Genomic DNA, 71,650 nt, shown 5'->3' on the forward strand with positions numbered 1-71,650 from the left:
AGACTGGTGGCAGACATGCCATTGGGCTCCTCAGCATCCTTGTGCAAGTCTTGGGACTGACGCAAAGATAAGATGGAAGAGTTAGTAGAAAGAGTGCATATATATATATGTATGGGATAACCGTGAGGTACGTACTGGAAGCTGTTTTCCCACTCTAAAATAAAGATGCAGCAAAAAAAAGTGTAGCAAAAAATCATCAAAGGGCATGCTTAGTACCAGCCGTACATTCCTCCTTTTTCTGCTTCATACTTTTTTTACAGCATTTAATCAATGTCAGAGACAGCTATTTCTCTTGTTGTCAAAATGTGTTTTTGTTGAACATACCACTGTGTACAAAATCAACATCCATCAGACTGATGCATCTGGAAGAAAAAAAATAGCTCAATTTAGCTGGTTACAACAGAATTCTCTTTGTTTGCAGCCTGCTCCACCCAGTTGGAGAGAGCAGTGGTCCTTCCCGGTGCCACCTGCTCAGTCCTCACCCCTGTGTGGCCAGGCTTCCACGCTGCTGCCTCACCCAGTTCCGGTGTCAGACTATGCCTCTACCAGCTGCAGATTCCAAAGAGTTGAGAAAAAGAATTACTGTAAATTTGGAAATGTTCACAGCGGTTTTATTTTTAGTAGTGTCATAACACTTGACACAAATTTGTTTTGCATATCTATTATACTGCAGAATTGTTTTATTGGTGAACTTCAAACACTGCAAAATCCACATGTGCTTTTCCCTCGTACTAGTAAATTGCATTTTAAAAGTACCAGGGTCTGCTGGCCCCAATGGCTTTAGTACATGTACCACAGCTTATAGATGCTAAAATCTTATGAAAGATTGTTGATATCTGTCTTGATATTTCAGTTTGCTGAGTAGTAAACTATCAAACTTAGAGCGTCTCCACTTCCAGACCTGCATTAGCTGACCTTTGTTGCTGTGTGTGTATTGTTGCGATGTAAGATGTAATCAACCTGCAGAATCATATTTCTTTATCATCTTCCCATTAATATATTGATTTTTCAGTGCTGACTGTTTGACAGGTAGACCAGGATTTTGCCATCAGTGTCCTGTTTATGTATGTCAGAGCCCACCTGTTTACCAAACAAATCACAACTACCTCACATGAATGGGAGAAAACTTAATTGGAACAGACCAGTGCTGGCATGTTTTATCCACTACTTAATCAATGTCCTCAAAAGCTTCTCTTTTTTTAAGGTACATGTATTAAGACATTTTGGTGCATTTTCATAGCTGTATTGTCCTGATATCTTTTTTGTCCTTTGCTGCAGTCTGCGATGCTTAGAGAATGTTTAAAACTCTTGATTTAATTGTCCAGAATAACAAGTTTTAACAACTAAAAGTCTGAAACATTCCATGTATAATGTAGTACATGTATAACTTTGCACACAGTCTCTCATATCATTGTATTTTCTTTCTTATACGTTGTACATGTTGTTTGTATTTGCAATTAGCCCTCGGGCATGTATTTACAATAGACTTTCATTTACAGACATACAGTTACATACAGAGTTTAACAAAGTTTATACAGCTGTCCATTAGTATTTATGCCTTTCAAAGTTCAAAAGCATTCATTTATCCAATTGCTCCGCAAGATCATCGGCAAAGTAACACTGCTGTAGCCTGGTATCCATTCCTATCATACATGTAGCTACCTGATCTCTCCTTTGCAAAAGGAGGGATAAGGAGACCCTGTAACTATCAGATTAATATCATTATTCATGCCTGATTTTTCTGTCACGGTTCACACAGCATTTGAAGACTTCTCAAAGGGGTTGGAATCTTTGCTGGAATGAAGAGAGCATCCAGCCAACAGATTAATGGCATAGTCACATTTGTCGTAGGTCATCATATGATTTTGATATTGTAGGATTTTCAAACTGGCTAAGATAGAACAAACTGCCAACCAGGATCTAAAGATAGCATTTTCTGTAACAAGACGGCTGAATGCACATGATGACTATTCCAAAAATGCCTTTAGTTTGCAATATCGTTGAAAAACATACATTTATGTAACTCATGATTTCACAATAAATGATGAGACACCTATTGTACGCTTATCATAATTTTTTATTTTTCACTACAAGAGTGTTTGCCACTGGTCACTCATTATACTTTTTCAAAGCAGTCATTATTTACAAGAATACCCTCCCTCATAACAAATATTTTGGACACCTTGTGAGTCAAGTTACTGCGCGGCTTCATACAAGTTCTCGGAGGAATTTGAAAGGGCGACAGGGTAGAATGCACGGTGCGATTCTGTTTCAACGGATTTCTTCACAAACCCCCTGCGGGCCCGATCCTCGCTTTCAGCCCCCATCAGTTGGTCCCGTCTTACAAAATGCCTTTTCTCCAAAATCATAAAGTGTGACTTTGTTGGGCCGTGGGCCAGCTGCCAAGTCGATATTTGCGTAATTGATCTGGTGAATGAGTGGTCCAAGTCATTGTCTGACATGCATGAAGGGTGAGTAGTCCCCGCATTAGGGCAAAGGGTCAGGTATTGATACGTTTTGGCCTGAACTTCACATTGCTTTGATCTCCCGACGGCTGAACACCTTGCTGCCCACGGTGAAACATATCCTGCCGCCCTGCGTAATGGAGACGTCTGCCACAAGACGGGTGAATTGGCCAGCAGCTCGCCAAGTCCATCCATGGAACAGCCTTTCGCGTGCCCGACTCAAGCGAAGACGCATAAATTCACCATGTTCCTGCCCATTTTTTGTAAATTTGGGCAGGGTAGTCAGACACGTTTCTCTGATACACTGATACCCAGAACATGTGTGGACAAACCTTACCAAAATATTTATTACAATCACCAATGAGTTGGCGGGTAGTCAGGCACACCTGCACCCATCCTACCCCAATATACAATGTCCCACTGTCACAAAACTAGCCGCTGTCACTGCACTAGGTTTGACATTTATTTTATTTGTTGTTCTCATCCTTTGGTCTATCTGTATTGTGTTACTTGTGTGATACAAGCAAGGTTCAGTGACAATGAACTGTGGCAGTGTGCATACATTGACCCGGGTCACAAAGGGAGGCGGCCCATCTAAGGTATATTGATGTTGGTGGGGGTTAGGGTTTCACCACCTGAACAACAGGCTGAGTGGCACACCCTTTGTCACAAGAGTATCATTTTGGAGTTAAGTAAATCCACTTGCTCCCAGTGTTGACATTTCAGGTTTGCTCTATTTCTACTTTTTGCTGCGCATTCCTTCCCATTCCAGACTGGAGACATCTGAGATACCTCCTTTACCCCCACAGAAAGTTACATTTGTAAACTCACTCTGAAATCTTTTGAAATGATGACACTTTCTTTCCAACATTGCCTAGAAAGGTGATGTTGAATGGCAATTGTTGCAGACTAGATTTTGTTTCTTTGTGTCAGATATTCTCATCAGCCATTATTTGTCAGATTAACATTTTACTCAGTTAATAAGGGCAAGATAGTTAGAAGTTAGAAGGATAAAACTTTGAACCATGACTTTGGACAATTCAACTTGTGTTGATGTTTGTGTGTTGCACTTACCTGAGATACAGGTCATGTTCTTAAGTCTGTATTTAGACTTAAACGTGCACAAGTCATTTTACATCCTTCATTGACTCTGACAGGTTCAAGTCATAAAATTCTGTACAATGTAGTTTTGACTTACGGTGTACAAATTGAGGTAACTGCTGGTTTGAAATATAGTATGTGTACATACATATTCTGAACTTTCTACCCTGCATTGACTTACAAAGAAAACACAAATTACATCTGAATAAATAAACTTTATACAAGAACAACAGGGTGTAAACAGGGGTGTCATTGCAGGCCTATACAGGCAAAACCGTCTATAGTGGTCACTCAGGGACTGGGCAAATTTGACCACTATGGGCAGGTGACCATACTAACTTACTTTGTCCACTTTGTGTATTAATCATATAGAATCATGGTCCAAGACATGAGTTCAGTCTAACTAATCATTATGATATTACTTAATATGATTTATGATTATTAACATAGGCAATTCATGACTACAATGTAATAGTATAGAACAAAAATAGAAGGTTTTTTTAATGCTGGTATAAATACCTGCCTTTGTTAATGTTACTAAATGATTAGCCACAGTAGGATGCAGTATATCATAATACTATATAAGGGATGTTTTTATTGTATCACATTGACTAAACAAAATACACCTTAGTTTTTCAGCCTTGATTTTTGTTGGACTGTGTTACTGTAATACTATGCCATTGCCCCTTGTGACTTTTACTTAATGGCTTTATTTTTTTGGCACTTTGAGGAACACACATTATGTGGTTTTCCATTGTTCCATCAGCCTTTCTCCTCTTGTGCAACATATGCCATGTCAATATTTGTACAACAATCTGTTACTTGTTCACAGAGCACACTCTTAGGCTTTAAATGATTATGATGTAATAGGATGTGGTTTTGTCTCTTTTATCTAAAGGACAGAAGTGATGTCATGAATAAAATTTGCTTACAAATTGACTTGATCATAGTTTGTTTTTAATGAGTGAATACATTTATCATTCATGTATATCAACTGGGTTAAGTACTGGTCACACCAAAATAGTTTATTCTACAATAGAATTCATTGACATTGTTAAGCTACATGTAGTATGAATGCTATAGTCTACTTAGTGAATTTGGCTTCTTCCTTCTTTGTGATGGTGTAATTGTTAGGACAGATATGTTTTATGATCTTGGGTTTGCCCAAAGGCATTAAAAACATGAAATTTCCTATATTATGTGTATAAAATAGGGAAACTTATATATTCTAGCAGTATATAAAGTTTAACTCTCGCTCTACTGTATAATCTACATTCTACTACAAAATTGGAGTTCAGGTTCTATTCTCTTTAGATTGCAGTACATGTATCTACATAATATATTTTCCTTTATCTTTTTTGTTAACAGACAAGTTTAGGATGACCATCTCGCACCCTTAAACGTTATGAATGATGCCTGCACGGAAAGTGACATATGAAAACATTTCAAGACAAGACTGTCTCGATACCGATCTGCATTTCTCACCAGTGACGCACTCAGCAAATTCTTCCATTTGTTCACCTTGCGTGCACTTTGTCTGGTGCCTTTTATCTCAGCTGACACTGCCGACGTTCTGCACGCAAGGCTGGTAGAAGGTGATCCTTTCCCCTTCAGATTTCAGGATGTGCCTCCTGCAGGAATGTCAAAGTTTATCCACAGGTGTAAATGTGAACCTTTGCTTTGTACTCATTAGATGTACATTCCGTCATCTAATGGGGAAATACTGGGAATGAAACATGCCAGAATTCCTGACATGTTGATAACTTGTGTGACATGTCTCTGATTGATGGTTGTCTAAATGATCATCGTACAGTAGAATGTACTACTGGGAATTTCACAGTACCATGCCCACTGCCCACATGTTATATCTGTGCTACAAAAGTACATAATAGTTCACCACTCATCCCATACGTCCTTAAGTCTGGTTGACCATTGGAGCACCGAAGATAGTAGCTAGAAAGCCAGGACTGTGTACCGAATACCCGTACCTGTAAAATGAAGTATCTGTAAACTATTATCTCAAAGTAATGTTCTCGACACCTTTTCCTGGAGTGGATAAATTTGATACAAACGTGTGTCTCAACATAGTATTAAGAGGTTGTCTAAGAAGACTATACTAGGTTTCAGAGGAATCACTTCTTGGGAAGACGAAACTTGACGCCGTGAAGAAATGAAAACTTGTAAAAGCCCTCCAGACAAAAATGCACACCGCTGTATGCTACTGTAGCAGTTGACTGAACATTATTTATGGGTTTGAACATTGTTTGTTTAGTTACTTTTTGACTAACAGTCGGTATCGTTTTTCCTCTGGTTTTTCTGTCAACTTTGTCACAATTAATTTTTTCGACTTGACTCTCCTGGTGTAGAGTTTATTTTTCCATTTTCAAGCCTCTTGACATTTAGGACTCAATTGCCGTGTGGACAGTATATCATGCTATTGGCACGATGTCATTGTTACGTTTATTGCACCACAACAGTTGTAGAATACTCATTGTCTCTGTACTGTGCCAATTAACCCCCCGTTTCCGTTGGGTACATTTTCTTACAAAGACAACTATCGTTTCGTTCGTTAAAAACAAATGGTTGTTCAAAATCTATCTACAGAGGCGTAAAATTAAGTGTGTAGAATGTGGTTTTGCGAGAACCATTCGAAGGGCAACAAACTACGTACGGAATGATTGAGAAAAAAGACGACTAAATGAAAACTCGATTTAAACTAGCTACTGTAGAGGCAAAGCTGTCCCATGTATTTTTGCACGTATTGTGCTTCACAGGTTGTATTTCACTGTTCTTAAAAACCTCCCAGGTTTCGCACAACCCCGCACGACCGTGTCCATCTCTGTAGATCAAACTCTGATTTTTCAGACGACTTTTTGTGGAGAGGGGCGTAGGAAAAATCTCTGGAAGCGCAGTCATTTGTCGGCAGCCAGGTAACCCGTGTGAATTTGACACCTGTTGTCAGTTATTACGCAGTGAAAGTTTGAAGCAACAAAACACGGTTTACTGGTAAACAGGCGGTTTCTGGATCGCGCCCAATATTTGTGAAAACGGCTTTAGGCGCTCGAAACTCGACTACAAACAAACGATCTACACCGGCTACCGTAAGTGACCCTTGCACTTCTGTGTGGCATAAAATGACTGTTAAGAACGTTCATATATACCCACATCTTGCGTAATTAAACCTCGTGTCTACCATATCTCCCTTTTGTCGTTCATAATTTGAAGATGATTGTTCTCTGTTGATAGCGATATCTTGTGACGGTTGCCTATCGATATATCCAAAACAAGTTTTCCTTTCATCCTAACAAGTAGAAAATTTCTATATGTCGTTTGTCTCTGTCAACCGCTGAATCAGAGGGCTCCTCTAGGGTTTCAGTTTCCGTCTCTATTTCAGGACAGTTCGTTGCTCCGGAGATATTTCAATACAAAGCTGGAAAAGTAAAGTTGTGAGAACAACTTAAGGCCCGGGGGCATAATTGCTGCACAATCTCATACGATCGCAAAGAAAGGGTATAATTGGAAAAGCCGTGCGTATGTCGTACAAAATCACGTCGTCTTGTTACGGAAAAAGGTTGGCTAAGATTCTTGTCGGCAGCGGTTGGTTCTATCACGGCCTACTTGAAAATTTAACGACATCAAAATCGTACGGCATCCTACCACAATTGTGACCACGCCATAATGTGCACTGTGTATACGTATGGGTAACGGTATGAGATGGCAGTGCATGGTGCTATTAAGTACCCATCGCTTAAACAAAAGTACAATGATTCTGGGTTTTACACGTGGCTGTTTCCTGCTCGAGGTTTCCTGCTGTAGTGTAAACATGTGTGTTTGTTGGGCGCAGTGCCCTTCTAGTTCTGAAGTTGTGTGCGCACACGGGGCACACACCGCCCCTTTTGGGAACAGTGGAGATAGTGTCGCTGAACACGGTTCCAGAAATAAAGCCGCATACATGTCACATGGACGTGCACGGTGGGACGTGGGGTTATGAAGTATAGAATCATCTTCATTGATAGTTTTAACTCGGTTGTTTTTGTCACTTTCCTATGACAGCTCGATTTCTTCCGTTGGAATATATGTATATGAATTTACGTTGTCTGCGGCAGTCTCATATTAAGGGAGCTGACTGCAAACTCCGCCGAGAAAAAAAACTCGGAGCAAAGAATAACAATGACATAGCAACCTGTGAGAAAAGACAATGTTCAGCAGAAAAATTAGCAGAAAAATCTACTCCAACTTGCGGTTGATGGGATCAGAAATGCGATCCAAACCGTCGTTTTGAAACGCTGTATCTAACCATGCTGGCCGCCGGTCTTTTTACCGGTTAACCCCCGGCCTTTTCACGAGAAATAAACAATTAAAAACAAAATTTTATTCAATATTCCTTTTGCTATTTTGCTGTTCTCATTTTCTCAACGCCCCAAGTTCTCATTTTAACGACCTTACAAACGCGGATGTTGAATAACGGTTAATGTTTCCTTTGTATATCTACACGACGTTTCGCAAACTAGGGCAGCAATAATTTTACAGTAGTAGAGTTTTGCTTACGTGTTCTCACAAGTAGGCGTAAACTGTAACTGCATGCGCGCTGATAAGACAAGATAGAAAATAGGTGATGTAAAGGATGCTGTAGTACCTTACGTTCGCATTTTAGGAAGCCCCCACGCAATATGAAAAGGTAAACAATTGAACATAAAGCTATCATTACTATGCTGGAGATAGTCACTTTCTCACTGTGCCGCTACTAACAAATCCACGTTTTTACACTACAAAGCATTCGCCCTTCTTGCTGATACAGGTGAGTTTATGATACTAGTAGCCCTTATGTCAGGGTTTAACTCAGGGGACTGGGGTATAGTTTCCCTGGGGACATGTTGGCTCTAGAGCCGAGGAGCTGGGCTGTGTAGGCCCTGGAAACAGTCTGACATCCAGGCTAGTTTCGTGCACGAGGCGGGAGATTTTTCCTCGTTGTCAGGTCTGTTGCTCACCCCGGGCCAGGCGCCACTCAGGTGGGCTGTTTCCGGCCCGGCGGCACCGCCCCATCCGTCCCCTCATCATCAGCCCGTCCATAAACCGTTTATTATCCCTTTTGTCTCCTGTCTGTTACCTCCGTCACCGACTCGCCTCACTCATCATCGGCCTCCATTCAGACGCATTAATGTGGTGTTACCGATCCTTAGTCATCCCCAGATGTCTATCTTAATGACAGCTATCAATCATTATTGAATGGTTGAGGTGGCTGCCGGCGGGCCTACTGTCCTCCACCCCCACACATACATTTACACCTGAATGTTCTGTCCACGTACATTTATATACGAAAAAGGTCCCTGGTTTTCGATACTTATTAAAATAGCCCAAAAAAAGGCGTGTTCCTCATGCAACTTTATAACCTCCGTCTGTTCTTACACTTGGAGAGAAGAAGGGTAGCCAGCCACATATATTGGCCATGGTACATGTAGTAAGATGTCACACTCTTACATCACTGTAACTGTACCTAGATTACAAATGTTACATGACCCGTACTTCAGCATGTTCTTTAGCGTGGTTTGCCGTGGCCAAAATGTCGCTTCTGTTGTACACTGGCAAAATTGGTTATTCCGACGAGTCGGTAGTCATCACTCAACCATCATTATTGTCACGTGGATGGAATACTCACCAAGTAAACATTGATATTTAGATAGAGATCGTCACGTGTCTTTCTTCTTGCTACTTTGCTTTTCTTTCCTTTTTTCCGTGGGGTTTGTGAACTTATCGAATAACGCGTCAGGAAGAAAACGACACACAGCATTCCACAGTTAGGTTGATTGATATATCCAGAGGGCAACCTGTTGTCACATTGTATCGCAAAAAAGACATTTACTCTAGTGTGAACGTGCTCAGCGACATAAAGGCGGCCGGCTTTTCCCCTAATGATATTGTAGAGATAAAAAAAAGGCCAAAAGATCCAGACTTTAAGATGTCAGCCCATCCATCCACCGGGTCATTTCTCAGTCCACGGTTGTCGGGTTTAATTAAAGAGAGAAGAGACGTTCACTCATTCCGACTCCCCTGACAGTTCTTGGACAATAGTGGCCAAATTTCGTTGATTGTATCTGCGCGCTCCACGCTGTACGCCGACCCTAACAAGTTGTGCAAAGAGAGGAAACGTCCAAAAGTGCCGTGCGATCCCGCCGATCCTACCGGACCCTGGTTACACCCACCTGTAGGTGCGGCTCCGGCCGTTAGTTTAGACTACGCTGGATACACGGAGAACAATTTGCCAGGAGAATTTACAATTGTCTACTCTCCATGCAAAGGTTTGTGGGGAAGATTTGTGACCTTTCTAATATGCCCTGGGTTTTTTTCTGTCGCTACCCCCTCCAACCTCTGCTTGGAGAGTAGCCCCACCGCACATCCATAACCCCTTAGGCCTGGTGGAAGATACTTTACGGCATTCAATTGAAAAAAAAAACGGACAACCTGACTACTGAAGACTGTTAAAACTCCACTGAAGAAGACTGCTACACTGTTAGAAATCTGGTAGTACTAGACAGGTCTTGTCTATCCTTTGACACAAAATCCTGCTTTTGGAAAATACCTAACAATTAGCAGTGGCGGCGGTTAGGCTGATGTCTGCGGTTTACAGCAATTAATTCCTGATTACTCAATCAAATCTCAGGGTTACTAATAGTCCTGTGGGGATTTTCTGTTTGCTGCATTTAATTATGTAATCCTCATGATGTGGTGATTTAACCAGGCTCTTGCTTGTTGAATACTTTGATAATTTACCCGAATATATCTTCGTTTTATCTTACGTTATACATATAAAGATTTTTAAAAATATTGTGTTTCAGTCCTGAAAAAAACAGGTTTGGTGGGTATGATTCTCGTTTCCTTTTTTTAAAGATTGGTTGTAAGATTTTGGTTGTAAAGTGATCTTGCCGATGCAGTTTAAGACTGAAAAACTGAAATGCATCAGGGCCAGGGCTGTCCCCAGGACCCGTCCCTCTCCAAGAATCTTTCTCGACTTTCTTGCCGGGTACGTCCCCAGTCCTGCTCGCCGCGCCTGTCCCCGAGCGGACCCGGTTTCTCAGACAGACAGGCCGATAAGTTTATCGCGCAGCGGCCGCAGGTTTATCTGGAGGTGTTTGCGCGGTAGCCGGACAGGAAGTCCTTGAAACGACACCAGATAACACCTGACGACACACACGCCGACTTCAGACTAAAAACGCCGTGTCTGAGTAAACCTCGCGTCTGGAGGGGACCGCGACAAAACACAACCCGTCACGGCGCGGGCACAGTCGTCGTAGATCGTCGTACGATTGTGATCCCGTAGAAGTTTCAAGCAGACTGTGACAGAACCAACTTCCGACAAGGATCTAAGACAATATTTTTCGTTATAAGAAATTTGAATTGAGCAGGACGTATACACGACTATCACAAGAATGGCCTCAGTACGACGATCGCAAAACGTGTGTAACCGGGGCCTGAATCACCGCACTGTGGCGTTTCCATGACAGTTTCGTTCAATTTGTCAGGCTCCTGTGTGCGTATTGAAGATAAACTGGAATAACATTTTGATATTAACCAATGTCAACAACTTTATGTTATCCTCTGAGGATCAAGATGTTCCAACACGAAATTTTCTTTTATAAAACGCCTCTTCATAGCAAACTAAAGTCGAACATTGTGACGTACATCATTAACGCAACTTCTTTTGTCAGCCAGCTCAACCGGCCAAATTTTGTCCATCATATTTGCATACGCTTCCAGCAGACATAAGGGCTGGTTAGGCAAATTTTAACCCTTTCAATGTTTACGATTTCGACCGTTATTATATTGTACCGCCTGGAGCCTGTTTGAGGCTATTACCGTCCTCTTGTTAAGGGCTGTTTTCCAGGCTACCAGCCTCCCCTACAAGCCCCTCATCTCTGTTATCAGCAATAGCCCACTTCACAGAACAGTTTTAACCCTCTTTAACCCGTACTGTGTAACAATCACGCACCGACGAGAAGGGCGCCCGGGGTCGGGCCGGCGCCTCAACATCAAGTGCGGCGAGCCCCGCATCCTCGCCGGGAGCTGTGCTGAGGGGTCACGGTGGCGACAGAGGGACCTCACGTGCTGCTCTCATTGAATAGCTCGTTATGCGGCCACCTAGGAAGTTTTTTCTTAATTCATTTCTCGGTATACACACAAACTTGTCCTACACATTATATACCTTGATATAAAGTTCATACACGTCGTATTATAAGATTGACCGAGTAACGATAAGAAATACTTAGGCCAGACATTGGAACAGTATATATCTATCTCTTCACCACCTGTTTCATAATGACGTCAGCAAGATCACATACATACACAAAACATTCCAGCATCACTGCAAAGGTTTAATGCATCCTCCTGAGTCACTCAAATTATTTCAGAGACTTGCGACACTGTGACGCACAGTGGGACATCGTTGGGGACCTGACGTTGGTCTTCTTACGACGCAGGCACAGGGGTCGTAGGTCGTCCTACGATTTTGAAGCCGTCCGATTTTCAAGCAGGCTGAGACCGAAGCAGGGGACTAAGATTGCTTTTTCATCGAGAAGACTTTTACAGGATCCATGCACGACTATCCCAAAAATGCCCCCAGTTTGCGATCGTACGGCGATCATACGACCTGGTCGGTATATGCCTTCACGTTTCCTTCCACAGTAGGGAAGTGTCCCAGATGGCACGGTTTCGCTGCCGATGGCACCTGTTGCCATACCAAACAACTTTCTCTGGAGATCACTTCCCAACTAGCTGTTTGGTGAGGTGACAAACAGTTTGTTGGGGCTACAGATTGATGCTTGGAATCTTCTTTTCGTTTCCCTTTTGTTTGTTGTACTGTATCACTTGGTACTGCTTTTAAAAAGGAGAGTCAAAATTGAGATTTTGTCTCCAAGTCTTGTCCTACGTCACAGTCAGGGATGGGCCACCCTACACATTCATAAATGAATCCTCCCTGGATATATTTTATTTATTCGTCCCAAAAGCGGCTCTATTCAAACTTTTATTATTTTTACCTTCGTAATGCACTTAGATGGGAGGTAGATAGTAAATGCATTTTTTTTCCTTTTTAATATATCTCTTTCAAAAGTACTGCATGCTGTACATGTTACACACACCCCAGGTACAAACGGTCGGTCCCTGGTCCGGCAGGTGGGGAGTGTCGTTCGCACAGGTTGCCCGCTCCACGGGGCTTAATTTTACAGCAGACGGCTCCGTACTTCCGCCCGGGCACAGTGATGTGGTAAGCCGCTGATGACGGAGACTCTCTCCCGATAGGGCCGGGGAGGGACGGACGGGATGCAGGGCAGGCCGGAGAGAGGGACCCCCCCCCCCGCTACTTGTTCTTCTTCCCGAATGGTAGACTGACCCTACAGCCCCGCCCACCTCCACCAAAACATAGAAACAAAAAGAAAAAACATTTAAAAAGTGCAAAAAGTTAACGGATATGTAGCCACTCTCTCATTGGTCGAACCGTTAATTGCCATGCTTTCATTGGTTGAACTGATAATTGTAACGGGCAGTCAGGATCTGCTCATTTCGTCCCCAAAGCGCTATACATGTATACTTTGCTGTATCATACTTTTCTTGATTGAAACCCACTTTGAAATTGGATTTGTGTGTCCCTTGATTTTAAAGAAGAACATGATTCATGATGCAAAAAATTATAATTCTAAAGACAAAAGAACACACGAAACGTAAACAAGCTCTTTATCGAGGAAACTCGTTGAGCGATATATGATTTGACAAATGTTTGGTCGCGCTCAGCTAGCGGTCGCAGCCTCTGGTGGAAAGGCATTATATGTGAGTAAATATATACACCAACCGACAGACAAACAAACTTAACAAAGAAAGAAAGAAACAAACAAACAAACAAATATACATACATACAAACAAACAAACGAATCAGAACAATCAATCTAACATTAAGTCGCACATATACATACGCAACGAAGAACATCCTGGTCCAGGCGTAGCGTCCGTGCGTCGTCTGATTCCGGCTGCCGGTTAAGCGTAAGCAAAAATTATGTAATTGAATCTGCAACATCATTGAATCTGACATTGTGTCAGTAACAACATAAAGTAATAAATCTCTAGACTGTCATCAGAAAAATAGGAATAAGGAAGCAGTTGTGCATGCTTACCTTGACAGGTGTACGCACACTCACCTACCTGTACATGGATACTTGCTGACGACAGGTAGTTTCTAACTTTCCACCATACCCGGCACCATACACGCACAGTGCATGCGGTCGTGGTGGACTAAAGCGTTGTCGAAATTATGGTAGAAATACTTAGACTTCCTAAGGAACAATGTGGTTTAGATAGTTATCTCAGCTACGTGTTTTAAGAACCAAGTTACCGGGTTCGAATGCACCGGCGTTTTTCAAGCATGCAGTTCAATCAGTTCATGCAAAGTTAAAACAGGGAACCGTTCGGTGGTTATTGGTTAGCGCAAAAAGAACTTATATGTTTGAATCACCAAATGGCAGCATAAATCAACTAATTTTCATTCGATTGTACTTTCTTTCAGAGCTTAGATCTTTTGTTGCTGAAAAATGACGCCTCCTAGACTTTAAAGCTGTTTTGAAGTCGTACCAATGTCAAGATTTTTTGAGGTGTGTTGTATTGGCCTGAAGTCTCCCGGTGTCTACTCTGGTAATTTTAGACGGAATCTTTCGCTGTAGATGTTTGATGTTCAGAGCAAAAGTTCAGAGTTCGGAATGTCGATTCCCGGTGAGGTTTTCCCCCGGAGTTCCGCCTGTCCGCGGGCGGGCCGTGCGCGTCATGTCCCCGGCCGAGTCACGCCTCAGGTACGGCGCCTGTCTGAAACGGGCAGGGCGCGACGACAGAGTCGACGACTCTCTGGAATTCGCCCGGTGGTTCCAGTTACTCTATCTCCATTTAGTCACGGAGTTTCAACCCCACCCAAACTGTACATAGAAGTATAGCTGCAAAATATTTTTTTAAACAATTGTTTTTTTTTGTTTCCCGTTCAACACAAGACTCGGGCATTAATATGATATGCGCACTTGTGAAGAAGTTATATTTTAAGATAGAGAAAAAGTACTAATGAAGATGATTTGGTAAGAAAACTAATATGTACAGGGCCACTGGATTTTTTTCTTGAACAATTTCATGAGATGTTACCAAGAAAGACACAGTTCTCTCTTATTTCCGTGCATGATACTTGGAGTAGAGTTTTTCGTTACGAAGCGGACCGGACCTGGACGTTGCCCCGTTGAGACCTGTATTTTGCGCGTCTGCTTCCGGTTTGGCCTGACGAGGGGTGAGGTGGAGAGGTAGTTGATGACAGAGGTCGGGTCTGGTATTCACCCTGCTATAATACAACTTTCCTGATGGCACTGATAGTTCAAGACGGGGGGGAGTGGGAAACTGAGGTATTCTACAGGATGGTACATATATATGCCCGATGAAAGCTAATTGAAAGTACAAGTTCAGTATTACATTCTAAAATATGCATCGGGCTGATTTTGTTGAGTTTCTTCATCTTTTGAAGCAGTGGCAAGGCAAATTCACGCGCTTCTTCTATTCATCTTTCATAATGTGTCATCTTTCTTGCTTGCGCTTAATTTTTTGGTAAATATCACTGTGCTACAGGTGACTGTACAATGTATGTGTGGCCACGGTTAATCCAAAATCGTACGTATTTTTTCCTGCGTCTCTTCAAACATTTCAACAATTTCAATTCATACGCCAGCCGTCGTTGATATCTTGGGTCGGTGCAGATTTTCCATGCTTTTAATGCCTGGAAATTCTTTCTCTGTCCATTTCTGCTGAGATTGACAGACAGGAACAAGCTGGTGAGGGACCCGTGGTGCGTGTTGTCGCCACGCCGTGCCTCCGTGCCGGGATACGTTGTTCTAGTCACAGCTGACAACTCAAAACGCGGATTGCGCGGTCTTACACCGCCTTCACCACTAGAGTCTGCGACCGCCGAGCGACCAGATATCTGTCAGATCGCTCAACGAATTTCCTAGACAAAGAAGGATATTTTTCCACGTTTTACGTGTTTTTTGCCTTTTACGTCATGCTTTTGCGTCGCGCGCCATATTCCAGCAAGTAACCGTCAAGGGTCACACAAATCCAATTTCGATTGCTTACTTGGCCATACTGACCTAGATTGAATGAGACTCAAATTTGCTAGAATTTGATCAAAAGTTCCTTGAATTTAAAAAAAAAGCGGCGAATGTTGGAATATGTTGTCGAAATGACGAAGTATGTGAAAAATCCGGTTACGGATTCCACTGTGGACCGGCGGATAAATAAAATTCCAGATGTTTAAATCTAACCAGGAAACTTTATAACGATATTTGGTTCGGGAAATTCTTGGAAACAGCGTTTGAGTTAACCGGCAGTGTTCGGACCCTCTGGACGGTACACAGATGAAACCGCGCCGAGGGATCGTTTACAATATTTGATCACCGACCAGTCGGTAAATACAACTGGGCTGAAAGGATTTATGGACGTGGCGAAATGGCATGTCCCGGTGGGTCCTGTAAATTGCACGGTAAACGTCAAAATACCCCGTCAGAACGGCAGTATTTACTGTGGGTTGTTATGGGCACGGCGGATAACGAGGCTGCTAGGGTTTACCTGTTGATCCTCCCGCTCGAGAGTTCTTATTTATTGTAAGCAAGTTATCTGATAAGAGGAACGAAGTTGGTAAATAATTTCAACATTTCCCATCGACTCGCTCGCGACAAAGTTTCGGCAAATTTTCCTGCCGATACGAGAGTAAACCACGTCAGGACGGAGAAGGGAAATCTGGCCGAGTTGGGTCCGTATCACCGCGGGTTTATGGCGCGAAAAGTGTAGCAGCGTTTATGGGCGGCAATTTTCAGGGTTTAACATTCGACATTAACTGCGTTCGCTTCTCCTGGGCAAACACTGGCCTGGACCGAACAAACACTCCACACAGGAAGCATTAACTACTATTGCTGCGTCATAAACATCCACAACGCTATATTAATTTGGTCAGGGGTCAGCAACCTTGGTTTACAAAGGAAGATTGCTGAAGGTTCCTCATTGGTGTGGTCAGAATTATCACTGAGAACAATATAAGACCCTTTCCCCGCCTTGAATATTCAAGCACGTGTGGTCGTCAGCAAATGTAGTTTTTGGTATGATGTAGCTTCTGTTTTGGATATATGTCGAGAAATATATATGGAAAACGTTCGGGTTGTACAATAAGAGAGTGGTGTCATATGCAAGCAACTTAAGCCTTAAACGATGTAGAAAGAGATATTGACCTTATTAGACCACCCTGTGTCGGTTTTTAGGACACTGCCATTGCCATCGTCGCTCTTGACACAACATTGATGCTGTATGATGCTGTTCTTAGAAAATTTAGTGCGATGTACGCCGTGAAATCTTGTGCTGCATCAGACCGGCCTCAGTAAGGACTGTACAACTGAGGTAGTGTGTCAGGTGTGTGCAGTGGGAGTATTTGTGGTGTTTAACAGGAAGACATGGCGTCCGGAAATGAGTCCTGTACTGTCGAACCAAAATTCTGATGACCAGCACTAACCTGGATATACGGCAGTATTTAAACAGCGGATCTGGGGCACGATGTTCAGAATCTAGTGACATCGTTCTTGTCTAAAACATGCTTGGATCAGGTCAGGTCGTCTGTGGTTGGGAGGTTTTGGCGAGGTTGTCTCCTAGTTTTCAAAAATCGTCTGCGCTGGCGCTAGCCGACCTTGCATTTTGAAAAATCAATGTCGGCAAAGTTATCAGGACTGCTGTCCCGTTTGGACTGTATTAAAAGACATAATGTTGTACTTTTGTATCGTTAAACAGATGCTTCTATAAACCTGAACCGTACAGACCTTCCATGGGAATGCATTTACTATGTTTAGTATGTTGCTGTTTCCACTTTAGATTGGGGAAGCACATTTTTTTGCGTATTGACATCATTGCATTTATCAATATGTTTGTGACATGTCACGGTAATTACACTTTCACAATTATATTTTTAAAACAAGATGAAGATAAATACAGTTATTGATGATGCAACATTTTAAGCAGGCTGTAACAGAACCAATGCAAACGCTGACAAGGATCCTAGACAGTCTTTTCCGTAACAAGGCAGCTAAAGTTTGGAAGTATGACTATCCCAAACCCACAATTTGCGATCGTGCGACGATCGTACGACATATGTGACCGTGCCCCGAGGACACACGATCCACCTCCTTGCCACTAAGTACGGATATTACACGGTATGTCCATACATGATATTTTCGTAAATATCAAAGGTGTTTATCCAGTCGAAATTGATTAACCCATGTCAGATGATTTATGATATCTTCAACAGCGACGGAGTTTTGATCGTGTCGAAAAAAAACTTTATGACACGACAATTAATTATATCAGATCAGGTGCACAATGAGCGTACTTTTTAATCAAGGGAAAACGCGAGAAGCTGTAGAAGAAGCTTTTTAGAATATTTAATGTCGTTAAATATTCATGAAACACTCGTGGCGTTGAGGTGTATCAAGGGCCATAAAGCAAGTTGTATATTTCTATCCAGAGAAAATGTACAAGGTATGGGATAATTGATGAGCTTCATTGTCCCCTACATAGTATACAAGCCGTGTGTCTGTGCCTGTAATGTCATTAACATGCCATACCTGGGCAAGTTTATGACACTATGATGGCAGTCACCTGTTTAGGAGCCGTTACAGTTCATCTTTAATTCATCCTTTCTCGGATAACAAAACCTTTACTTCTTTCACATGAACAGGAAAACACTCTACCCAAATGCATGTTAGTTTTTTCATGTCATATCGGTCTGTAGATTTTGTCAATATTATTTTGTGTGTATGTGCCTCATTTCTGTATATTATGTAACTATTTCTTGTAAATATCTGACATCGGCTTAAACACCTGTGGTATGTACCGTAATATTTCATAGCTTACCACGATGTTAGTATTGTATCAGTACGTTATCTAGATTAAACGCGTGCTAGGCTCATCTAGCTAGCACAATATATTAATGAGTCACTGCTGGCATGTTACACAATGTACATCCTCGTGCCCCAAGATGAAGAGTTTTGTCTGAACGGTTTTCTTCCGGAGTTTTAGTCTTCCAGGGAAAATATTCATGTTGTTCTTGTCGTTACTATGACATTGGCCTCGCCATTGCGGCCAAGTCGGCACCTGTTGTATTAGTGTGGAGGTTTAGACGTGTTTTTTCCTAATTTTCTTTTACGGATATGACAGCAGATACGTGCCACGTGTCTGTACTTAGCCCCCGGTATCTGTCATCACGTTAAAATGCACAGCAATTATCATCAAATATCTACACGGGACATCTACACGGGACATCACTCACACCCGGGCAACTTACCTCTAGAGACTGTGATCGCTGAGCGACCAAATATTCGACAGATCACTCAATATATTTCATGGACAAAGAACGATTTTTTTAAAAACATTTTGTGTGTTTTGTTGTCGTTTGAAGAGTTACATAAATCCAATTTTGGTCAATTAGTTTGGAAAGAGGGCCTTATGAGATTCCGCTCCTTTCTCTCTGCCGGCTACCCGCGGGAGACAGCCGCCCAGGTATCACCCGTATCACCCCCTCTCCCTGCCGGCTACCCGCGGGAGACAGCCGCCCAGGTATCACCCGTATCACCCCCTCTCCCGCCGCCGCCCGGATAGGTTTTCACAAAGTCCATGCCGGGTACACTGACACCCGTTTTCGGTCTTTCATCGCATCTTGGAAAAGTGCCGGTCTGGGGTAGGGTTTCCCCGGACAACAGACCAACACGGACGGGCTCCGCAGGGCTATGGTAGCGTCACCAGTCGAATGATACTCACGACAAAAACGTATCTATTTTCTATGAAACTAGCAATGATAACGTCAGCTCAAATCGACGGACTTTCTTTTCTAAATGTGTATATCGTACGGAACCGTTGACAAGAAATTTCATGATATGAATGACGCCATTGTTGTCTACCAATTTCCTGTGGAATTCATTTCTATAATGAGCTGCCATTGTCAAAGTTAGGGTGCATGCCTGGTGGCAAAGGTACAAGTGTGGAGGACATGTTGTAAAGGTCGGGCCGTTAGTGTCACAACCATGCAACGTAACGTTTACCTGCTTGTTGATACACATTGTCTGGCTGTAGTAGTACATGCTTCCAGTCAGAGTACTGTATATCGTTGTAATGACGTTTAGGAACCTCGCTTTCCAATCATTGGTCATTAGAAAATGATATTCTGATTCGAAATACAGAAAGTAATGATCATTTCAATTAACGTTAATGGAGCGATTCTCTCCGAAGTACGTACTGGCCGAAAATCTTGGTAAACGATCGTACACATACTCACACGGAAAACTCAATGAAACCATTTTTGTACGCGGTTACCGCTGTATTTATTCCTTACTATTACTGGTTTTGGGTGCCATTTTGTGTACAAACATGGTAGGTAAAACCCTAAATGTACTAAAACAAAGCTACAGTTGACTACCCGTGCCATAAGCCGTGTTGTTCCCGTCCTGCACCTGCCGGTGTTTGGAATAAACGTCTTGTCGGGCCGCTAAAAGCCGGGACGGTTGTACGGGCACGGCGAACCGTTCACAAACCACATACGGGATCAGAATGATCTAATTCGAGACATCATTAAAGCCGAAGTTTCTCTTCAGAAAGCCGGCTTTTTAGAGAGTCTTGTGTAACATACTAGTATTGCCTCAAGTAAGTACATGTACATGTATGTCACGCCGTACTATGCGACATTTTCTACATACTGTTTTCTCTACATGCTGCATGGTGATCAAGTGTAATTTTGGTTCCTAAAGTTGAAAAAAAGTTTTAAAGTTGAGATACCTTAATCCAATGCAATCATGTACGGTTTGGTTAGAATTTAAAAAATGCCTTTCGTAAGACGATCGCGAGTAGTTTCTAACGACTGCAAGTTGTAGCAAGCAAGTTGTATACATTTAGTTTACCGGTAGATTTCTAACTTCACTTTGGAGGACGACTTGAAATCTATAATGATTTCTAAAATCTCTAATCATAAGTCATTATTACATGCGTAAATACGCACCTCTTTAGCATTTTGAGCCATTAAAACAAAGCAATGAAAAAGTAATTTCTGTATTTTCTTGTGGACGGCAAACCTGTGAGTTATCGACAGCGGTATCCGAGTACGCAACTTTGATTTAACTTAAAGGAAATTTCCTGATCCGTGATTTTAAAAAAACATATTCAGTAAGTTTGGTTAAGTACTTTTATGTTGTATGAGTGCTGATACTTTTTACCTCTCGTAACCAAATGTATGTTGTCAACCTGTAGCATAAGGGTGTTACAATTACTCCCCAAGCAGAGGCTATGCCCTTTTCTTTTACATTTTTCTGGCCAGGATACCCAAAGAAAATTCGGCAAAGTAGAAAACCCGACAATATGCCTTTAAAAGCTTTTGTGAAGTTCAAAACAGACCTAGCCTCTGCTTGGAGAGCAGTGCTGACGGGGCAACAGCGTCAGAAGTTCCTGAGAAAACCCAGAACACCAGCGGTAGCGACCAGACACGGGCATTATAAACATTTTACTATTAATTAAAACCCAGTACTCTTCCTGGTGGTTTTGCAACTTTCACTAGATAAGACCAGACCGTTTGAAAAGGGGGAAGAAAATTACAAGCTTATGTACTTCAACACAAGGTGGGAGAGAAATTGATTGCTGACTTAACCCGCCATGGGTGCTACATGTATGTTGCAAGCGCCGTCGCATATTTCCCAAACACCCCGGGTTCCGTACAGTATAAGCAGCACTGCATACTTGTAAATGAAACGGTCTGATTTTTTCTCCACACTAATTTTGGTACTCTGCGGAGTCTGGATGCGTGGTTAGTGTTAAGACTTATGTTTTAACAGCCTAAAAAGCCTCACGCACTGTTTGTTACCTGGCTCACTGTCTAGACGACACATTTTCACAGTTTGAAACAAAAGCTTAGGTTTAAAGTGATTTCTCTCTAACGATTACCAAATATTTCAAGGCGGATTAGTTGTAACAGATTGGACTTGAAATAGATGTAGAGATTTGGAGAGGCTTTTAGAAAACTTACAACATGTGGTTAATAACTTGTAAATTTTGCTACAGATTTTGTTTTAATCTAATTAGTTGTCTCCTAACAAAGCTACAATTTACAGACACTAGGTTTGACATGAAAATTGTGAGTCGTAGACAGTCATAGGCCTCTAGTTCAACCATGGAAGAAGAAAATTTCCGTTTGTTCAACCACCTCAGAGCACTGGTCTGCCATGACAAAATCGATTTCTGTCATCAAAGGTGTTTTACTTGGCAAAGATCAAAGCCTTGAAAAATCTCACATGGACTCTGCAATACTACTTAGTGCTGAGTCTGTGGGGATGAATTTGGATTCCTCGAAAACATTGCTGCTAGATCGGTTACATCGGCGGACAGGGCGCCTTTCTTGTTGTAGCGAGGAAATCACGACGTTATTTTATCCCTGCAAACCACCAACATACGTTTGGAAATGTCCGTGAAATGGTAAATCAAAGATTTTTGTTCCCTGTATTTAAGTTTTCTTACATACGTCTTTAAACATATCTTATTTGTCCTCGACAGGATAAGCCAACTGTCTGTGTGGAAGGGTTTTGACGTGTATCTGTCTCCCTACCGTGGAGAAGTGGTTGACGTTCTGCCCTTGAGAAAACACAATGTTCTAAGAAAGCTACCCGCCCAACCTGAGACCGCGGGCGCGGGTTAACCAGGGTTTCTCTGTACGGATGAAATGTAGTCAATAAGCATGCACAAGGGCGGGAGTGAGCCACAACAAGCTTTCTTTATTCACGGGAGACGTTGTTTGCCAAAAGGCTAACCACATGGGTGACTTCGATACAATAAAGACAACAAAAAAAGAATCAACCAACTAGTATAGACGTCTCGTACGTACATAACGGTACTTATTTAGACTAGTATGCTGCTAGTTATATACTCTGCAACAGTCAAAAAATTTGATATGTACATCTTACGCAACTCATTTTGAACAAAAATTACTTAACAAGTTTTATATATATTCATTGTAATTATAATTATTCATCCAGCATTATTTCGTCTTCTTGATTCTCTGGCGCTGAAGTAATATTTGTGTGGATTAAATGTCTGCCAAAATCAAAGTTTCGCTCCTCGGAAGAGTTTTTAATGAGAAGAAATCCATCCTCTAACTTTGTGCGATAATGATGCCCTTGATATAGAAATATCATATGCGTACATTTCCAAAACTGAAAAAAATGAATGCCATTTTAGCTGTTTTATGAAATTTTAAATGCTGAGGACAAAAATTATACATGCGGAAATATTTACCACATAGTCCCAGCGGGAAAAGGGCAATATTTTCTGTTGGCCAAGTGGCCTGATTCTGGTGTTGGGACACAAGCCCGGAGCAGCGTGCTCATAACACAAAATATACAAACAAGCCAAACAAATTGAGAGCGCGGCGGTGAAAACACCACATGGCTTCACCAGAAAACTTCCGACCTAATATATCAGGCCATTATAAGCACAAAGTATGGTTCAAGACCATCCTGTAAGCAGGGTAATCCTAGCCACTTGGGCATATTTCCTTATTTTATACTCCTCTACTGTCCACTATATAAATACATGATTTGATATGGTAATCACACAAAAATCACTCTTTCTTTGGTAAGCTTTGCTTACTACATAAGAGATCGCAACTTTGTCATCAGATTCAAATTATGTGAGATAAATTACACAAAAATAAGATAGAGAAACGAATCAAAACACTTTAGATGATTGTACAACAAACATCTCTGCAAAGTACCTACTACCAATAGTGATTCTTATACGGACTTGGATAAACATTTTTGTACACTTTCTGTTCAAAAACAGTCGTCTAGTCAAGAAATTCAGTGAGAATTGGAGAGTACGGTCTGTTTCCACAAAGAAGGGCGCAGTTATCTTTTTACCTTTTGCTGAGCAGGTAGACTATGTACATCTACCTGTGTTGTAATCTCATTTACAGAGACCTATGATTAGGATGATATCTTTCCTTAAAATCCGTTGTAAAAGCATTATTAAGTTCAGCAAATAGGATACAAATCTCGTACAACATTGCTTGTTCGGAGGAAGTCCTTTCTCCACTCTTTTGGTACAACTCAGCGCCCAAGAGACATTCCACTAAAATGTTATACTTGAGTTCGAGTTCAGGTAAGTTTGGTGTACAGAGTTCGTGATGTTGCATTTATGTTGTTGGGTTCATACCTTGTTCTCTGTGGAGTGAATAAGGTTGTTGACGCTGAAGTTGAAGGGATTCGTCACCGACGTGTGGTGCGAGTGTTGCCCGGAGTAGACGTCGTGGTGTCCCGACAGGGTCTGGTTGTGGGTCGATGGAGGTCCGTGCATGGGTGCGCCGCAGCTGGGCGGGTGGTGCTGTCGGCTCATGTCGCTCATCATGCCGAGGGAAGTGTGGGTCTGCCCCGCTGACGGAGGCACGTCGGCTGGAGGCAGGACGTCGCTGGCGATGGAAGGCTGCTTGGGCGCGAGCACCTGTTGTGCCGTGGCGGCGGCGCTGGGGACCGGGTCGTTCTCTAGCGTGCCGGCGGGTTTGGAGGCAGGGTTGGGGACGCCCGGCGGCCGGTTCTGCTGCCCCCCGGCGCCGCCGGACTGGTCCCTCCTCTTCCTCTTTCTCCTGAAGTTGCCGTTGTCGAACATCTTCTCACAGTTAGGGTCGAGGGTCCAGTAATTGCCCTTGCCTGGATCGTCTTCGTCCCTTGGCACTTTCTTGAAGCAGTCGTTCAGTGAGAGGTTGTGCCGGATAGAGTTCTGCCAGCCGGCCTTGCTCTTCTTGTAAAACGGGAAGTTGTCGGCCACGTACTGGTAGATACCGGACAGCGTGAGCTTCTTCTCCGGGGCGGCCTGGATGGCCATGGCGATGAGAGCGGAGTAGGAGTAAGGCGGCCTGACGAGCTTGAACAGCTCCTGTTGAGACGGCAGAGAGATCCAACTCAAGTCGGAGCTCCCGAAGCCTGGCGGAGTGAGGTAGTTCCTCTGTGGCGGCGGCGGAGGCGTGTAGGAACTCGGCATGCCGTACCCCGCGTTGGAAGAAATATTCAGGTAGGGGTTGGTGAGTCCGTTAAACCAGTGTGAGGAGTAGGACGTCTGGGGATATTCTAGCGGATAGCCGCTGTGCTGTGGTGCCTGGATATTACGGGAATACATCGCCATGCTATCGACACTCGCGTACTGTTGCATGTTGTCCATGAGGTCCGGCTGCGGGCGCATCGAAGTCATTGCGAAATCTTGGAATCCCCTGGTCCAGGCGCGCTGTGACGACTCCAGAGTTGTCAAAACGGATCCTCACAATGTCCACGGCTTGTTGTGAAAGTCTTCCCACAGTTTCTTAAATCGCAATGGACGTGAGTTAGCAACAACCGTCTTGTTGTGCGAACTGCACACTAGTGAAGTGGTCACAGTTTCACGCCAAGGCCGTCTTCAGTTGGGAAAGTTTGACTTCAGACTCGCAGTGCGCCTCGGCGTGGTCAGGTTGGAGGAAGCGACCGGAGGCGTCAGAAGGACAAGTCTGGCGGCGGAAGAGCGCTAAATCACGTTGTGACCGAGCTGGGGACGTACGCACACTGACTCTGCTGCCACAACACCGACACTGACGGCTGCCACACCGCGGACTCCACTGTGTGAGGGCGCGCAGACGCACTGTTTATTTGTTGCGTGGCTGCATTTGTCAATCAGGCCCGCCCTCCCCCTGCCCAAATGATTTCCTTGGGGGCGGACCATTTCATGGTGGGCGGGATCAAGAAGTAATGTTTGGACATGGTCCAACCCTGGCTGTTATGACCTTAATTAAGTTTACTCTTGGCTAATCCAGACCCGTTTTACTGCTACCATTTAGAGCCGGGGGTCGAATTGGCCCGTCTGCTGCCGTGGTCTAAGGTGGGTCTATAAACGTCAATGGGTCTCCCCCATTCAACAGGTCTGTTTTACCGGCATGACATTTGCATAATCAGTCCATACTGCACGCTGCCGTAACCGATGGCTTATCGAAAGGCGCATATCTTGATAAACTTTACTTTGTTTCTCGTCTGTAGGTCCGACACGAGAGGGACAGGTGACCGAGACACGTTCGGCCCACTTCGTGAGTCGTCGGCGTTTGTCAGAGAACCCTGCCCGGCCACGGGGTTGCGCACACGGCCAGCTGTAAGGAGGGTAAGTCAGCCTAGTCATGTGTGGAACCTTTCCCACTTTTCCTAATCCAACACTTCCTTCTAAAGCCACTGTCCCTACCCATTTACCACGTAGGATCATGACGTTTCCTTTGGAAAAATGGGTGCAACCGGAAATTTCCGCTTTGTTGTTGACAAGAGTTTTTTGCTATCCTTGGTCGTCGCAGAATCGGACGTCGTTATTACAGAAGAGCGAACCCGCCTCGCCTTGGGCTAATATTTTCCCGTCGGCCCCAGCTCGCGAGTGCGCGGAAAGATCGAAGGGTCGGCATCCGAGTTTTACCCCACAATTAAAGCAGATCACTTTCCGCAGGTGAGGGATAGTGTTGACCCTGGGACAATGGACCGCTTCTGCCGAAAAGAAGGCCTCTCCACTGTAACAATTCTGGAGAACAACACTACAAACGCTGCCCGACACGGGTTTGTTTGTACTGGGGATAATCGACTAAAGATCTGGGGTAACGGCGACCTGTGATGGTGAGATGCGGTAGTGATACCTGTCCGGCCCCGCCGGGGCCTCTTGTTTAGGGTGAAGCAGTCGCTGTTTTGATGTCGTTAAGATATGCGCCCATCCATGGTTGTACCACATCAAACTTTTGTCAACATTGATCAACCATTCACACCGGGACAGCAGTCCCCCAAGCACCCTCCTCATCACATTTCCCACTGTTGTACCACATTGTCCCACACTTCCGCCTACCTGAACGATAAGGTAGTAACAACGATACCAAATAAACTAATTGGCACATTTTCTCAGCGGCATGACCTGAAAGAAGGCGTTTGAATTATCTAAATACCGGGGTTATTTTTCCTGGACTTTTATCTGGCACAGATCGGACTGGTCTTGTCGGATAGGGTTTCGAGTGTCCCGTAATCGGCCTGAGGATAGTAGGACTGGGTGCTGGCGTTCCCAAAGGGAAAGGTATCACAAGAAAAACACAAGACGACGGTCTAGCAAGCTTCCTCGTGCAAATACAGCTTCCATTTCTCACTTCAAAGGAGCGCCCGTATCACAACAGTGATCACTATGACACCCTGTTGAAGTCCAGGCCTGTCCATAGACGTGATGATAGGTCGGACTATTGTTATGCCTGATGAGTTTATCATGTAGAACTTTAACAATTTTTATTCTGCTAGGGACGGTAAAACAGCAGAGAACAACACTACAAATGCTGAGGAATATATGAAGACGATGGGAAAGTAATAGTTCAATGTAGGAATTATGAAAAAGTTACATGAAGCCATGTTAACTCACAATTGTTGGCATTTCCTCAATGATACCTCCATACGGCATAAGATGACTGGGTTACTATAATTATTTTCGGTGGGTTACTTAAATTATTTTTGGTGAAATCATTTTCGGTGGGTTACTATAATTATTAAATTACTATAACTATAAAGTTATCTCCGTGCTACATCGATAGGCTTTCTCGTGGTCACTTCTGAGAAAAAACAAAACCTCCCAAATACCCGTAAGTTACTTTGGGATATCATGTGGAGTTTTATTCTTCGGAAGGACGTATTCGTAACTGCTGAAGTCAGGGTCGGTGATACCCACAAATGTCATTGAACTTAATCTTATCAGAATGTAAAAGTGTGATTAATAGCATTATGTACATCAGACATATTTCACAGAAATATTCGGGGTTCAAGTTAATAGAGGGTAGAATGATAAACCAAGCACCAATTACATTGAAATTATATTATGATTCGGCACTAATTTTGAATGTGATCGAGATCGAGACAGTTGGATGTTGCAGGACACATGTATGAACTCGTACCCCTAGAATGCTCTCATTTTGCGATCGTACGACGATCGTACGGCGACTATGACCAGACCCTAAGATGAATGGTGTATTCCAGTGACTGTGAAGGCACAATGTGTACAAGACAGATCACGAAGTGGTGCCAGAAGAGCGGGAAGAAAACTTATCAAGAGGATAGAAATACGTCAAGTGCCCCTGACTAAACAGGCTTTATTTAAAACAGCGAACAATCCGAGGGGATCGGGATAAGTTACTTTGTAAAGAGGCCCTAAGCCCCGCCGGATCAAGGGGGATAGGTGGGGTTAACCTCGCCCAGAGATAGCCACCTGTCCAGACTGCCAAATTTAGGTCGGCGGACGCTGTGGAAAGGCTGGCGATATGGAAACAATCCGCGGTGGAATTAGCGGTCGGCCATGTGCGAGACTTGTCGCACTGGGAGTGGATGGTCCAATTGGACAGTTCAAATCGTCGGAATATCGGCGTCAGCTGCATAAATCCGTACTGTGCCCATTCTCCATTTTACTTGAAGCAAACAAGTGTACGACAGGTGGATGAAGTCGTTGTTTCCGTACAATATTACCGCATGATCCTGCTGTGTACATAACCGTATCAGTTTGGAAAGGGAAAAGTTCCTTGTTAGAAAGCACGGTGTAGAAAGCAAGTACGCATATTTGTAAATATCATCCACATGCCGTGCTTGGGTTAGCTCTTCGTGTCGGTGTTGAAGAAATAAATAGCCTGGTGGTATTTCCTGTAGGATTTCTGTCGTATTAGAGTTGACTAAAGTTGTAAGGACACTGTTTTACCTCAGGACTATTTTCGTTACCACGTTTGTTTTCAGTATGGACAGTATTTACGCATGCCAAGAGACAACACGTTGGCCTGTCTATCTTAAGATCAGGGTAAAGTCAGGTGAGAAGATATGTCTTGGTAGGCCTTCGTTGACGAAGATAGGTACCACGCAAAGTCATGGATTTTGCGGTTGTTCCGTTTATTACAGCACAACTGCACGCATAGGCTCCCCGCCAGGAGTAGCGCTGCAGCCATATATCATGACACTGCCGCTGTATTTGTAGTCAAACATAAGCCTTGTTGAGCCTTGTCGCAATCCATCCCATAGCCATAGTTTCTTCAGTCTGTTTAAAGGCAAAACCCGGAATACGTGGACAGCGGCGCTTCTGCACAAAGTTAACCTACACTTTAAGCGTGGACGGCGCTAACCTACTAGTCGACCCCAGTTTTTTTGTAGAACACAGTGGGCAGCACATGTAGATCAGTGAGAATTTCCTCCGAGTTTTCCCAGAGTGTAGCCTTATCTGTCGCGGCGCGCATCCCTACAATTGTCAGCATCAAAGCAGCTAGGCCCCTGGCTTTGGAAGTCGGCGATTTGGCTGGTTCCGTATCAAAATATGATCTTCACTGGCTCGGGAGGGGTTAGACTAAGCCCATTTCTTTCATTACGGGATTTCTGGCTTCCCGTCCGCATTCAGGACGACTTCGCTACAAAGAGGCCAAAAATTTCCTTCAGGGCACAGGCGCTACCACTGCAGTGACTTCAGAATTGCATCCGCAGTTCTTCTTCTCCATTTAACTTGTAACATAGAGGGAGGAAATACACTTCGTATCTTGTAGACTGGCTATTAGATAGTATTGTTCAGTCGTTATTTGATAACGAGGAAGCTTGTTTAAACGTCCGGTTAGGAAGCCCTCTCCGAGTTAGTTTTTTTCCCTTAACATTACCAGAGGTAAAGCTAATGAGAAGCATTGTAGTTTGTACGTTTCTGCCCAAAGGGCTTTGGACAGGGCGTAAATTAGTCTTCAAACAGATATATAAACATACATAGAGTTATTACGTCTCGGGAGTACACAAACGGCGTCCTGTCGCTTGACGTTTTCCTTTTCTTACTTTAAACAGTTGCTGCAGAAACGGTGTGTTCACTACACATTCTTGCTTCGAATTCATAAAGAGCATTATTGTTTCACCTTAAAGCCCTTTAATCCAAAAGGAAAGTTGCATCAGATGGTAATAAGATGTAAAACTTGCACCATTCATGTGTTATTTTTCTTATGCAAATTTTACATTCATTGAGATTCAGACTAAACGTTGACTTGTATTTATCTGCTCGGTAATAACTACTTACTGTGTCGCGGGTTTTACTGGTTACGAACATCTTTTGAAACCAAACCGATGATAATTGATTAAAGCACATAAAACGAAACCACTGCAATGATTTTTTTCACAATTCGAATGTAGACAATTTTAATCCAGTCTTGACGGATCCTTTTTATGTTGGCATTATCCACAGAACAGGTAGACCAGTCAGACAGCAAAGTATACGGATCACCCAGCAATTAGCCTATTTTCTATGTCTTGATAATTTCGCCAATTTGTCGGATGAGTGTGTTCACAGAGAGGAGATATACTCCTGTTATCGCGTGGAGCTTTTATTTTGCCATCAACAGAAATTATGCATTCAAATGGGGATATTTTCTGTTTAAACCGTTTTGTACCAAATTACATGCGTCTGTCACACGCGGGCAGCATACGCTTACAGCCAACCCATTTCCACTGGAGCGACCCAAAATTTGACAGGTTGCTCAACGATTTTCATACATAATGAACGACTTTGTCACGTTTTGTATGTTTTGTTGTCTTTCATATATTTCTTAATAAACATCGTACCTCATGTTTAAGAAATATAACATCAAGGCTCACACAAATCCATTTTTGATTGCTCAACAACGGTCCCCGTCATGTGGTCTCAGCCTTAGAGCTTTCGGATCTTAAAAATCTTGCGTGCAGTAGTATTGGCGTTTTTCCTCCCGAAATGTCAGGAAAATGAAGTCAGTTACAAAACAAACAACTATAGCGAAGGCCGGAAGGACTGATGTTATTCTAACACCCAGTCCCTGGAGTTATGTTACGGTCCGCATTTCGCTAGATTTTTTGACAAATACCTGGTTCTGTGAGCATGTCCCTAGTACCTGTGCCTCAACACACATCTGTTGTTCCTGGGCTTCTGTTGACGCAGGTTAGAAGCCTTTTGAAACCTAATTGCTGCTAAACGTGATTGTATCAGCAACCTTTTTTTCTAATGTGAACTAATGCGGTACGTCGAAACCCATCATTTACGTTAAAGAAACTTCAGAAATAAGCATTATATACCGCGGACAAAAAAAATGTGTAATTTTCATTTTGTCACGACATGTTGTAAAAAAAAACACGTATAGATAGTGCCCCCTTTCCGTAAAATTACCAAATCGGCATTTTCCACTTTGCGTTTGCTCTATGATTATTTTCACCTATTATGCCATACAGAAGGAAAAGCCTGGACGCTATACACTTGTGTTGTTTCACCGTGTACGTGTGCCTAGACCAGGTGTTTGAACTGATGTACATGTGGTGTAGGACTTTTAGGGGTGACGACTGATAAAGTACCTAACATTCTTGGACAGGAAAATGTCCATTTTTGGATGTGCCGATATTGACTTGAATCGATAGCCTTTGGTATATGATCCAGGCTGCCGTGGATTGGGTGTTCATGTTTGACTTCGCTCCGGTATAGTTGTGTCTCGCGACTTTCAGGTCAGGCCGTAACTTAGTTCGCGTCTTCGTCAGGTGTCCAGGTGTCTTGTAGAGTTTAAGTCGTCGCACAGCCCTGTTTCCAAGTTGTCAGTGATAAGGCACGAGTCGCACGACATATGACATGTCCAGACTAATCCCTCCGTGTGCCTCAACCCAACACCGTACATGCACGATACCAATGGATGCATGTCTCCAGAACTCCGGACAACAAGTCGTAGTTTGGACCCGGACATATCACAAGTCGACTCCCGAGTCCCCGTAGACTGATGAGTCACCATCTCAAGTCACTAACTTTTACCTTCTTGGACGTCTGCAGACATGGCAAAGTCATGACTACACCCGGGAAGTCCCTAATAAATGTGCTTAATGTCATGAGCTGAAAAATGCTTGTGTCCCTTCGCATAGAAAGTCCACCATTTTTCATGTCAATTATTTCTTCATGTTATCCTCCATTTTTCTCATGTTTAAGACTTGAATCATCTGCATCTTGGTCTCAGATGAGGTTTAAAAATGATAACCGTCGCCCGAGAGGATCTAAGTAATATTCTAGATTTCCTGTGATAAGAACGTACAGACTCTATTTCAGTCTTTGATATTCAGAAGTCTCGGACGCTTCCCGACGTGATAGGAGGTCGTCCTTCGGCATGAGTGTCCTTTTGTCCCGCATACTGTAGTCTTCTGGTCGCGGTCAGGTCTCCGGGTCCGCCCCTCTGCGTCACACAGTCGCTCTGGTGACGGGCGTGTGAGAAGGAGGTCGTCCTTCGGCAGGAGTGTCTCATCGTCCCGTACACTGTCGCCGTCTGGCCGCGGTCAGGTCTCCGCCCCCTCCGCCTCCACCCCGCGGCTCGGCCCGGTGACGGGCGGGTGTGTAGCCGTGCCTGGGGCGGTGGCCAGCACGCTTCCGACCCCGTGTCCTGACTACAGCCCTGTGGATTATCTTGTCAGCTCACCTGTCCGACAGGTGACCGGGAGATGACCCTCCGGCCAGACGGACAACTGGCAGTGGAACAGAAATTTATCGATCTAAAATAAGATACAGATATCGCAGTAATGTATCATGAAAATGTTACGGTCCGTTTTAAGGCTGTTGTATACAAAACGCAGCATAACCAAATGAACATTTGTCGTTACAACTGTGACTATATGCAAAAACAATGCCGTGAAATCTAAAATACATTGACAGTCTTATACAATGGCCATTGCAGTTTTTAGAGCGAATTACATTGCAACATGGCAATAGCTTGCAAAGAATAGATAATACTGGTCAGGTCAACAAAGGAAAGGACATATACATGTACCTATTCTACGTCTCCTAAAATACTCGTAAGATTTCTTTCAATTTCATTTGCCTCTAAAACCAACCGGTGGCTAATTGTTACGAGAATGTATTGAATATAAAACCAGAACTAAAAGAAGTTGCTATCGTGGGATTAATTTCAGCAACTAGTCCCATGCTACCGATGGAATGAACCATTTTAAATTGAAATCTATCAACGTCAGGTATACCGTATTCACGCTCCCAGTAGATTCGCTATGTTTGATTTTATTGCCATCAAGACAAAAAGTGACTGATATAGAATATCGCAGAGATTTTAAAACATTTTAAATTTACGTTTGATAGTTTATATTGAGTTTTAGAGAACGATATGATGGAAACTGTGATCTGTAATTCAAGTCTTTTGTCTGTAATTCAAGTCTTTTGTCAGTCTGATATGCTTAAAATGTCTTACTACAATCGGGGAACAAACTGTCTCCATTTTCGCCATATCCCTCAATTTGTTTTCTTTTGAGAGAAGTATTTAACCTTGCTGTACTTTGATCCATCGCCCTCAGCGGCGCCTTCCGACCCCGGATGGTGTTCTGTTAATCCGATTGTTATCATGTCGTCGCCTGACAGATGCCCTTGTCGTGGCCGGCGGGATTCTCGCCTTTTGCTCCCGACTCACTTCTACTCCTGGTCGCGTCCTATCGGTCTAACCCCGTCGCTCTTGGAGCTTAAAAATAAACGAAAAGAAACCTCAGATATTATGATGCGTCTCGTTTCTCTAAGTTTCGTCTTTCTGGTTGTCAATTCCTTATTTTACAATGGCGAATTTTGCGTTTTATCTTGTGGTGTCAGACAGTGCGGGTTCGACTGCGGCTACGTAGTGACGCGCTGTCAAAGCGCAGTCCTCTCGCTTAGTCTACAAAAAAATAACCCAGACAGAAGCACTATAACTCCCACAACATATTTCTCACGACACGGAAGAATCCCGGGCAAAAAAATTAGAGTACATATATGCAAGTTGTAGCTAACGAACGCTTCATTATCTATGCTGAAATATAAGCTGTGAAATATAACATTTCCAATTTGCCATGATTTTGAAAGATCCCCTGGGACACTGGTACAGGGCGTTGTGTGAGGTCGGGAACGATTTTCTCCAGCTTCTAAATCAGAAATTCTACATAATCATGAACACATCGCTGTTGCCCTATTACATATCAAAGTTATCACCTGACCAAAAAATATCTTTTTTTTTTGTTTTAAGATATGTGACAAATAAATCTTAAGACTATCTTCTCGGCACGTCCTTTTGGGCTACTGTACACGATTCGCCGAATCGACGTTGGCAGGGACATGGGCGGCAGTCGAAGTTGACGCAGGGAAACGGAAGAGACACGGACTGAGGATCATGGTCAAGGGCGAATCATTGACCTAGTCTCTACCAGACTCACCACGCTGGCTATAGAGAGAGTACAGTGTCAAGGGAGTCTGTATTTGTCCACACAGTGAGGAGAAATATGTTACCCTCGCCGCAGCCAATTATGGACCCTATTTTGTGATTTTGCCGAATTCTACTATCCTATACAGAACTCCTTAAGTAATGTACAACTCCTCAAGAAACCCTGGTGGAGGCTATATTTGGCATCTGTAGGTTACTGTAAGACAGCACAAGAAGAAGGTACCATAGGACGTACTCGTATATGTACATTTATATTCCCATTCAACACAGGTGCAGAGCCAGTCACCACGGCTTCCAAAAACCATCATTAACAATTTTCCAGGGCAGGCACTCATTTCCAACATCGCCCACATAGATACCTCTCCGGCTTCTATACCGTTCCCTTAGAGTATTGTTTGTGGTATATACTGGCTGTACTGTGGTTTAGAGTTGATCTACTACGGCATAGAAAAAAACACACCTCTATTGGACTAGACTGTAGTACTTTTTGTACCAACACTGTTCTTTAACGAATTGTGTATGTGGCTGTTGCAGCAACAAAGTCAGATGACAAACGCACAGTTATCATTCATCAGAACTGTTTTGTTGCCGTCAAGTCTGTCGTTATTCAGGTTTACTGCAGACAGAACGTTTAATCATCTCAAATGACCAATAAAAGCATTTGACGTATCATTAGCTTGAAATAATTGAACTTGAAGTGTGAACAAAATTTCAAGGCGAACATTACTGATAGTTCATCACTCGGGTCGATATTTGTATGCCATTGCCTTTAGTCCCTTTACTTTCAAAAGGAATGGTTTGGTCGGAGTAAAGCTTCGCTTGTGCGCACCCTGTGTGTTATACTCAAGTACGTACAAGTCGGTCCACACATTAGTATGAGCAACCTTCACTAAAACGGGGGGACTCACTCAGAGTCACTGGAAGATAATAACGTTACATTTACAGCCAATCAGAGGCGACGGAAATGATGGATTCATGATGAAATGAAAGTCTGTGGTTGAAACAATAGTCCGGCTGGTCGGCCCGCGCGGCCCGGTGACTGGACTGTCTCACCCTGGCAGGTCGGAATGACCAGTCCGGCTCGGCACAGATGTCCAGGGGCGCCCGAGGTCCGTGACCCACCTGCTGATTCAGACAGACGTCCTCATTACCCGGAGGAAGATCTATCAAAAGGGAATGATTATTGCGAAGATCTTCTGCGTCATCCAGTAGGATATGGTCGTGGTGTCGGTCCCACTGTGATACCTGAACGTCTGACCATGCTGACATATAAGATCGCATAGGGACACGGGCGATACGATCACAAACTAAAGGCATTCTTAGCTTGGGATAGTCGTGTAAAATTCACTTTTCTTGTTACGGAAAATGCCAAAAATACATTGCCAGTGATGTCAGCGACCCTGTCACAGTCTAGACGTTTGCTTGAAAATTCTAGGGTCTAGGGCACGACAATTGCACGACGACCTACGACGAATGTGAGCGCGCCACTAGAAAGGGCTCCTCTTGCCCTGCGATAGGCGCACATGTCTGTATACATATTCAAAACCAAATCTCTACCTTTTAAGTATTTACGGGTAAACGATTGTTTATATCAAATTTGATGTATTCGAAATCTGACACGGTATATCTACTTCAATTCTGTATTGCAATCCGTAAGTCTATTTTCCTTTGAGAAATTAAAGCTAATGTCACTGTTTTGGGGGATTGGAAGAAGGAAATTAGATGCAAAATCATCGGTTATACGTGGTTATGTTTAGTACCGCTAAAACGGACTTCTATTGAGAGATCACATAAAGCTGCATGGAAAGGCAAATAAACCTGGCAAATTATGCTTCCGATTTGGCTAAATTTTACTAGTTTTCAACCGGCGTTGTTAGTCTGGCGGAGACTCAGCCGCGCACCAGCCCGCCCTGCCGCCCGCCTCCCCACACAGCTCACCCCCTGTCTGCCGCCCGGACCTTCTGACACTATCGCGCCTTTCTTTGATTGGAAATCGCGAGCCGATGAAACAAATGCCCGCAGGAAATTTCTCCCCAAGTTGCACAACTAATGAATTCGGGCAGCGTAGCCAGCTGTTGTTCCTAGCCGCCCCGGACCCCACACGTAAACATTTGACACAAAGAATGTCCGTGCTTGCATACTACTAGTAGCACGAAAAGTTCAAGAGAAATGTTTCCCATTGACAAGATTAAAATCTGATAAAAACGCCCAATAAACGCGACCACAGATCACCCAGTACATATGGGGAGCGTGGTGTTTAAAAAGGCGCCAACATAGAGACAAATACGCTTATTTATGGTAAATATCAATCTAATCATTATACATGACCTAGGCCCTTTATCCATTTTAAGAGAAATCGAGTTTTTATGGAAAACATCTGAGACAGTTTGTTGTAAACATCATTAGTGTTCAGTACGTGCATATGGTAAGCGTTAACACGGAATTGTTTATGTACTACTATAAACATGACATAAACAAAGAGTCACTTAATATTCACGCAGGTACTTTGCAGCTTTTAATTTTCTTGTTTTGTAGCTTAACAGTTGCCGTCCGCGCGATATGAAAATTGTTGAAATTATCAGAGAAGTTATGTTAGAGTAGAGTGGCAGCATCTGAGGATTGACCATGCACTGCTACAACACCTGAAAATTAATAAACTACACAAGTGTGGTTGTATGTGTGAAGTGACGTACCTTACAATGGGTTAGGAAGAGAACATGCTTGTTTCACCCAACAAAAAGTCTCCATGAATACAACAATACACACATCGTCACAAACTACCAGATCTAGAGCGTTAGGATTACCTTATACTTGATACTTTCTGCCTGTGTTTTCGGCATGTGCTCTGGAACTAGATTAGAAAGTTTGGCCCCCTGAGACACATGCATGATGGCAAAAACTTTTTTTTTCAAGTGTTCTTCTGAATAAAGACGCTATTTTCCAACAGCTGAGCAATTAATTAAAGGACTGTTCTGCCATATCCACCAGTCTGCATATTCGTGTAACAGCCCTCCCACTTGTCAGGCGAGTTTTTATTTCCACCGTTCGGTCTTCCCTCGGCTGCAGTCTCCACCCATCCCCGCCATACTTACCGCTGTGATGCTGGTCTTGTTTATACCAACCATCTCTGTCAAATACCGCCGTCTGCCAATTTCCTCTCTAACCACGGCAATATTTGCCGGGACTCGGACCAGTGTTTGCCGTAGTATTCTCCACGCGCTTATGCAAACACCGACGCATGTAGTGCTCGTTATAAAAATAAATCTTGTCGATGTCATGGCGTACATCAACATGTAAACATCTCTGTTGGAGTGGATGTCATCGCGAAGAACATTGCTGGCGTTTCAAACGTCTGCCTCTCAATATAGTTTCGCCCTAGAATTTTGATGAACGTTTGTCCGATGACGCTTGGTTATTTGTGCGGTGCCAGCAAAGAGGGGCAATTCGCCAGGAAGCAAGAATGGGTGACAAGGAAAGTTTCTAATCCGAGACGACAAATATATGAGCCAGACGTTAAATGTCAAGGTCATCTTTGTATCCACAAACGTTCCCCCAGAAAGCCATGTATCGCAAAGGTAACAAGAAGACTATCGTTACATGAAGGCCTAGTAGAAATGCCTAAATGCCTCCACCCCGCCTACCTACCAAATGACCCCAAATATATATTTTGACTGAGATCTAGCCTTCATTGGAAACATAGATATGAGTAGGTGGACTTGATTACGAATTTAGGTCAACATCCTTCGTTTGCGTTAGGAGGTTAAAAATGAATTTTGGTTTGTGCAATGTTGATACTGAACTGTTCAAGTTCGGAGTGGAGGGAGTCTGTCTGGCCGGCCTGGAGGCGAGTTGTGCAGCAGGTGGTTGGCAGGACGTCACGTTGAACATGTCTATATACATGTACCAGGTCCAGAACTCAGCACTTGGAGTCTTTAATTGGAAGTAGCACCGAGTGTGTACGCTGTTGATATGGTAGAATTCTTGTCGTGATTTAGTGGCACTTTCCGCAGCACTCCACACGGCCAAGCTCGTTGTATCAACACGGGGTAGCTGTCAGCGTGCCCCGTTATAGGCCCGTGTTTGTAGGAAGTGCCTCTTTGTGTCCAGTCGTAACGAGATGGGAAGTCGTCAGGGGAAGCCCAAACAGATATCAAGGCAGGCGATGATGTTAGAAAATGCATCAGAGCTGAGGATCTCCAACCATCGCGTGGAGACGCGCGCATTTGATAGTCACGCGTCAATCAGATCTTAGCCTTTTTTATTGTACATTACGATGTGGCCCTCGTACAGACTAACTTTGTGCATTCTCATGCATTCTATGGTACATCCAACAGCAAATCACCGTGTGTATAGTATAGCTATTTGATTAGGTTTTCTGATGAAGGAACGCTTTAGAGTCAGCAGCCATACTCTGATTAATTATCGCCGTTCTTGTGGGCCGCCCACTTGATGATTTGTTGCCACACAACCACCAGGCTTCCGTGTCTGTTACCGAGAATGTTTATCCATATTTACTGCAAAGTCTACAGACCAGTGTGAGGGTAACTCGTTTCTCCCCCAACCTTAGTCACTGGTAGAAAGGGCTGTGCGCACTTGTCTTGCTAAATCCGTAGTTCTCGGCGCTCAAGAGGCCACTTTCTGCCTCCCAGCCAAGGTGGGTGTGCTTGTGATTGCGTGGGGACTTTCGTAGCCATCTCGCAAGCTGTCTAGTGAGCGAACAACGTTGTAGCTACAAAATAGTTCTGACTGATATTGTTGGTATCAGATTTTAGCTAACTACATTGACGTGAGTGCTGCACGCAACAGCTACTGCATCTTGCGCTAATTTTCCACCGCTAATGTGCAGGTGCCTTATTGTTTCTCTGGGAACGATTGATGCAAAAGATGTTAAGCTGAGCTGTAATGTTAGTGTCGACAGCCACTTCCCAAACGGCTCTGGAAAAGGAAGCGTGGAAAGGTCTGCAGATGAAAGGTTAATATTCAAATGGTACTTTGCATGGACTTGTTACAGTTCTATCTGATGTTGTAAACTTCATCTTTAAACTACGGTTGTATAGCGGCATGGAGGTCTTTAATATTGGATTGCGTTGTGGTAAACTTTTATGATGTTACAAACAACCTAAAAGTCACAAATACCTTCTATGAAAAACGTGTTTCAGGGTATGATCAGCTACTGGAACATCATGACGAAACGAACTCGCCTACTATTCTTTTTTTTCTTACGTTTTAAAACTAATACCTCGAACTCCGTATGTCTTGAGTATTCAGCTTAGATCATGCGAATGTATTTCGTGGCTACCTCATTATTATTATCCCCGCAATGCCGGTAAGTTTGCCATACCAAAAAAACTCGCGCGTATTACTGGGGAAGAATTAAATCAATCAATGCTTTGAGCACTTCCATATTTTGGACAGAACTAAGACAAGTGGAGTTATAAGTGTATCGCCATATTACAGAATACATGTATTGCCGCGCGGCTTTATTTCGTTGGCGGGGGTTGGATCCGGACAGCTCAAACTGGGACATTTGGTTCCTTTGATGTGGGGCTTGTCAGTCCCGGGCCGAACCTGAGAAGCGGTTGCGGAAATGAGGGCTAGGCCAGATCGTGGGACCCGAAATGTACACCGTGTTTGTACGTTCTCTGGAGGGAGGGTGGAGAGAACCGTCAGCTAGGCTCCGCTGCACGGGAGGTCCTTAGGAAATCTCATATAAAACCTACTGCACGCTGCAGTTGTTATTGCATCTCTACAGGGACAACTGACTTGCTTTATGGTCCGCCGTGCGTACGATCGTCGTTCGATTACAAACCTTGATGGGGCAATCTGAGGGCAGTCCTGTATAGTCGAAAAAGGGCGATACATAAAACTACCTGTGTCGGAGAGGATTTGTAAATATTGTCCCTCAAATGCAGTGGAAGACGAAAATGATTTCATCTCTAATTGTTCATTTTATGATGATTTCAGAAACCAATTGTAAAATGCACCCCTACTTTCCCACTATCCCCCACCAAGAGAAAACAGTTTTACTACTAAAATGAAAAAAGAAAACACATATTAAAAAGTGGGTAAATTCATCTCCCACTGCCTCAAGAGAAGAAGTCAAACCCAACAAAATTAGCATCACGTATGTTGTAGAATGTAGTATAACTCTGTATATAGTCTCTCATATCATTGTATTTTCTTTTTTATACATGTTGTTTGTATTTGCAATTATCCCTCGGGCATGTATTTGCAATAAACTTTCCAAGCTATGTTCTGCAAAATTCAACTGTCATGTTACAGAATAGACTGTCTATCAGATCTTTGTAGGCAGTTGGTTTTTTTACCACCACCACGGCCTGAAAATTCTAGGACATCCAAAATTGTACGACCTCTGCTTGGCATAGAGAGTGCCTGTATGCTAGTTTTGCCACAGCGCACCTGATATAGCTAATTAAACGGATTAGCGATGTAAGCTACCATTGGCTGATATTGAGACATGTTTCCATGTAGGCTTTAAAACCTTCCGGTGTGGCAACCGGCGCTGACGTCTGTCTATCATCACTATAGTCCAACCGTGATGTCTGTCGTATGCTCGACCATCTTAAAAGAGCTACATTGTCCTAATACTAGAGTAGAAGTAACCTACGCTTCTACGATCAATTATAAATGAGTTCGTGTGCGTGTTTCTGTCGTCTTGTGAGAGCTCATCAGTCAAGTTGTCAGGGTTTTATTTACGACCATAAGTTGTGAGATTCCTTAGTGAGTTTTCCAGTCATCACTCATTGCGACTTTTTCATTACAGTAGATAACATCTTTGTTACTTCATCTTAAAGTGACGTCCGTCTGTGTGATTCATTGATTCATTTTGATTCATATATTTTGCAGGTTGCAGCTACAGAGTAAGAGGAAGAAAGGCCGTCGCTGGTCATATCGAAGCTAGATTCAGACGACATCAGTGAGTTTGTCGGTCGACCTGCGGTGGTGCGTATGGATGTTGATTTGATGTTAGTTTTATCGAAGTAAAGTTGAAAAAAACTTTGGCAAAAAAGGAAGTCAAGGGACTATGCGATTGTGTTTTATTCCATTCTATATATAATTTTCGCTGTCAATACCCAGAGGAAAAGATGGATCGGAAGTCCCGAGTTCTATTCCCAACCGGTAGAGTACATTAAGCGAGACCAATCCATTTGTTTTTGCTGATCCCCTTTCATACGCCGTCTTGTTGGTGTATTGTGATGTGGAGTAGTGTAAGTTTACGTCTGTGGTCACCTGCTTTGTTATCGGCTTGTGTTTTCGGCGAAATAAAGGATATACATTTACACGTTCTCTGACTTTTTCTGTATCAATTTTGAAAGCATCTATTGAAGTCATATTCCTTTATTGAAAGCCAGCTGCCTTAAATTTGGTCCCCGGCCAAATCGTAAGCTATTGATCTTACTGAAAACCACCTTATCATCCTGAAAGATCCGAGGATTTTAGATTTAGGCATGGTCTGCTGTTAAAATAACCGCCTGAAAATTTACACCAGACTTAAACGTTTTAGCTGCTAATAGAGATTATCATATAGCCGGACGGCGCGGACCAATCAGAGGCCCGGATACCCGTGCTGTTATTTCCCGATAACAGCACATGTGGTGTTATGGCGGAATAACAGCACATGTCGTGTTATGGCTGATACCATTATGTTATAGGGTATAGGGGCATGCGACTCTTTCTGTAAACCTTTGTAGCATTTTTCTGTCCAATAAACTTTTTTGTTTAGCTTCATTTAAACTACAATTTGCATTAAATGAAATTATCCATATTTGTTTTAAAGCGTATAATATATTCGAATGTATTTTTATGTATGTATATATATTAAAGCTGTTGTATTTCAAACAGGAATTGTGTTGATTGACAGTTTGGATAGGCTATATGATAATAATTTTAATGCACTGCCTTTTCCTCGTTGTATATGGTGTCATAACTGCATGGGCAGCTGCCATAACCACCTCATAAACCACCTCGTTCGCTTCGCTCACACGGTGGTTTATTCGGTGGTTATGGCAGCTGCTCATGCAGTTATGACACCATATACAACTCGGGGCAGTGCATTAACCCTTTATTAAATTTAACAGTACTGACCGGTTCACTCGTATGAGTCGCCATTCGTTTTAAAATGCCTTTGATAACACAACACTGTTCTTCTTACAATATGTGCACGCCCTATGTGTGTGTAAACTTTCTGCTCATGCGTCAGAGACGTATCAATAGTACAGTATATACGAAGCTTTTCTGGACAGCCTGGCCTAAAATGCTGCATGACAAGAGGCTACATTCAAAACCTACCTGTTGGACGGCCAGAAGTTATTTCCCATGTCATTAGTTATGCAAGTTTAAAAAAAAACTTTGTTTGAGCAGCGTTTGAGCCCAAAGATTTTACCTAAGATCTCAATGTCCAGTTCGACGTATCATGTACACTTCCTAATGCACGAGTTTCCACCGATGAAATGTCTCTTGAGTCTACGGTTAATATTCATCGAAATTAGACAGGGCAAAGACTTGTGAAGGAGGTATTAATTATTACTATGAAAAATGTTCAGATAGGCTGGTGATTTTAATATGTAGTGGCAACATGAAAATAAGCTTTGCATTGAATACGCTGCTACTACGTATTGCCATGAACAAATGTTGAGACCGGCAAAACATCGGCAACATCGAGTTAATGTAACCACAAAGTAAAGATTTTGGAGATTTGCTTTGTCTCTATTCGTCACAGACTCGTGTACATGTACTACATTGTTGCAGCAGCTGTTGTTGTTGTTATCCAAATTCGGATTTCTACAAGTATGGAACTGGTTAGGCTTGCTATTGCCTACACATCTTACCACGCTGATCTGAAACAAATGAGAAGGCATGAAAATACGAAACGCATTTTGGACCATTGCAACATGCCAACATCATTAGAAAGTTACCTACCAGGTTGGTATGTAAAGCGCTGTTTGTGTACTTGTTGATGGGAATCAGTTGGGCAACTTTTCACTGCCAAGGAATAACCCCATACACTGTTGACACTATGCAATAAAGAACTCAATGATGCATAGAAACATTTCATGAAAATGTCCACGGTTTACTGTGATGTTATAGTTAACGGTCCTTTCCAAGATGATGTTAAAGTTGTCACAAGTTCTGCCTTGAAAGCCAGGTTGTATATTCCTATGCTTGGCTAGATCCCGGATCTCGGTTAGTTTGTGTACATGTTTATGCAGACGTTGGCTGGCTGACAGTAGTTAGTTACTCTCCAACGCGTTCTTTTGGACGCGAAGATAACCAACTGTTTACGCCCTGTCACACCTTCCGCCCGTACAAACCACGGAAAGCGATTGCCGACTGTTTACACGGTAACAGTTATGGAACTTCTAAACTGTAGACTCTCATGGGAGGTCTGAAACTGCCAGTTGATCGACCATGGCGGTCCTCCATGAGGCCACGACAGTCTTCGTCTAAAGCCAAGAGAAGTTGCCAAAGATGTAACATCTTCACTGAATGACTGCAATTTTCCAATAAACACACTATAATGTCATCAGGAGCATCTACTTCATGTTTGGGACACAGTCCAGTTCGATGGCGTCAACTATTGTTCTTCACATTTGTAACATTTAGTCAAAGTGACAATCTACGTTAGAATCCCACCTCAATTTGCAAAGACGAAGCTAGCTATATAGTGTCATCTTGAAGATAGAAATGAATTTACGACTGAGGGTGAATTAATATATCGTCATTTTATGCAGTGAGATTATCTTAAGAACGTGCAATATATGTTTAGTCAATAGAGCAGGCAATGTACGACAGAAAGAAAAGCCCTGGGAACATGGCGTGCTTTTGGTGGGAAAAGAGCATTTTCATTTGGAGATGAACTGAGTCGTGTCCAAACGTTCTTCGCGCTTCCTTTGAACTTCATGGGAAAAACAGGTCCAAACTTTGTCAGGAAGCCAGCGGGAATGTCGTCGTGCGAGGAATGAGAGAGATGTCGTGCGAAGACGCTGATGACACGGCATTCCGCCAGGGGAAACTGTGACGGGGTCCTTCCGGCGTGCGTGCGGCTATCTCTCCCCACCCCGGGCAGCATCGCTCCAGTACCTCCGTCTACCTGCTCTCGTGTTTATGGGAATGACACAAAGGGGAACTCGCAAACATAGGTTACGTCTTTTGTTACATTTTGTTACAGTTTTATATGTGTTTTGCCAGTCTTTTTATTTTTTAGGCTCTTCTTTGAGTACCTGACAAAACAGAAAGCCAGACAAAACGCCGAAAAAGGTCCAAAACGGGTCTGCTTGGGGACTACAAAGGGGGATACATAGTAGAATAGTACATACAGCGCCAGAGAATCTACATTCCACAGTAAGGTACAACAAAAGTCATCATAATGTGTTTGTGACGTCGTCGTCCTTAATTTAGTTTAATTCAATTCAGATCAACCATATCCTCTACATGATCACATTTCCCATTATTCTGCCCATATAATCCCATCGATGGTTCAGCAAGTCAGCATAGTGAACATCCGACAGCTTCATCATGTCCGGGATAAGTTTCTTATATTGCACATTTATTGCAACATGGACGTTTTAAGGACAGAAGAAGAAAATTTTCTTTAGACTCCTTCCGTTGTTCATTCATACGAGATAGTCAAAACTGTCCCTGTTGTTCTTCCCCACCGTTCCTTGTTCAGGGTACATCCGCCCTGTAGACAACTGCATTCCTACATGGCCTTGTGAAGAGGAAATGAAATTCCAGGTGAGCACCCATCCAATGGTTGATCTTACCGTCGCACAGGTGTGAATCACCGAGCGGAGGGAACCATCAACAAACCGGTACGGAGTTTGTTACTATCTCATGCTACTGAAGGAGAAGAAAAGTACAAAGTACGTACAAAGTACGTACAAACTTCACAATGCAAGAGTAATTTTTACCTGAATCTCAGTATCGCTGCCAAAATATAACAAACCTCCAAGACAACAATAATAATTGGTTTATTGAAAGAAAATGGTACACGCTAAAACTGCATCGCAGTCAACTAACAAGGCTGGCTGAATTGTGTGATCCTAGGGTATACACGTGCACATATGCATACAAACAGCAAAATACAACTAATAAACACACAACAAAACGTTATCCTTGCATATGAAAGAACACAATGGGTTTCAAGGCATATTCAAGAGTTTTCCTAAGAATGGAATTCCTGGGAATGCTGAGCTGGCTTCCTCCTATGAATGATGACGACTTACGCTATCCTGGAGTTTTACAATTTTTTGTTTAGTTTGAAGAATGTATTCCACATAGTTTGGGATAGTAAGTGTGAACATGAAAATCTTACAACGTCAAAATGATATACGTACGACAACCCACCACGAATGTGACCACACCGCACCGTAAGCGACAAACGGTTTCCACGGGGATTCCGTGCTTTAAACTGGCGGCAGGAGCTGCACTGCTGGCCGTACAGGCCACACCACTTGTGCGACAATCCGTCCCTGACTGGACGATAGTGCATTGGATTCAACAACCAGACCTTCATCAATGCTTTATACAGTGAAACGGTCAAAGACATGGAAAAAACATAGAGGTGAATACAGCTACGCCTTCCACATCGAACTCTTGTAGACTCCGCTAGCTTGTATGAGATAACATTACCCTCAAGTTGTACAGGATCTAGTTCATAAAGATTTTGCAATAAACGACCAACAAGTTTCCTGTTGATACGGCTGTAGTAAACATATTACATGCGTATTTACTGTACACTGCATTTGCCTTCCTAAGTGAACACGACCGTCTGCTAAATTTATACTGCATGGCAATAAAATATCAATGGCATTGGAGACATGAGGTACTGTATACAATGGGTTTATACTAAATATTTTACTGTTTTTTTACTGTTCGTATGGGAGGTCCGTGTGTAAAGCTCATTTTCATCCAATACTACATTATCAGCACATACTACACACTATTGCATTAGGTAGATTGCTAGTAGCTTTATGGAATTGCTGTGCAATACATTTGAACTATTTTTTTTTTCGAAAATGACTTCTTCTGTAATCTGATCGTATCGAGCTAGGTAACCAGAGTGACAACATGGCTTCATGTCAATGCCAATAATAGTATTATGAACCCATAAAGCCGCATGATATCATTGGTTTAATGATCTATATAATTAACCGCCCCCCGATTCTGACCACATTGCAAACCGGGAAACAGAAAGCCCTGTAAGTACTCCTCATATTCATGGTTATTCTGAGACGTTGGTAGGGTCATGGAAAAAGTTGTTACCCGACCGGCCCCAGGAAAAATCAGCCGACTCTAGCCTTTTTTTTTATTGACAACTGGTGAGGCCATAAAGCTCTCGCTCTGACATGTGAATTTCAAAGCCTCTGAAACGTAACATCGCACATGCATTTTTAGAAGCAATTCTGTTTTTCTTAGCAAATTTGGTGAACTATTTGTCCCGTTCCCACATGCAAACGGAGGGACAGGTCCTGGGGACAGCCCTGGTCCTGATTCACTTCCGGTTTTACATATTGAAATTGCATTTCGTGGATCACTTCAGCCGAAATCTAAAAAATAGAATAAAGTAGAGTTAGTTTTTTTGCCACATAAGTGCGTTTCTGTTTGAGTGGCTATGTCCCTAGCTCCTCAGTATTTTCCCCGCATTCACAGTGGCATTCACGGGTCCAGCTCCCGGCGTATTTCCCTCCGGCCGTTCTCCGCCCTCACACACCTGGAAGGGAAATATTCGCAACTCTCTAATGAGCTGTAGTTGGGGAGGTTAGATTGTATATTTTTGTTGGGTATATTTTCCTGCTGTTTCCTTTGATAGGTCTATCCAGCCGACCCCGTGGTGTTTGGACGACGTGTTTATATTTGCCGGTGAAGCGCGGACGGAGGCTTGTGGCATGGGGGAGGGGAGGGTGGAGCGACGCCAAACAACTTCGCCTCCAGCACGGTGCTTCCAGTGTCTGATGTATCAAAAATGTACCTCTAGCCAAGCTGTCCTGCATTTTGGCAATTTGTGTTGTAATTGCAGTAACTTTGCAGTTCTTAAAAATTATGAAACCTTCGTCGTATCAAGTATAGAAACTAACCTGTCTATTATTAGTAAAACCTTACAAAATCTATCTACAGCGGGGCAACTTGGACATGGTTTCAAAATGGTTCGATCTCACAACAGGAATACACAATTTCGAAATCAATCAAGAAATCCCATGTTCATCTAGGAGCCACATTCAGAATGAAATAGATGATTTTAAAGCTGCTTTTACAACTAGTCTGAGACATTAGCATGCTTTAACAATTGCCGTTTTGAACTGCCGTTTCTCATATGAAAGAAGTTGACATTTCTTTTTCGCTCGAATTCGTGGCTTTTCCTTCAGCGTCAATGGACTGTCGTCAACTCTGTTTCGATATACAACTGGTAAATCAGCGTCTTTTCCTTCGCGTTGTTCATTGTATTTCTAATCGAACAAGAATATGCGGTACTGTGTAATGAACTGGACAAACTTAAACCAATGCCAACTGATCAGAGTGAAATGGCTTAGTGTGCAAACCCAACATGGACAATGTCTGAAATATGGCTCAAGTAGTTAATTCTCCTCGTGTGGCTGTTGTCAGGTCAAAACCAAATGTACGGCAACCATGATCCTCGCTCATTTACATACACTGTAGAATGTATCTTGTAGAGTACATGTAGGTAACGAATAAAACGAAACTGTTTGTTTGTGCCACTAACGTACATCACACCAGTTCAGTCTTCTTACACTTGATACTTTTGAAGGCGATAAGAGGCAAATTTGCACATTCCGTCTGCCGTTTATGTGTAGAGTTTTCAACAGGTGCTCTTCGCCAGGTGATATCTTCACTCTCCGTTCACCATATCTTTCTACTTCGATGTACAAGTGCGGAAGTCAAGAGCAAAGCTACACCGGTAATGATGTACAGGTACTGCGGGTAATGAGCCAACCATCGGCCCACGACATTCCTTCTTTCTTCTCTTCTTTTTAACGAGTTTGGTCAATGCCAAAAGACCACCTCTGGGTACTGAAAAGACTTGTCAGGGAGAGAGTTACATAATATTGCAGTCCGAAGAAGTTTTTGCTGTAGAAGGACTTGGAGACTGGTATTCGGGTAGTGTAATGATGTGTAACTTTTCGACGTAAAACTGAGTAATCTGCGAGGCAGGCTGGCCTCCTTTGTGCGGCAGTTTGTTGTTGTACCTGCACACTTGGCTGAGCAAAGGGACTGAGGACTCGGACAACCCTATCAGACTTCACGGGCGGGAAACACGAGGCTATTGTGACAGTCGGGAAAGGGATGGCCAACGTCAGATGCATGACACTCAGTCATCACTCACGCCAGGAAACCCCCCTCCCCACTCCCTATATCCCCTTCCGGCTGCGGTTGAAAGAAAGATGATGAGACAAAGATAGATCAGAACGCAAGGGAGCCGATTATCAACAGGTACATTAGCAAATTAACTGTACCTCACCATCTGTACAAACTAACCCCTGATCCGTCACACATGGATGTCACTTATTATTGTCAGAATTTCTATACCAGGATCGCTCAGGAAGACCGCTGTTTGTTTGATGAAATTGACCATGATATACACACACAAGAACAGTGGTTCAGTTGGTGCGTTTTAAGTGCAAGATTTCATTGGTATCAAAAGATCCAGAAGAATACTTTTTTAGTTCTATACAAACGAATTAGAAGACAGTAAATTCATCAGCTCAGTCTTTTCTTTTACAATAGCACAGTGTTACTACTGGTGACAAGAGGGGGTGATGATTCATAACGGTACTTATTGTTCCGATCCTCTGATCTGATGTGTGTATTATTTGCATGCTACAGAAGTTCTACAATAATGATGAAGTATCAACTGAGGGCTTTCTTGGGATAGTTGTGCACACTAGTATGTCCTACAAAATTCAGTCTTGTTACGAAAAGACTGCCTTAGGTCCTTGTTGACGGTTGGTTCTCTCACGGCCTGCTTGAAAATTCTACATCAAAATCGCACGACGACGCATGGCGAATGTGACTCCGTCAGTAAGAACACCGCGCCTCCCAAACGTTACGCACGGCAGAATCACATACAGAATACCGCGCATATATTGTTATTAGATGTCCTACTCCTATTTCGCCTCGACCTGTCTTCATTTCCCCGTCCGCCTGTTCAGGTGATCGTCCCGTGCTCAGATGTCTTCCCCACAGATTAGATTCCATCCATGCATGAAATGGAATTACAGTAATGGAACCACAATACCCACCGAGACAAAGGGCAAGTCAATAAAATCATCATCACAATCCCATCAATTATGATTGTGTTATTCTAAGAAAGAATGGATGTTTAATGGGGGTGAGATGTGATTGGATATCGATGTCGTGTTAGTGTAGAGTATCCCGTACACACCGACCACCTGAGAAACCTAATCAGATATGTCATTTATAGAGATCAAAGTCGGCCCAACCTGGTATGTGGGACCGCCGGCTTTATTTTCTTAACCCCATGTTGCGTTCACTAGATATGACATTTCATGAGAGGATGGCCGTCTGGTATAGTGATGTTTTAGATCAGTGTGGTTTCCTGAAATAACGTACACTACAAGACCAGCAGTGTTAGCTGTGTCTCTATGTTTACGTACATCAGTAACCTACCGTGACGTTCAACATTGCCAAACCCTTGCTTCGTATGTTTTGTTCAGATCATAATTATAATCGATAAAATCATTTTAAAAGATTTGTAATTCATATGTTATCCGTTATATCATACACAGGACGACAGTTCAACTTCATAACAGGTGAACTAGAATGAGAGATATGGGGTGAGGATGAAAATATTGGTGCTGATTTTTTCAGAAGCCAAGTTCGATTATTACATGCTACATTGTATTAATTTGTGAATGACAGTGAAGTAATTTTGTAACGTTTCCATTTTCAATTTAACACCACATTCAACTGACGCTTTCGTTATCCAATTTTGTGTGCTTCTGCTTCTATTGACAAGTATCTACTTCTAGTACTTACTATTACGGTGCACACGAACAAAGTTATAAACATTAGAGGAGTCTTAATTTCTGAACAGATTTTTTGTTGTTGTTGACAACTGGCTCCAATCCCCTGTCCCCGGCCATTGGAAACTGCTTCCAGTGAACGTTTAAGTGTGATATGTATCGAACTTAAGGGTAAAAACGTATAGTCTTAGGACATTCAATCTCAACTGCACAATGCCACAAACAATGGGTAAATTGGCAAAGTATGGCAGTCCAATCTAGAGGACAGAGAATACATACATACAAGCAAGCACGATAATATGTTCTAGACCAGGTGCCATTTTCCCAATCTCCAATCAGCAACAAGTGCAGGGTTCTAACGCAAAACCGGAACAACAGAAGTTTAAAAATATGGCTTTTCCTCCCAAGGCCTGGATATTAAAGAGATAGGATTACCCCTGGCACCACCACCCGACAACCTCCCAGCACACACCTCACAGGTCTGCTAGTGTCCCAACCCAGTGTCTGATTGGCGTTGTTCCGGTCCTTTGATAGACATATCGCTGACAGGAATACCCCATGTCAGTATCGGGGAGACATATCATAGCATTCAGGAAAACACTGCATGTTTAATGATCAACAAACTAGTCAACAAACATGTCCCTGGCTCGGTTTTGAAGAGTAGTTAAACTGTTGTTCTGAACTGTCTGGTCGATATGCGATCGTGGCCACAACCGCGGCATTGACACTGCTTGGATCAGTTTCCAAACCCATGTCTGCACAGGAACGTTCGATATATGAAAATAAACCACATGTCAAGTCCTATTTCTGCTTGATGTGCGGCATTTGAAGAGACACCGGATTGACAGGTAACCGAATCTTGCTGAATGATTTAGGTTTCGTTCCCTCCTGTCCCCCGCAAACTGACCAACGGAGAGACCAGACGTAAAATTGGGTGGGTGACCAGACTTTACTCTTCTCTGCTTAAAAGCTCCTTGCTGCAACGACTGTGCCGTACGTCGTAAATCTGAAAAGAAACGGGTGCAATTTTAGTTTATATAAACCTTTTCCTCTCAACGTGACCAACAACGTATACCACGATGGTAACCCGAAAAAATCATCGTAAGGCGCATCGTACATGTATGTGCGCGTGCCATGGTTGTCATAGACGGCACCACCAACACCGGTGTTACAGTGAACTCTGGGCTTGGATCTCTCACCGCTGATTGCCTAAGACAGATAACAAGGCCAAAATTTGATACCGGGAAAGTTATTTTTCGGACTGTTGTTCCTTCCACCGAGATGAGCATGCGGAGACCGAAGATGAAGGCTATCAGGACGGCCCGTTTGTTTACCTGTGGTGACGTCTCCTGTTGCAGGAAAAAACACGACCTGACCAGCCGACGGCTATAGATGTACAGACAGGGGAGAGAGGTTACCTTCTCCTCTGATAACGAGAGCTGAAAAATAGTCATGAAAAGTAGTAATATTTAGCTAAGTATGGGAATAGTCTAACAGCGGAGTTTGGCTACCATGGAATTTATTTTCCCCATGAGAGATGCTATCCTACCGCGGCTCAGTCCTCTGACCAATTACCTACCATATTTCTGCCAAAGTCTACTATCCATAACCCCTCAGGCAGGCCTGGGGAAGGGGGCTACTTATAGCGGTCTCCTGGACACATGAAACCCCGATTCGTAAAAAAAACATTGCCTGGGACAACATACACGTATATGTATCACAGCTACATGCTTAAATGTCACTTGTATTTTCCATACTACCTTGAAGACTTGGATACATACATACACCGGAACAAAAACTAAGTGAGTGAATTCTCTCCAAGCCCTACTGTGTTCTTCTTACACTCTGCGTCTTGCGTGTGACCGACAAAAACACCACTGAACCAATACAGCTCGATACCTGGACAGTACAGTTCGTATATTCTCATACAGCCCCTGTATACCAGTATCTTGCTCCCTACGCCATGTCCCTCCCCTTTCTGTTGACATAGTTCCACGCATCAGTGCTTATAACACGTACACTCCTGTTTACATGCAACTTCTTTCTGTTACCGCAGAGGCACAGCTCACAAAACAAGGCACGTGGAGTCTGTAGCCAACCAGGCCCCCTTCAAAGGCCTTTCACATGTTTACGGTCCGTCACGGCTCAATGATTACAAGGTTTGTATCAATGTAGCCGCATGTTTATATCAACACCCGATTCCCCGTCTTTCTATTTCAACCCCTACAATAAAAGGCCCGGTCTTCAAGCATCTTATATTTCCCAGCCGACAGGGGGCGCTTTTACCTGGTGGTAGGAGGACCGGACGGACACCTGCCAGTTAGTCGTAGTAGACAAGGGATATACTTTATTTCTTTCTTTATTTCTTTATTTGAATTCACCACATGCAAAAAACAAGTGGAAGGGAGGACAAAACAGGTGTATCAACGCCTTTACAAGTTGTCCTCCCAAACCTGAAATGATAATACAAAACAATACGGAACCAAGTCAAACAATAAACATTAGACATAAGACATCAAAAATCAGTAGACATGAAATATACAATTCGGTAAAAGTTATACAGAGAATTGATTATGTACAAAAATTATCAAACCTGTAATCCGGCAATTAACCATTTTTGACTGGTATAATAACACTACTGACGCACACTACACAACATACATATCAACCTGCAGAAGAACTACACGTGAAGTAAACTGAACGTATTGAACTGATGTACATGTACTTTTCCCCAAGCATACCTGGAAATATATACAATAGCGGGGGATTTCCAACAGACATAACATTAACTTAGCAGGAAGTTTTTGCGATGAAAAGAAAAAAAAAGTATCTGATCTGTTTTCCTTGTCATTAATATCCGAGGCCCAAGTTGGTCTTAGTGAAACATGCGCACGTTTTCCGTGGACGATCCCAGTTTCCACAGTGCAGACTGCTTCAGAAAAGTTTGGCTGGAGCCCAGCAAACATTATCGCTGTGTCCTCGTTCTCGGCGTCTCCTATAACGTTCTTACCATTCTATCGGTTCGTTCTTCTAACGGTGGAAATCATTACACCCCTCTCTCACAAAGCGAGTGTAATTTCAGTCCTTCACAAGTTGCGGGCTATGAATGAACATAAAAGAGCGGCGCTGTTTACACTGGCATCGTTGCAAGACCGACGTGAGTGAGCTGCTAGTCAATTCGTCGCGCGGTACTTGGTAACTTATCCCCTTTCACCCCAGTGATTCAAAGATTACAGTAAACGTATACAAACGGCCCTCTTCACGCGGTCTCACTTGCTATCGTGAGCTTCTGTAAATATTTAGATTCGAGTCGATCGGGAGATGGGGAAAAATGGGCCCGGGCAACCCGAGAAGGACAAGGTGGGTTGACTTTCTCCGGATAAACGCAACCATGGCGACCGACCCCACCCCTTTGTTTGGGACCGTCGTTGTGGTGAGAGTTTAGTGTGAACTTTTAATGGCCGAGATTACGGCAGTGATGATCATGGATAGACAGCAGTATCAGGTCAAGCGGAGCCGTTCGGAACCGATATCACTGCAGGGATTCTTACGGCCCGGCTCGCAGCCCATCCTCACGGCCAGGACGGCGACAGGACGCGACAGTGCCGTGTCTTACACCAGCATCGTGCCCGACGTCAACGTCCTGGGGACTGTCACGGAGGTGCCACAGAACAGAACTCCCTTCCGATCGAGAAGGGCTCACACTTTTGAGAGAGTTCGAGAGTCTGGCAGCCTTCCACATGTGATGGGGGAACATCGACAGAGTCCGATTCTTACCATGGGACCTCAGCTGCCGACAATAAAAATCTACCCTGCGCCTACGGTACAGAGACACGTACAGAGGCTGAGCACACAGCCTTCTGAAGACAGTGGGAAGAGTCCACTCAGTGGGTCGAAAGACGTCCCCCATCTTGCCGTCATCACTCAAAAACGAGTAGACACCCCTCCGTCACAGCCTAAAAACCGTTTGGCGGCGTGGATGTCGGCTGGGATTGACGACCCGAACACGAGAAACCGCGACAGGACGAACAGCCTCGTGCCAGACTCGGACGTTAGGATCGAGGAAATCAAGAGGCCTCCGATCGACGCACACAAACGTAACGGGGAGATACTACGGACAGGGACGGCCAGGATAGCGGCCCCAGTGTCCACTTACGTGCCCTTGAGAGAGGTCTACCTGAAGCAGAGGTCGAAATCGGGTAACCGTGAGTCCAAAGAAAAGACGCAGAGAATTATGAAGTGGTTGCAGGAATTGGGTGACTTCACCCAAATGGAAGAGCCGCCGATTGATAACAGCAGTGACACAGAGACCAAGACAAGTGACAAGTCCCTGCCGGACGTCACGTGACAACTAAGGACGCTGCTGATCTACAAGCAGCAGAGAAAATTCAGCGCGCGGTCCAAGACCACGGAGTCTGATGTGGTCATCCCGAGGGACGATAGCAACGAACAAGCGTCCTTCAGATGACTTTCACAGACGTTACTTAGCACAAATGTTCTGTGTTTCAACCGGTTTCAACGCTCTCCATCACCTTGAGGTGGAAACTAGTACGACTAGACCAGATGGCAGAGAACGACCTACACAAGGATGGTGTAAGAAGGAGATATAAGTCTGGTGAAGTCGGAGAAAATGGTGCAAAAGTAGCAACAACATTGGATGATTGGGTTCGTGGAGGTGGTTACTGTGTACTTTACCCTCCGCCATGTTGTAACAGTGAGACAACGGCAGCAAAACAACAAAGGGGCGGGTAACAGGTGTCCGGGTATCGGGTGCCCAGTCCCGTTGTTCTGCGGGAGAAAAGTTGAAAGGGCTGGACCAACACAAACGTTACGGGGTCGTGCAACTTACAGCAAATGGCGCAGCTAGAATATTGAACACTTCTTTGTTTCTTTACGTGTTTGCACTGACCATGACAAAACGTTTATTTTTAAACTGTGGATGAAACATGTTCTATACGTTCGGTATATTTAAACATGCGTTGCATACCTAAGAGTATCGAATATGTTGATGCGACTACAACAATTCTGTTGCAAACCAATGTTTTAGAACATCCGATGTTTTAAAGCACAGTCTGCTGAAGTTCAATGTCTATGACGTCAACGCACACGTGATTACACATGGCTGCTAGTGTTATATGACGTCAATGTTATATGTGTACTACTCATGACACTCTCGTCAAGCATATCAGAACAAATTAAATCATATGACTTATCTAGATACCGTCTATTCTTTTGCTGCAGCTGCTCCGTGTTTACAATGACAATGAATAACTGTAAGTTCTAACTAAAACAATAATACAACAGTGTTGTACACAGTATATCTATTGTGATGTCGTATTCACTGGTAAACTGTAAAACTGTTTCCATACATTCCACCTTCAAGTAGAGTGTTTAATCGATGCGTCGTCACCTATAAGATCCTATAAGAGCGTGGAAAAACGGCCCTTACATCTGCTTGGAGATAAGAAGAACATGACGGTTCCCAGACCTGTGTGTCAATTTTCACCCATCCGGGCTTGTGTTTTGACGGTGATATTAAAACCTTCCGCCTTCTCCTAATAACTTTATCCACAGACCGCGTTCTTGGTATCATGTTTGGTCCAGTGTGTAAGCAAACGCCCCACTTCCCACGCCTAAGGCCCCACACCTCCTCCAGACTGAGCTGACTGCTGGGTATCCAGCTTCATCGTGCATCTCTGCCGGTCGGGTGGTGGGTCCCTCCGTGTCGGTTCGCGACTTGGGCGGGCAGACCCTGCCCTGACTAATTTCCTCCGGGAGACGGCGGTTAGGCCGGTGGGTAGCCGAGGGGTTGGCAGAAATCTCATGTCTGCTGTGAATGCTGTGTCAAAGCTGTTCTTCAGACAAAAAAAGTTAGAGGCACAGCCTGAACACATAACGACTTCCAAGTATCACATTGTAAGACACGGCATAACATATTCTAACATTCACAGTACAGTTACATAGTCATAACAATGAGGTTTTATGGAACCTCCTTGGTTATAATTAGATAGCATATCGTAATTAGATGTAATAATCAGATAATACAATATGGTTTATTTGCCTTACCTCACCTTACATTAAACGCAAGGGATTTAAAATGACAGTAAAAGAAACAGTAGAAATATGAAACTTTCTCCTCAGTGTCATGGTGACAACAAGGAGCTTTCATCACAAGCTCCTTGGTGACAATGAACAAACCATTTTGAAAATCTTCACTGCTGTCATAAAATGACATTGGTGCCAAAGCCCCCACCCTTATTCAATAACTGTCTGAACTGAAGATTTTGTATCCACCGACAGACCTCATCATACTAACAGAACACGCCAGCCTCCACCAGGCCTTCCTGAGGGCTATAGATAGAAGAATTAATTCGGCCAACATAGGGTCAATAATTGGCCAAGGTAGTGAGCCAAGGTAAGGATAACATTTCCCCTTTAAGGAAACGCAAAATTCCCCTGGCAAATTATTCTCCCTTTAGCCAGCGTAGTTAGTTTGGAGGAGACCACGACTATCTCCTCCGCCGACCTGGATTCAGACACTAACAAGAACTGAGGTGTAAGATGTAAACAGGTCGCTGTTTACCCCCAGTTTGTAGACAAATTTAATCACGTTTACAGTAAATACGTAATTGCCGACTTCTGTCGAGCGGGCTCTCAATCTCACCGGCCGGTGCGTGGGTGACGAAAAAGAAGCTCGAGTTTGACGTATGAGAATGTTTAACATTCAAAACATCAGCGGAACTTCGATAGGGACTGCCTATTATAGTTTAATCTATAAATTTCTATCTGAGCCTCTTGTAAAGTAGATATCTATTATAGTGAGCTATGTCACATGAATGATGAATGAATGATCGACGGTAACTATTTTTGAAAGGACCCCTTACTTTTAGTAGTTTACGTCAAGTATATACTGATAATACTTTTCTTGCAATATTCGTGCCCATGGGCAAATTGAAAGTGAACAAGCTTAATGAATTATACACATGCATTACGTGTGTGTACTTGTGCCGAGACAGACGATAAGTATTACACTACAATAACATTGTGGGTCTATAGTACTGTTCTATATCTACGTTACTAAATACATATTGTTAGCTCCTTGCGCTAGATTATCATTTAAGCAGACATGTAGTACATTTGCTATTTATAGTGAAATATAAGATAAGAGGTCGTTTCCAGTTTACTCTATAGGCAACACAATCTGTATTTTCCGAAAACCGTTGGCTACACGAAGACAAGATACAGATAGATGAACTTCTTGCCAAATTTGTAAATTTTCCCGTCGCCTTCCTTTGTGCCGTCTACCCAGCTGACACTTCTCCGTCATCAGGAGGCGTTTGTTCGCACACCTGCTGACCTTCACAACAAACCCGCCATCTTATATCATAACTGTCAGCTTTTCTTCTCACTGTGAGGATTGTAGTTTTGGATTATGCCCCTAAGATTGGACACTTTTTATAGGACGGCACTGTAAGTGAGAAGAATTCTACTGAATGTGTGTAGAAAAAGCCCGTTGTACCGTGATGGTATACTGAGCTCCTCCCGGCTCCAGCTATCAGCCGGCTTTCAACACCGGACACCCGGCAAATGGGCCGTCCCCAGTCTCCATCATCCGCCCTGTGTTTGTTTTGCACACCGCCGAGCTGTTTTAATTAAAACTGTTAATTCCCTGAAATAATCGCCAATTACCCAGTAAACAGAGCCGGCGGGTGGGAGGACATCTCAGCCGCGGCCCGATGCAGGATCGGAGACACGTGGGTTCACCGGGTGCCGACATGCGTCACGGAAAAAGACACTTGACGTTGACGTGGGCCCGACACATAGGGGCATTACAGTTTCTGAGTGAGTGACCCACAGAAGTCCGGAATGTGGCTTGTTCCAGTTGTTAGGGCAGGAATGTCGAGTTAAGCGGTGCCTTGACTCTGAGATAACCGCTTGATCTGTACATGTTTTAGCCCTGCCGACACTGAGAACACTTTGGCCCCGCTATCTCAGGAATCATGAAAAGATATTACCAGTATTCCGTGATTCCATTTTAGGATATATTTTATTAGCCAACCTCTTTGTTTTTCAGTTATTAAGTGTGTAACTCAGTGAATTCTATTTTGTGTATAAACATATTTCCATGTCTTTCCATGTCACACCAAGTCCTGTTTAAATTTTACATTATCGTTCAATTCGCCCGAAGAAATCAACGTTACTTATAGAATGTCCATGACATATATTATACCTCGGGTGTTTCTAATGGTTCCGGGGCACGATCCCTGCAAGCCAGACAAATCTGAGTAAGTCACGCTACCTTCATATCTGATGACGTCCCAACGCTCTGGGCGGGAATCTGGGTCCCGTTTTTCCACCGCTAAGCCTGAGAAAACAAATAAAGTCTAAACTCTGCCAGCAACTCCAGCTTCCGAATAGGAACTTTTGGCTTGAACTTCATTAAAGCAACGACCTTTAAATTTTTCTCTCGTGTTTTAATACTGTGATGATATCATAGTCATTAACACATTGTGTCATACCATTATACAAGTGAGAATCGTATACTTACTATATTAATTGGCGACGATATAGTATAATAAGACAATTCAAAGCTATCAAGCCGTTATGTAATACTCGTATTTGATATTACTAGTTTCACGTTCATTGAGAAGAAAGGCGTTAACCTTTAAATTTAATCTTGGAACGAATCAAAACAAACATTACGCTAAGTGCTGTACATGAACAATAGGAAACAAACAAAGCGCCTCAGTATTGCTGTTTGGAAACTGACAAAATGATGGGCGGGCGCAGAAACTGATATGTGTCAAAGCTGACATCCAGGACAGAAAATTTCGGCCCATCGTCCCTTGTAGTTGGCGGACCGAAATTTCCTCCTATAAGGAGCGGTCACAGTCGTCGTACGTCGTCGTAGGATGTTGATGCCGCAAAATTTTCAACGAGGTCGTCACAGAACCAACCACCAAGGTCAAGGATGAAAGACTGCCTTTAACAAGGCAGTTGAATTTTCCAGAACACATGCCCTCAATTTTATGATAGTACGATGCAGGCAAGGTCCTTATGTATATGCTAGTAGTCTTCTCTATGAAGATCCCCCAAGGTTCGCTGAGGTTCGCCCGTACGGAAATCATCTTCTAACGTCCTGTGGTCCATCATCACAACAAGACCAGCAGCGTATCTCATCACGGGTCTAATAGGTTAAGAGGGCCGGGACAGGGAACGAGGGGGGTTAACTCTCACCCTGTGGGATCGGCAGGGGAAATGCCTGGACTAAATGTTGGGTCAGTGTTATGCACGGAACATGTGAATGAAGAAGTCCAGGCGTGGAGGGTTCTGTGAGGGAAACGTGAGCTCCGCCTAGGAGGACTGGAGTTGGTCATTCAGCCTGTATTGTTCAGGGCAGACGTCACGGTTAGTTTGGGTATACATGCACGTGCTGACTACAGCTGCTGTTGGCGATTGTCTTCTCTTTAATTGCCTGTCACTGAGGAAGGGTTACTGAACACTTGTTTCTTGGAAGGCAGCTCTTTTGGAAATACTGTATGGCATCTACCTTTATAATCTTAGATTACAGGAGCTTTAGAAGTCAGAATAGATGTAATCACTGTAATGTCAAAACTGATAAGGAGAGACACTGAAGGTATTGCAAAAATCAATCAGAAATGGTTGCAGTGGTACAAAAATTCTGCGCACTGTCAGATAACCACCCTATTGACTTGACTTGACTTGACTACTGTATTGCACAGTAGATTTAGCGATCTGGTTCAGTGTTTGGACTCTGTCTGTGCTTGCCACCTTGTACCCAAACTCAGGTGGCCTGAGTGCCCCTCCCATGTACACCGCCGTGTTCCTGTACACCATGCCTGAAGGTTTGAAGCAGCTGGCTGAACAGTGGAACTCCCTGAGTCCTGTGTCCTTCAGGATTCTGGGCAGGTTCCTCTCATTGATGCCTCCTCCTGCAAACAACACAAGTGCATGTGGCATGTTACCTTTACTACTCTAATGTAATCCCACCATGTTACATATATCCAACACCCTGAAAATAGGTCCAAAGATATTATAATGCACTCCTGCATATCTAAACTGTGCATACCTGAGGTTGCTGCACTAGAGATCTCTCAAACAATGCCTCTTTTCCTTTTAACATATATGCCAGCTTTAAGAGGTACAGTTTTTACCTTAAGCTTTGACTCCAATGGTTATAATATAATAGAATAGGACAATACACAGATGTGCTCACCAGACAGACCCATGTGATTTTGCTTCAGATAAATCTTGAATCAACTCTTGCTTACCTGGCACTATGATGATTCTTCCTCTGGACTGAGAACAAAAGACAACACAGTATTAAAAACCTGTCCAGTTCCTGAGATCTATATCACTAACTATGTGTACCAATGCTGTCTTTCAACCACGTCAGTCAAGCTAGAGATAACACATTTATACAATCAGCCTCTGTTATATGTAGAACTATACAGATATGTAAATGTGTAGACAAGTATCCAAGTTACATTCAATTTGCTAGCATCCGTAATACATGTCGAGAGAGAACACCTTTTGTGACAAGTCTTGGAAATACAGCCAGGCTGGCAAGCCAATGAAAGCATTTAGCTATAGCAGTGGGATTTTCCAACATGGCCCAAAATAACATCACAACACTTACTCTACCATTCCCTTTATACATTGTGCGTGACTCTCAAAAAATGTCCCTTTAAAGGTCAGGCCAACATTGCTTTGATTCCGGGCATTTCCCAGTCGTCACAAAGCAAACTTCACACAATCACATTTCACACAAATCTCTACCACAATGACCATTAGCAGCCTGCCAATTTTGATCGCAAAAAATAAGCAACAACTTCTCATTGTAACTAAAGAGGTAATTGTTATCGCAGAAAGTCCAGGGAGTTCTTCGTTGCCAGGTTATCCCTGGGAAGAATGTACCACTGACAGACACACCGACCTCGTGAGATAAACCCACATCCTGGCCATCCAAGCCATCTGTCCAATTAAAATGCTGATGACATATTTTGTGTATGGTAAAGGTTAGATAACCACAGAAACTTGCAAGATAAACAGAAATAGAGAAACAAGTTGAAACCCTTCAGTTTAGGGAGAGGCAAACTGAGAAGTTGACATGCAGGAAGGACAGAGGTGCTGATAACCTGCTGTCAGTCTCTCCCCAGAGGCACGGCTAATTTCTAGTGTTTCAGTTTACGGTTCATCAAGGAATATTTTCAAAAATAACAGAAACAGGTCCCTGTGTTTCATGAGGGCAGGGTGAAGAAATATAATCTATTTGTGAAAAAACAGTGTGACAAGTCCGAAAAGTAAATATGACAATCAAAGGCACTTTTCCTGACACATAAAAGGCACAGTTGCAATGTCTAGTCCATGTCTATGTCCAACTGAACACATCTACCTTGCTGTACATTCATCTAAACACATTTATCTCGAACTGAAGACTCTACATTCAACATAAGAAGTACAGAGAATGACTTGCTATAGAGACTTATCAAAAAGTTGATTCAAGATTTAGTCCAATTAAGCAGACTAGAAACAGGTACAAAACTCCCTTTGTTTAGAAACACACATCCTGTTCTGCACACTGTGTTTTTGGCTGTTATATCAGAAACCAATCTCTCTGCCCAGGGGCACAGCAACAAGAATTATCAGCCAAGCACAACTACAACCTGATATCCACCAGGTGCCTTCTTTAATTATGATTGGCATCTTACACCCAGCAACAAATTCCTCTGGAAACTCAATGTCAGTATGAGTAACATTTGTAGGTGGACTTTAGTAAATATACCACCTGATGTACTACTCAACATCCTTATGGAATCCATACCTAATAGACATATGAATCTGCACTAAACCACACTCCATAATAATAAGATATGTATACAATAATAATCACATACATTTGTATGTTGTAAGAATCTCAATTACAACAAAAAGGACAACTTGATGAATAGACATCACTGGGACCTGTCATCTGTATGATCAACGACGTTCAGGTCAGAGGTGGGTACCAGGAGCTGGAGGTGAGGGTTTTGTTACCGTTAGTCATTAATTACTGCAGACTGAAGCCTCCTTATGATACATGCCATACTGCAGCTCAGGTTGGACAGTTTGTGTTTTGGGTAAATACAAGAACCTGTGCCACCACACACTGATCCTACTGCCTAAGGACACATTACTTGGACCTAGGATACTGTACAGTTCTCTTCTTGCTTGAGGCTTATCAATTATCATTTCATGAAATAAGAATATAGTTTTTAGAATGTATCATTTCATATATTCCCTATAACGAACCAAACAGTCAGACCTGCCCAAAGAGTTTCTGTTAGTGTATGTATCAGACCTTACCTAAAGCTGTGTATGAAAAAAATCTAGGTTTGGATTACAGGCTCAGACCTGTACCTGTACCTTAAGGAAAATGGCCAATACTTGTCGCCTTACTGCTACCTTGTTGCAGGTAGCCATCTGTCCTGTTTAATATTAAATTGTTTGCTTTGTTTGCGGGTTACATATTTCAATCTAAAAAGACAAGAGTACCTACAGGTTTTCTAGATTGTCAAGTGCAAAATGGTCAAAATTGTCACCTATGAGATGCAACTTATCTATGTTTAGGTATCCACTATTTTTTTTTCATTCAGGTACAGGCTAGGGACAACAGATGTTTAGGTCTGGTCCTGTACCCAGATAGACAGGTATTTGGTACACAGTCAGAACCTCTTCTTCTTCTTCTCTTCTTCTTTCCCGTACGTGCACAACCTCAATAAGTTGAGGGCTCCGGCACGGTGAGGGGTAGGGGTTTTTGGTTTGGATTTGGGGTGTCGCTCTTATTTTGTATTGTGTATATGTGTATATATATGTTGTTGTAGTCTGTTGGCTACAGACTACAAGCTCCTCAGTGGGCAGGGGCGCCACTCCCTGTCCGCCAGCTGGGTTACCTGTTTCTTGAGTTTTTTAAGGGTGGGAAGACCCTCCAAAACAGTGGAGTCACACCCACTGGTCAGAAGTCTCTCACATCCCAGCGAGATCACATCCTCCAGGGCCTGCTGAGGATCCGCAACCATGTCAAATGCTGCAAGGGCAGGAAAGTGGTCTTGTAGTTATGGGTGTTGACTTGGAATCTCAAGATATTCAAGGTTCAAACCTCTGGCAGGCCCCAATATGTTGTGCCCCCTGGAAAGGCACTTTACACCTATTTCTTCACTTGTGAAAATGAGTAAATACTTTGGTTAAGGTCGCCCACTAATTGTGGTAAAACTTTGTAACGCAAGAAACTACCGATACCAATCCTAAAGATTATAAACTGTGACCAACCTCTGTGGAAAGTAACTGGTAAAGGCCTTGCTAAACCTGTAAGGGAATACAAAAGAATGTGAAAATTGCATTTGGAACAATAATTTAGAGATCAACATTGAACTTAGATATAAACATTGATTAAAAGCATCCATGTGATGTTGTGTTAAGTGATAAAACCTACCAATTAACTGTGCACAGAAATCCTTGTCAATTCTGCCATTCCTGCAAATGAACATAAAACATATTTAGTACATGTATAGTGTAGCGTTCAAAAGAATTCTTAGACTAAAACTTTCAATCATTAAGTAAGTAACAAAGTATATCCAGGTCAACCATATCTACTTATACTACATGAAAATGTACAATAAGAAATCAGTGCACCAAATATCTCACTACATATGATACAGTATCAGGAAATGCATTTGCTAAGATACTTTCTCATGACTTTTGCCATCTTGTATTCCTGTTTGATTTTCACTTCAAAGTGGCAAGAATCAAATATTGGTGTGGATTCAGCAACTTTGTTTGTTGCACTGTTTTGTTTCATATTTGCTCCAATAACAGCAAATAACATGTGTGTACCCACTCTGTAAGAGCACCCAACACTATCCCATCAGCGCCATGTTCCTTGGCCAGACAGAGGTCGACCATCATGACCTCCCGTTCCACGCTGCTGTACAGGAAGTCACCGCCGCGTGGCCGAATCATCACGAACACAGGGATCCTCACTTTCTGTTTCACTACCTTCAGCATTCCTGCCAACGAGTGAGAAATGTTGGTGATGGTTAAGTGTTCCACAACTCACTTTGTGGATAATAACGATGTTTGTTTTCTGCAGTTCATAGACTAAGTGCTAGAGGAAGACAATCAGCAAACAGATACATGTAGGTCTGGTGTTCCTTTTCAATTGATAAAATGTGAGTTCGCAAGAGCAAAATGCAATGGGGTATGTACACAGCCTCTTTGGTCTCTACAACTCACTGTCATGGTGGATTCACACTTAGATTATATTTCCTGCAGTTCATACACTAATTGCTAGAGGGGGGAAATGACTGACCTAAACTTGGAGTGGTCCCTCCTTCCATCAAGTTTCCACACAACTCCAGTCTGGATGCACCTTTACCGAAGCAAGGAGGTACTCCATGGGTAAGAAAGTCATTTAAGAACATCTGGAGTCAGATCCAGGAATTTCTAAAAGGGTTCAGTGCAAGGTCAACAGAAGCATGTTGTTGATCTAAATTCACTGCCACAAGAAGCACATGTACAGACCAGAGTGACAAGGATAAAAAGTAGTCTGACAAAGATTGAATGAATTAAGAACAATGTACAATCTGAAGGATCCTGCTCACCTCCCTGCTCTGCATTGATAGCTGACTCCACAGAGTCCACACAAACCTCCATGTTGTAGACACCTGCAGGCACAGTTCTGCACACCTGGGGAGGGGGGGGGTATTCAGGTTAATGCCATTAAATGCCATTAAATACAAAAAGACAATGTGACACTTGGGCCACACCAATTTGATTTCTTGGTTCTCGAATTTTTTTCAGAAAAAATATTAAGCCACAGGGCAAAAAAAAAATAAAAATAGACCTAGGCATCCTATGATAGCCCCAAATGCTATGATAGGAGCTATGAAGTGAACATACCGGGCTGGGTTGTAATTCATAGCCTCTACCAGGCTTGAGGGCATGGCTGGAAATAGTAGAAATTTATAGGAGAAGGGACTCCTTTCAACCGTTGGGGCCAAAATATGAGCATTTGGAGTTGATTCTGAGGCTGAAATGTTGTTTTTTTTTGCTACCTGATGTGTAATTTGACACAACTTACATAGTTTGGTCTGAGTTCAGGGGAGGTCTTTATTCTTGCTGCCTTAATTTGGCACTCAGGGCAAGCATCGACCTGTAACACAAGAACATCATACATTATACACATGTATGCATTGTCTCATCCCATTCATCCCTTAATAATTATTTGAAAAATATGCCATTGGTGTACTACAAAACTTGTGTCAAACAGTTTCCTCCACTCTTCTCAGTTTTCTGTATTTAATGTTTCACTTGGTGTTGTGTCTGTCCATTTTCTGATATCATCCTCCCATCATTTCTTCTTTCTTCCTCCCTGAAGTGTTGCTTGCATGATAGTTTTTGCTAATGTCCCAATGACAACGACACATCATCACATTCTGAAAATAGGCAGCCATAAATATTGTAGAGGGTGCGGGGGAATCCCCCCCCCCAAAAAAAAAATTTTCATAACTCTCTGGATCTGAAATACTATTTCCTGCATTTTGACACACTGATTATATAATAAAATGTATGTTTTATAAGTTACAATAAAGGGTACAAGTTAATTGTCAAAAAAGGATACATATCATGTACCTATAATATAGAGATACAAAACATACCTGGTTCCCCACACAGACTACCTACATGTACTCACCCAGTGTTTCACATCCTCTGTGATGGTGCGCCAGTAGAAGCGTTCTACCACGTATGCTTGAGTCCGCTTTACACCCAAATGGCTTCCATTGGTGCCAGAACAGTGGGCATTACCCAGGACTTGCTCAACCTACAAAAATCACCCAAAAAATAATTTACCCTTTGTTTCAAATTAGATTGCCTGGGATTAAAAGTAGAAAATAGTTATGTCACAATTAACCTTACCTCTTCTCTGGTGAATAGAACTTTAGCCCTCTTTTGCTCCTTCCCCTTGTAATACAAAGTGTCACCTGTAAGACACACATTACAATAATTTACATACACACTGAGTGTTCATTTCAGCACAGTGTAGCATAACTACCCATTACATTTACAGTCCCATTTCTTATCTCAACTTCTTGTTTGGGAACTTAGACTTACTGTCCTAAGCAAACATTTTCTTAGTTGGTGTTGTCAACATACAGTATTGATGTTTAGATACAGTGTATATATTTGTACACTATTCTTTGTAATGTAACCTTAACCTGTTTTGCAGAAACATATACTATTAAATAAAGGTATTAATCTATTCACTAATTTTATTCACTAATTTTATGTCAAAACCACACTTACCTTCATAGAAAAACTTTTGGGCATACATATAAAGGGTGTGCCTCCTTGCCTTCTTTGTCATTTTGTCTAATGTATCAAAGTGTGGGGGGTAACTGCCATTTTGCAGGTAGTAGAGCACCTCTTCGACTGATGCCTAAATGCAAAATACATATAAAATATGTTTTGTGTACATTTCGCACTTCTTTCAAATACACATGTATCAGCTGTTGCAAACTCACTAACAGTTTGCATGTTGAACTATAGCCTGGACAGTAGACAGCGATGAAGTAATCAACAAGTTTATAAATTATTTTATATATAGGACACACCGATCCTGACAGTAGTACGTAATAATAGACCCACGTGAAGGTTTGGAATACACTGTACAACTTTGCCATAATTTGATTGTCTATAATATAAATACTAGTAAAATAAATACGACATATACTAGCATGACAGTTCCTCACGTACTCGTACCTTCTGTTGTTGCTGTTGTCCTGGTTTGACGTCTACTGTTGTGCTAGACGTGGCCTCTGGATGCTGGGTTTTCACCTTCTTGTAGGGACTTACTTGTTGTTGTTGTTCTTGTATAACATTTATCATCTCGCTAGAAATGGTCTGCAGATCATGTGCTTCCATCTTGTAATCAGCTGATGGCCTAAATGCAAAATGCATATTATAATATGTTTGATTTGTACACATATCTTTCAAATACAAACTATGTACTAGTATCAGGTGTTAATTATAGTGATACCACCATTCATCATCTAAACAGTAAACAGAAATATCAACAAGTTTATAATTTCATTTTGAACACACACCAATCTTGTGTTATCATGAACCCACGTTAAGGGTACAATACAACTTTGCCATAATTTTGATAGAGACTCAGTTTCTTAATTGACATGACCAAGGAGGTTTTAACCGCCTTTACATGACACATAAATTTGTACCTTGGTGTCCTGGTTCGCTAGTAGCCGTGAACAAGTCAAGTCAAGCCAAAGCCTTTATTTTTCTTCGAAATGCTTGTTCGGCGCAAGGCCGCTTTTCAACAAGGTCGAAGTTGAGGGGAGGGGTCACGGATAAGAACCAAATCCATACAAACATAAATAATAAGTAATTAAATCAATACAATAAGTAAATGAATAAGTTCACGAATAAATCATTAGGTTCGTAGCCAATTTAAGTCCATGGTGAGTCCCAGTTATGTCTGTTCCATAAGTGACTTGAAGGTATGGATGGATGGTGCTGCCCTAATGTGGGGCTGGATGTTATTCCATACCACTGAGCCGGAGTAAGCCAAGCTTCTTCTGTAAGCTTCCAAGTGCGGCCTCGGAGGGATGAGACAGTCAGTAGAAGCTGATCTGGTATTCCGTGCCACTTCATCCCTTCTCAGGCTGAAGACTCGTCTCATGTATGGTGGTAGTGCATTTCTCAAGGCCTTATACACCAGCAGAGCTTTTTGCTGTTGATGTATAGTCTTCACAGTCTTCCAACCAAGGCGCGATAGGATTTCTACTGATGGTGTTCTATATGGAGCTTTCAGAATAAGTTTTCCCACCCGGTTTTGGATTCTTTGCAGCTTGTCGTACTGCACCAAAATCGCTCCATCCCATACTGTGCATGCATAAGTTAAGTGTGGTAAGAAAATTGAATTGTATAAAGTGACAAGAGCAGCCTGATTTACGAATGGTTGGACCTGGCGCATAATTTACTGCAAGTGTTCGTTTCAATTTTGATAAGACATGATCAATGTGATAGTTCCATTTCAATTCACTGTCCACAATTATGCCGAGGTACATGAAAGAATTTACCACTTCCAAAAAACTTCCACTCATATACAACTGCAACTGGTCCTTTCCTTCCAGTCGCTTCCCAGTCCAGTCGTCCAGGGACTATCATGTAAAATAAATGTCCCGGCATTATCATGCAAAAAGGGTACCAGAGTCGTCCACGGCTAGTTCGCTAGTAACGTTACGTGGTGCTGAATTTTTACCTTCTTCTGGGCCTTCTAGGGACTCACTCGTTCTTGTACTTGTTCGTCTGTCATCTCTTCTTCTTCTTCAGTTTAGGCCCACATTCGTGATGACGAATATTCTGGCCTTATAATCTCGCTAGGCGTGGTTTCTAGATCCTTGGATTCACTTCGTTCAGCTCCTGAAATTTGCTCCCATGTTGTCATCAGCTGAAACTGCGAACGTAAGACGCCATGTGATTGGTCAGCTGTCTCCGAACTCCAACCAACCAGAGAAATGGATAGAAAGTTAGATTTGCGCACTTTTTTGAGGGGGGACATAACAAATTTCCAATCGTATTTATATGCATCAAACTGCAAAATATCTTGCAAATGTTTGCCATAATTCTACCAAATACATTTAGTCGTATTGTTTTAATGTATGATATACCTATTTCATTGTTGAATGTCACCACATAAGAACGATTAATTAATTCTAAACCTCCCCCTATATGTGAAGTCGTTTAGTCTTATTTTAGGGTTAGAGGTCATGCGTTTGGTAACATGCTAGTGTGAAATTTTCGCACTCCTGAGGTGAAAATATCGCACCAACATGCTTTCAAGGTTAACAGCAGGCGGTGTAGAATTTGGCAGGAGCTGCTTTCGTCTCTGTGTGTCGCCAGGCGCGTCTACGAGGCATCTACAGCAAATTTCAGTAAGATATAGCATTTTGAAAATTCATGTTGCGTAACTTCACACTTGCACAACTATAAGTATAACCAAGGACATTATACACTGTGTATAATGTCCTTGGTATAACGTTGCCATGTGTTTGACAGCCTTGGTGACTCTTGGAGGACATTTTGCTGGTAGCCTGATGTATAAATAGCCCTCACAGGATAATATTCTAACCCTAACCCTACCCCAAGTAACCCTTAGAGGATCCTTTTGAGGGCTATATATGTAACATTAAATAATATAAGGCTACCAGATAAATACGCCCTCCAAGAGTCGCATCTGCTACCATATTATAAAGATGCAATATAACATTAATATCCTTAGGTGCTGCACTATAAGTAGGTTTTTCAAAGCAATATCATTGCAATGGCCAATTGCAATGATATTACTTTTGAAAATAGTCTGTTTTGACAACAGGGTACAGTATATACCAGAAGTAGTAGTTAGTACTGAGTATTTTGACTATGTCGAATGTTCACAAAATGCATTCTTACCCATTTCTTTTGTGCGTAGAATTGAAGGAAGAAACAGATTGTCATAAAATGTTGTCATCTCCTCATCATATGTTGGAGTTTAGTGTCACATAATGTGATTTTCCCTACCAACAGAAGTTGTCATGTGGCGGCAGAGGAGTGGGCGTGACCCTGCACACAGGAGCTGCACTTCTCTCTGCACCAGTAAGATGTAGAGGATGGAAGTCTCCAACACTGGTACAACTAGCTGTGCCCAAACAGGTCAGTGAAACAGAAAAAGAGAGAGAAACAGAAAAAGAGAGAGAAACAAAAAAAGAGAGTTGAGGAAAAACTATCCCCTGGCTGATACATGTAATGTCATTTTACAGCTGGTTATATGATAAATGTGAACTAAAACTTGGACCCTCAAAATACTGTACCATGGACACTGGTCAAAGGCGGGGAAGAGCAGATCCTATGTAACCGTTCTCTTCCACAGAATGGTGGCAGACTTGCACAGCTCAGGCAAACCACCACATCAGCTGGTGTAGCTGCTCCTGTGCCACAACAGATTCCTGCTCGTGCTGAGAAGATTGTTGGGTCATGGCTGCTGGTTTCTGCAGGCATGGTGTTTGGAGCTGTGGCCATCGGAGGGCTCACAAGGTATGCCATGGTCAATAACTCTGCAGTTCAAACTTGACTTACCTACGTGTGAATGCACATGTATGTTTACCTCTGTGTATGGAGGTATCATTGTGTGTGTGTGTGTGTGTGTGTGTGTGTGTGTGTGTGTGTGTGTGTGTGTGTGTGTGTGTGTGTGTGTCATAACAAGCTCTCAGCCTGCAACAATGTACATTAATTTTGTATGTCAGACCATCTCTTTGCTAAATGTGGTAATAAATTTGCAAAACTCCTATTTCTTGTTACCCCGGTATTGTTTGCAATGAAGTATTGAATTTTTTTAAATTTGCTTTTCTGTATCAGGTTGACAGAGTCAGGCCTGTCTATGGTAGACTGGCACCTAATCAAGGGGATGAAGCCACCGCGGACTCAGCAGGAATGGGAAGACTATTTCAAGATGTACAAGGAGACGCCACAGTGGAAGTAGTAAGTGTCTTGTATTCTTTTAGAGCCTTTAGAACCTTTTGACTACCATCACATTTTGACTTACATATATTTTCCTCCCTCTTCTGGAAGACTCAGCCAGGCTTTGATTATACTGCTGTGGGGGTCCCTGACACAGGGGTAGGCAGCAGTTGGTTAGACTTCACACCACACCTCCAAGTGGCTCTGTCCAGCAGGTCTACACCAATGAGGCCACATTATCTATTGTCCTTCCTGACACAATCCAAGGTCTTTCTAGGTCTACCCTGACCCCTACTGCCTGGCAGCTCCAGTTCAGTGATGAAGTTAGTGCAGTAACGTTTAATGTGCCTATATCACCATGTACCAGTACTTGCAGCTACTAAAAGAACCAGATATAATGTGACTGGGAATTTGATATCCATATAAATATAAAAGCAGCCAGCCTTCTGCTATTCAAAGCCATATCAACAAAATTGATGTTTTTCAACCAACTCTTGATATGTCCTACCCAGTCAGAATCGTGAGATGACCATACAGGAGTTCAAGTTCATCTTCTACATGGAGTGGTTCCACCGCATGTGGGGCAGGACCATCGGGCTGGCGTTCTTCCTCCCAGCTGCTTACTTCTGGAGGAAGGGGTGGATCTCTAAAGCCATGAAACCTCGGCTGGCAGCATATGGCTCCCTGCTGGTGTTTCAGGTTAGTCTCCATCCAAACATGTGCATTGCCTATAATGTTGATGTGAAGATGTGCCTTATATACCATATGTGGCATAGACTGTTATTCTCAAAATGACATACAGGACTGTTTAGCCATAGGTAATGCAAATCAGGATTGAGGGTTACACTACATGTATATTTTGTTGAAATGTCCCTCAGGGTCTGCTTGGTTGGTTCATGGTGAAGAGTGGGTTGGAGGAACCAGGAGATGACATCCCCAGGGTGAGTCAGTACAGACTGGCTGCACACCTGGGCTCAGCCTTCCTGCTGTACGTGGGCCTGCTGTGGACAGGGCTGCTGCATGTACTGCCTAGACAGAAGGTCAGGGAACATGTTTGTTTGTTTATTTGTTTGTTTTTTTGATACTACAGGATGTCCTTAACTAAAGCTAGGTGCCCATTTTCACCTGTTTGATTAAGTGACTTTCCCAAGAGC

The 71,650-nt window shown here is 42.9% G+C and overlaps 5 protein-coding genes, 1 long non-coding RNA gene and 1 pseudogene across 14 annotated transcripts in view; 4 read left to right on the forward strand and 3 right to left on the reverse strand.

The window, feature by feature from the left end:
• Positions 1-1,410, forward strand: part of LOC109475493 — a 33,775-nt gene extending 32,365 nt beyond the window's left edge. For all 8 annotated transcript variants that reach the window (XR_002140543.1, XR_002140546.1, XR_002140545.1 and 5 more), the window contains one exon: positions 422-1,410. This is a non-coding gene — a long non-coding RNA (uncharacterized LOC109475493). The remainder of the gene's footprint in view (positions 1-421) is intronic.
• A 12,772-nt stretch (positions 1,411-14,182) lies between these two features.
• On the reverse strand, positions 14,183-20,017 carry LOC109475430 (annotated as a pseudogene).
• A 2,372-nt stretch (positions 20,018-22,389) lies between these two features.
• On the reverse strand, positions 22,390-25,647 carry LOC109475486 (forkhead box protein I2-like). Its single transcript, XM_019776115.1, has one exon. The coding sequence runs from the start codon at positions 24,879-24,881 to the stop codon at positions 23,847-23,849; it is 1,035 nt and encodes a 344-aa protein (XP_019631674.1). The 5' UTR covers positions 24,882-25,647; the 3' UTR covers positions 22,390-23,846.
• On the forward strand, positions 25,001-40,843 carry LOC109475431. The gene is made up of 5 exons (XM_019776032.1): positions 25,001-25,006; positions 25,694-25,713; positions 34,913-35,180; positions 37,976-38,557; positions 40,771-40,843. Exons 1-4 carry the CDS (start codon positions 25,001-25,003, stop codon positions 38,153-38,155), a joined length of 474 nt encoding a protein of 157 aa, XP_019631591.1. The 3' UTR covers positions 38,156-38,557; positions 40,771-40,843.
• Positions 40,844-52,691: 11,848 nt separating this feature from the next.
• Positions 52,692-55,165, forward strand: LOC109475487. The gene has a single exon (XM_019776116.1). The coding sequence runs from the start codon at positions 53,383-53,385 to the stop codon at positions 54,271-54,273; it is 891 nt and encodes a 296-aa protein (XP_019631675.1). The 5' UTR covers positions 52,692-53,382; the 3' UTR covers positions 54,274-55,165.
• A 2,819-nt stretch (positions 55,166-57,984) lies between these two features.
• On the reverse strand, positions 57,985-68,536 carry LOC109475482 (copper homeostasis protein cutC homolog). Of its 2 annotated transcripts, XM_019776108.1 has the most exons (14): positions 68,263-68,535; positions 66,744-66,924; positions 66,288-66,420; positions 65,901-65,965; positions 65,677-65,805; positions 65,065-65,136; positions 64,586-64,670; positions 64,294-64,353; positions 63,823-63,991; positions 63,418-63,458; positions 63,255-63,290; positions 62,879-63,012; positions 60,218-60,245; positions 57,985-59,878 (listed from the first exon to the last, which is right to left on the reverse strand). In XM_019776108.1, the coding sequence occupies exons 2-14, from the start codon at positions 66,903-66,905 to the stop codon at positions 59,631-59,633; spliced, it is 1,362 nt and encodes a 453-aa protein (XP_019631667.1). In that variant the 5' UTR covers positions 66,906-66,924; positions 68,263-68,535; the 3' UTR covers positions 57,985-59,630. The 2 variants fall into 2 exon arrangements, with proteins under 2 accessions (XP_019631667.1, XP_019631668.1); XM_019776109.1 differs by lacking the exon at positions 65,677-65,805 and having other exon boundaries at positions 68,263-68,536.
• A 227-nt stretch (positions 68,537-68,763) lies between these two features.
• The window catches only part of LOC109475483 (cytochrome c oxidase assembly protein COX15 homolog), a 4,803-nt gene continuing 1,916 nt past the window's right edge, over positions 68,764-71,650 (forward strand). The window contains exons 1-6 of the mRNA XM_019776111.1: positions 68,764-68,935; positions 69,567-69,692; positions 69,910-70,073; positions 70,395-70,517; positions 71,009-71,195; positions 71,375-71,536. Coding sequence (XP_019631670.1) covers positions 68,834-68,935; positions 69,567-69,692; positions 69,910-70,073; positions 70,395-70,517; positions 71,009-71,195; positions 71,375-71,536 — 864 coding nt within the window. The 5' untranslated portion in view covers positions 68,764-68,833. The remainder of the gene's footprint in view (positions 68,936-69,566; positions 69,693-69,909; positions 70,074-70,394; positions 70,518-71,008; positions 71,196-71,374; positions 71,537-71,650) is intronic.

This window comes from Branchiostoma belcheri, unplaced genomic scaffold (assembly GCF_001625305.1).
Source record: "Branchiostoma belcheri isolate BF01 breed outbred unplaced genomic scaffold, Haploidv18h27 scaffold34, whole genome shotgun sequence".
Taxonomy (NCBI): Eukaryota; Metazoa; Chordata; class Leptocardii; order Amphioxiformes; family Branchiostomatidae; genus Branchiostoma; species Branchiostoma belcheri.

Excerpts from the sequence above, each read along its gene's own strand:
- LOC109475486 (XM_019776115.1), bottom strand. The coding sequence starts at position 24,881 with ATGACTTCGATGCGCCCGCAGCCGGACCTCATGGACAACATGCAACAG.
- LOC109475431 (XM_019776032.1), top strand. Across the intron at positions 25,714-34,912 it reads GTCCGACACGAGAGGGACAG|TCCGGCTGGTCGGCCCGCGC; the intron begins GTGACCGAGACA and ends TTGAAACAATAG. Across the intron at positions 35,181-37,975 it reads CCATGCTGACATATAAGATC|GCCCGTGTTTGTAGGAAGTG; the intron begins GCATAGGGACAC and ends GCCCCGTTATAG.
- LOC109475487 (XM_019776116.1), top strand. The coding sequence starts at position 53,383 with ATGGCCGAGATTACGGCAGTGATGATCATGGATAGACAGCAGTATCAG.
- LOC109475482 (XM_019776108.1), bottom strand. The coding sequence starts at position 66,905 with ATGGAAGCACATGATCTGCAGACCATTTCTAGCGAGATGATAAATGTT. Across the intron at positions 60,246-62,878 it reads TTAAAAAACTCAAGAAACAG|TCCAGAGGAAGAATCATCAT; the intron begins GTAACCCAGCTG and ends TTTTGTTCTCAG. Across the intron at positions 59,879-60,217 it reads AAGAATCATCATAGTGCCAG|GAGGAGGCATCAATGAGAGG; the intron begins GTAAGCAAGAGT and ends TGTTGTTTGCAG.